The 72,089-nt window shown below is 41.0% G+C and overlaps 1 non-coding gene and 1 pseudogene across 1 annotated transcript; both read left to right on the top strand.

Annotated features, from left to right (window-relative positions):
• Window positions 1–38,356: 38,356 nt before the first annotated feature.
• On the top strand, window positions 38,357–38,463 carry LOC142443977 (U6 spliceosomal RNA). The gene has a single exon (XR_012783674.1). It is a non-coding gene; the product is annotated as a U6 spliceosomal RNA (small nuclear RNA).
• Window positions 38,464–62,348: 23,885 nt separating this feature from the next.
• LOC142442599 (ribosome biogenesis protein NSA2 homolog pseudogene) lies at window positions 62,349–63,392 on the top strand (annotated as a pseudogene).
• The last annotated feature ends 8,697 nt before the right edge of the window (window positions 63,393–72,089 follow it).

Raw genomic sequence — 72,089 nt, 5'->3', positions numbered from 1 at the left:
GGTCTGAAAAAGTCCACAGAGAGCAAAGTACTTTGGCCTTCTTTCTTGTTGGACAGATGCTTCTGGCTAACGTCACCTAATAAGTCATCTTCAGATCTCCATTTGGAATTTCAACATGTAACAAAAGAGAGGAAGGAGAGATGAAGTATAGTAAGCAGTAAGGACGAGCTTTTTTAAGAGCAGCAGAAACATACAAAAAGAACGTTTTAGTGTCAATACAGCACTCACATAGCCTACTGAAGACCTCCTTGATGTATAAGAGGTGCATCATAGCTATAATTGATCAATATGTTAAAAATTATCGTAAGGGAGTGAAAAAGTTCGGCCCTGCAATAATTTTCCTCACAATCAGAGCCTCCACCTTGTAAAGTGTTAATTGTCCTTCGTTTTTATACAGATGAACTATTTTGTATTTTGTCTCCTTGTATATGAATGTAACATACTGTCAATTTTCCTTGTTTGTATATAGAATTTTAACAATACACAGTATACATTTCCAGAGCCTTGTGATATTTCCAATGAACTTTTTTGTAAGAACACTTGTAACCATATTTGTTTAATTAATAAACCTGTATGTGCTTATGCCTCGGAAACTATTTTTTTTTTGTAATTCTTGTGTAGATTGTCTCTAAACATTGTGTGGCCTATATTTAAAAAAATATGGAACTTTGGAATCTGGGAAAAAAGATATCATAATAAATAAAAAAGACTTTCAAAATGTTGTTAATAAAATAGAAAATGAACTGGAAATAAGGTGAGCGACAGAGCAACCAGGGAGCAGAGCAGGGAGCTCACAAGGGAGTACAAAGGATAGACTCTGGGGCCAGAGCGTGGCACCCCATCAGACCTGACTGGAGGACACACCTAGAGTTCAAAAATCAGACCTTGATCTATTTACAGGTTTTTCTTTCTTTAAAAAATTTTTATCTTTTAATTAATTTATTCTTTTATGGGTCATTGGTTTTCTTTATTTTGTCATTTCTGTGTTCTCATTCATCACCTGTCTTGCTATGCCTTGTTTTTTGGTTCATATTAGTATAGATGAACAGTCTCAAAGAGAAAACAATGGGACCAACGGTTCTGGGGGGACATCTGAGAGGGGGAGGCAGGGGTAAGGAGGTGGCATTGACCAACCCAGGGACAGGAGAGCAACAAGTGATCCAAAATTAGTGGCAAAGAGGGTGTGCGAGGCCGACTAGGATTCAGCAAGGGCAATGTAACTGAGAGAAATTACTGAAACCCAAATGAAGGCTGAGCATGATAGTGGGAAAAGACTAAAGTAAAAGGAAATAGAGGAAATAATTAGGTGACAAAGGGTATTTAGAGAGGTCGAAATACAGGCATGTACATATGTAAAGTATATTTATATAAGGATGGTGGGAAAATAGATCTATGTGCATATATTTATAGTTTTAGTATTAAGGTGGCAGATGGACATTGGGCCTCTATTCAAGTACTTACTCAATGCAAGAACACTTTGTTCTATTAACCTGGCATTCCATGATGCACACCTCCCCGACACCATCACTGAAGACAAACTTGTGCATAAGCAAATGTGGTGAAGAAAGCTGATGGTGCCCAGCTACCAAAAAGTATAGCATCTGGGGTCTTAAAGGTTTGAGGATAAACAAGCGGCCATCATGCTGAGAAGCATCAAAGTCCACATGGAAGAAGCACACCAGCCTATGTGACCACGAACTGTCGAAGGGATCAAGTATCAAGCATCAAAGAACAAAAAATCATATCATTATAAATGAGGGGGACTGCAGAGTGGAGACTCAAAGCCCATCATTAGGCAACTGGACACCCCCTTATTGAAGGGTTGTGGGGAGGAGATGAACCACTCAGGGTGCAGGGTAGCAATGATGAAACATATTACTTTCCTCTAGTTCTTAAATGCTTCCCCCCCCCCCCCACTATCATGATCCCATATCAGAGGATGTACATTGGTACAGATAGCAACTGGAAACACAGGAAACCCAGGACAGATGACTCTTTCCAGGACCAGTGGTGATAGTGGTGATGCTTGGAGGGTGGAGGGAATGTGGGGTGGAAAGGGGGAACTGATTATAAGAATCTACATATAACCTCATCCCTGGGGGGGGGCAACAGAGAAATGGGCAAGGGGAGACATCAGACAGTGTAACATATGACAAAATAATAATAATTTATGAATTATGAAGGGTTCATGAGGGAGGGGAAATGGGGAGGGAGGGGGAAAATGAGGAGCCAATATTAAAGGCTCAAGTAGAAGGCAAATGCTTTGAGAATGATGATGGCAACAAATGTACAAATGTGCTTGACACAATGGATGTATGTATGGATTGTGATAAGAATTGTATGAGCCCCTGATAAAATGGTTTTTTTTAATCTCCATATGGAGAGGAGCACAGATTTTGCTAATTAAATTCTCATTTTGAGCTTGCCACTTCTAATGTGTGCAATCTTTAGCAATACACTTTAATTTTCTAAATCTCAATTTATTCACCTACATTTAGAGTTAATAGCAATCACTTTATAATGATGATGAGAGAACTGAATAAGATAATCTTTATAAAGTTCCCCAAAAATAGTAATACATAGTTAGAACCATTCATTAATTGATAATAGGAAGGATTTTCAAAACTTGGATCATCAATGAGAAGATAGGGACTAACTTAAAGGCCCTGCTGCAGGGCACAGACACACTATCAAATATAATGAAAGAAACAAGCACAGTAGATGATAAAATATCTGATTGCAATCTACTAAAAATAAGTCACTTAAGTGTATCAAAAAACTTCAGCAAAAGAATAAAAAGAGAAGCCTTGGAGTGCAGGGGAAAAAACTTTGACAATGGCACAAGGTACAAGGGGCGAATCTCTGCAAATCTCTATAAAACTGTAACACCTCAAAAAGGAAACAGTGAACAACTCAATTAAAAAATGGTCAAAGGACATGAGCTGACAGTTCAACAAAGATGTTTTCAAAAGGCCAAAAAACATGTCAAGGAATGCGCACTATCTCTAGTCATGCGTAAGCTGCAACTCAAAGCAAGGATGAGACACTACCTTGCATGGACAATGGAAGTCAAACTCCATGAAATCGAAAATAACAAATGCTGGAGAGGTTGTGGAGAGATTGGATCCCTCATGTACTGTTGGTGGCTCTGTGAATATGTACAACCACTGTGGTAAGTGATATGGTAACACCTGGGAATAGAAATTCCATATGATCCAGTAGTCCCTCTGTGGGGTATATAGTCTAAAGAAATAAGAGTCATAACAGGAACAGACATGCACACCCATGTTCATCACAGCACTGTTAACAATAGCAAGAAGATGGAAACAATCTAAATGTCCTTTAGTGGAATGACGGATGTACAATGTTGGTACATACACACAATAGAATATTATTCATTGCTAAAAATTAAAAGCAGCTCTTGGCATGGATGGACGTGGAGAATACTATGTTAAGTGAAATCAGACAAGCACAAAAGGATAAATATTATATCAGATCATAGTTATAAGGAGAAAACAGACAAAGACTTTCATATCAAAGGGCACATACCCTGGAGTTTGCCCAAGGGGGGAGGGTGGGGAGGGAGGATTAAGCATTGGGCTAGATGGTTGATGGGTGTTGATTTGGGTGATCTGCAGGAGGGAAAGGGAGTGTTAGGGAGTTGGAGGAGGGATAAGTTGATGAGGTGTTGATTAGCAGTTTAGACTATGGAATACAAAGTTAATAATCTAAAATGTTACCCCTCATCTACATTACAATATAAACAAGATAAAACAAAAAACTAAGTCAAAAAGAAAGATTTTTATTAGGGTTAATGTTTAAACTTTTAAAGTAAATAGGATACTGGGGTCAAATTAAACCTTCATCTCATTTAAAGGACAATACTCTAGTCCACTATAGAAACCTATTAAATAAAAGAAAACAAACCTGGACCAGAGGAGAATTTACAAATGCAGCTTTTAAAGAATTGAATATTGAAAATCTGAGTCTTTGCCGTAAGATGTAGTAGCATCAAGTAGAAATAAAATTCAATTATCCGTAGCATAATAGGGGCACACTGAAAATAGAGGCAGAGCAAAGTGGAAATATCTCCAGGCTCATTCTGACCCATAACCTACATTACATTCTGTGGCGTTGGTACGCAGGACCCAAACTGGTGTGTGAATCAGAGAAAACTAGGTACAAATATCAGCCTTAGTCTGCAGTTTAAATTGCTTCATTGGTAAATAAACCTCATACCACAATTACGATAGCTCTCATCTCATTCCCCTCCTTGCCTTTCCTTATAAATGAATCCGCCTACTTCAATGGTCCCTAGATTAGTGTTTCCTAAGGTGGTCAATACCACTCTACTGAGAGGACCTGCAATGACAGCCACCCAGGAGAGACGGTATCGCCCACTTTGGGAAACACTGCTCTCGATCAACTTCAACTGGTTCTGTTCATATAAACAAAGGCACAGAGTATTTTGGATTCTCATCCATATTTTGGCTTGTTGCTGTCTGGTCACCTGTCTTGAACATCACATCATATTTATTCTAATCTCAAAGTTTCTAGCCAGACTGTGTACCAGATTTTTTCATACACCTGCTTGTCTTGGAATTGTTTGGTAGAAATTGCATTTGTGCTCGATTCAGTCAGAGCAAGGTCTAATCTCACAAGCTGCATCACTTTGGACAAGTTTTATAACTTCCCATAACTTCATATAACTATCATAACATTCTCAATAGGATTTTTCCCCTATGTGTTAGCTGTAGCTGACTCGCGCTATGATAGATTCTCCCATCAATGATTTGATTATCTCACTGCAATTTCCTTCCCCTTTGCCTCCTGACTCTCAACCACTAAAGGTATGGCAAATTCTCTTGTTCATTAAGTAGATCCATACTTACCATTGGGAGAATGAAAAAGCCTATCAGTCACATGCAACAATCATGCGGCGTTGTTTAATCAGGCTGCTTTCCTAGTAAACAATAACCAGCTTCCTGTCAGAATGAGAGCTCCGAGCGGCAGAGAAGAGGGTGTTTGCTGTGCTAATTGTTTTTGTTTTCTTAAGCAGAGGATACTTCCAGAAGGGCCTTTTCCCCATCTAGCAAGAGATGATGAAGATTTGCACAGCCTTAAAGTATGAAAATGACATGATGCGTCTGGGACAGAAGAAAGAAGCTCAATAGACAGCATTTTAAAATGTGGGAAAAACCAGGAGGACTGCAGACAAACTTTAAAATCGGACTTGGTGAGGGGAAGCATCACACTCAGTCTTACTCAGCTCATCTCCATTAAGCACAACTTTTCTTTCACTTTCCCCAGACTGTCGATTCCTGCCTCCCATCCTCATTAGCCGGTTCATCCTGGAATCTTATGGCAAGTAGTGGGTGGGATGTCCTGCGCAGAGTTCTGGAACCTGAGTCTCATCTAATGATCAGTTACAATAGACTTTAGTAGTCAATTGTACTACATGCTACACACATATGCTATAATTCAGTTTACAGCACAGGTACACACTCTAAAGGTTCCTGCTACTGCAAAGGTAAAGGTTCTTGTCTGCTTAGCAAAAGGTTGGTGGTTCAAGTCTCCATCCGACTCTTGGGAGAAAGATATGGCAGCCAGCTTTATTCAAGATATTCACCCTTGGCAACCTACAGGATCATTATGAGTCTAGTCAAGTTGATGGCAATGGGATTGGTCTTTTGAGTGAGAGGTTCAAACCCATCAGCTGCTCCACAGGAGAAAGGTGAGACTGTCAGCCTCTATAAGGATTTACAGTCTCCAAGACCCTCTATAGGGCTGCTACGAGTTGGAATTGATTTGATGGCAGTGGGTAGGGGTACAAATAAAATTGGATGGCGGTAGGCTTGGTTTGTATTTTATACTTGAGACGAGAAATAAAATGGTAGTATTCATCTAAAAGTGCTCCTTTTGATTACTGATATTTGCTGTGTACATGCAAGATACACACAAAGTGTTGTACTATTGGCTTAAAAAGGCAATTTGGCTTCTACGTTAATCCAAATGTTCCAATTAGTTTGGTGTTTTCATAATTATGTACAATTCAGTTTTCATTTATGCATGAAATGTTTATTTCCATAATTGTAACAAGCACTTAAATTAATTACACTATAACCTCTTGATTCTATGGGCCAACTGTTGAGGCTTTTTGTTCATATTTTAATGTTGCGCCTTTTTATTTTTGAATTTCTCCCCCTGTCTTTGATGTGTTGTTTCTTATCCTTGTTTGGAATTCTCTGAGGAATATTCTCAGAACAGTCTTGCAGTTTTCTTTTATGACTGAAACTTTGCATTTTAACAGTTGTCTAGAGATGGTTCCTTCCATGTGAAATATCAGTTTTAATAACAGGAAAAGAAAACTGCCATCAATCTGCACTAACCACATAAAGCTCAAGTCTCTGAGAGACTGATTAACATGGAGACTCTACACAGGTTTTCCCATAATTAGAGGATGTGCTCGCATGGTGCCATGACTGCTCCGGCCTTGAAGCCATTTCCCAGGAAAGCCAGCAATTATTACAGCCTGGAGTACGTTTCTTATAGTCTGTGCCTCTAGCTATCGAAGCTGACTTCAAATAAAGGTCTCTTAATTTCACAAAAAGTTAACATCACCTTGGATGAAGAACACTTTCCGGCTAATACCTTCGCTGCTTAGTTGGAAGGGGGTCCTCAGAGGGAAGGTCATTAGAAAGTCCTAATTTGCGGTTCATCCACCCATAGAAGGTTAAGAACATTCTGGTCTCTGATTCCATGAGCTGAGCAGAGGGCAGCGCCTGCCTGCTGCACAGCTCCAACTGCCTGCCCTATCAGCGGCACGCGCTCTTCACCGCACACGAGTGAGGGGGACATTCGGTTGCAGGTTGGAGTGCTTATTTGCTTTTTCTGTCTCAATAAATGACCGCTAACGTAGTGTGGTGAGGATCGTAATTTTCCTTTGGCCAGTCCTTAGTATATTATCGGCGTGCTGCAAACAGTAAAGGTTAGCGATACTCCATTTTTTTACTTTATTAATCATTTTATTGGGGGCTCATACCACTGATCACAATCTGTACATGGTATCACATTTGTACATTTGTTGCCATGATCATTTTCTTGTTTTTTTTAAACATTTTATTAGGGGCTCATACAACTCTTAACACAATCCATACATATACATACATCAATTGTATAAAGCACATCCATACATTCCCTGCCCCAATCATTCTCAAAGCATTCGCTCTCCACTTAAGCCCTTTGCATCAGGTCCTTTTTTTTCCCCCTCCCTCCCCGCTACCCCCTCCCAATGTGCCCTTGGTAATTTATACATCGTTATTTTGTCATATCTTGCCCTATCCGGAGTCTCCCTCCCCCCCTTTCTCTGCCGTCCCTCTCCCAGTGTGGACCCCTGTAATCAGTTCCCCCTTTCCAACCCACTCACCCTACACTCTCCCAGCATTGCCCCTCACACCACTGGTCCTGAAGGTATCACTCTCTCTTTTAGAGAGAAAACTGTAACACTCTATCATCCGTATCCACTGCATGCTAATTTCTGACACATCGTAAGCATGTACGATCTGGCTGTGAAAATGCAGCGTTATGAACAACGAGGCCTTCTGTGGAGCTCATTACAAATGTTCAAACTCAAACATGTAGGTTTCAGTAGCTCTCTGAAATTCACTGGTACATATGGGGGCTAGAGGCACAGGGAATCCAGGGTGGATGATACCTTCAGGACCAAGGGTGTGAGGGGCGATGCTGGGAGAGTGGAGGGTGAGTGGGTTGGAGAGGGGGAACTGATTACAGGAATCCACATGTGACCTCCTCCCTGGGGGATGGACGGCGGAGAGGGGAGACTCCGGACGGAGCAAGATATGACAAAATAACAATGTATAAATTACCAAGGGCACATGGGGGAGGGGGGAGGGGGGAGCAGGGAGAGAGGGAAAAAAAAGAGGACCTGATGCAAGGGGCTTAAGTGGAGAGCAAATGCTTTGAGAGTGATCAGGGCAAAGAATGTACGGATGTGCTTTATACAATTGATGTATGTATATGTATGGATTGTGATAAGAGTTGTATGAGCCCCTAATAAAATGTTTTTTAAAAAAAGAACGAAAAAAAAAAAAAGAAAATGCTTCTCCATTCCTGTTCACCTTTCTATCACGCTCTGCGGCACACAGCCCCCCTAAATTCCAGACCATTCTGGAATCCTATTACAATTCAATAGGAATTAATATTTTTTCTATCTTTATCTCTAGACCATGTGTCCTTTCCTTTACCTTTCCCCTGCTACCACCATAGTAAAGGACATTCTTGCCTTACTTTGGAACTCTTGGAAAAGATTCAAATTAACGTACTACTTCCTATCTCTTGTACAACTCTGCCACAATACTTCCTATAATTGAAACGACTGTTAAAATCAAATGGTTCAAACTATTGCATTGTGCATTTCATTATCAAAAATAATCAGTTTTATCCATTACTTATTCAGTGTAGTGGTCTCTCTCTAGCTTGGTACGATAAAGATCCTTCATAATTAATCCTAGTGGATATTTCTACTTGATTTTTCCATGAGGCCAACTTCTACTCCAGTGAAAGTTTTTATTAACTTTTCTGAATCTTTATGTTCCCTTTATTAAGCTTCTGCTTAATAGTGTTCTCCTTGCCAGTAGAACCTGCTCACCTCTTGATGACTGACTAAAATCTAACCCACACTTTTAAATCTAACTCAACTACGAAGCCCTTCTTACTTCAGTCATTTTCCCCCCAAGCCCTGATCTCAAGAAGCATGTAGAAATGTCCCATTATATCTTAATTCCAATTTTTCAGGAGTGTTTTGAAGGCCTCTTCGAGACTTAATTGTGTCTTCAAAAAATGCTTGTTGCTGGAATCCTAGTCTCTGCTTGTACAGTGAATGTGTCCTTGCTTGGAACCAGGATCTGTAAAGATGTTATCAGTCAGTTAGTATGAAGTCACTCTAAGGTAGATGGGTCCTGATATAGTCTGAGTGGTATCTTACAAAAGACAGAGACACAGAAAGGCAGGAGAGAAATGGAGATGTTGGACCAAGTTTTGCTGCAACTGCAAGCCAAAGATGCCAGTGCTGCCAGAAGTCTAGAGAAACAAGAAAGGATCTCCCTCCAATCTACAGCCACTTTTACCAAACTGGGTAACTCTGTCTCCTGAAGGTACTGAAAGAATGGAGGGGCTGCTGCTAGACATGACAGATACCTAAGCCACTTTATCATGGATTATGGACTGCAGTACACTCATTTTTAATTGCTAGTGAGGTACTGAGTTGGATTTTGTTCCCCTCAAAAGAGGATGGTAGGCCACATAAATTTAGAAACACAAGCTCTACAGCCATCAAGGAGAACATGGCCCTGTGGATGCCCTGATATTCAGGCTGTCAGCTTCCAAAAGGGACCCGGGTAATATAGCGTTGAACTGCTAATCACAAGGTCAGTGGTTTGAAACCACCAGCTGCCCCTTGGGAGAAAGATGAGACTTTATTTCCTCATAAAGAATTAGTCTTAGAAACAGAGATAGTTCTACTCTGTCCTATAGGGTAATTGGGCCAGAATGGACTCGACACGGAGTTAGCCTTTCCACCCTCTAAAGTTCAAGTTGAGGAAGACAGCACTCACAGACATGCTTTCAGAGCATTACAGTGGTTCCGGGAGAGACACAGCTGCTCTCCTTTGCACCGGAGTTCTATTAGTGCAGTTAATTAGAAACGGACCTGTGGTATAGGGGAAGGAAAATGTGGCCAACTCTCTGGTAGGAAGATGAACAATCCTGACTCTAAAGAGCCATGGTTTGGTTTAAAGTTCAGCAAGTTGAATTGAGTTAGAAAAATATAAGTGGTTCAGTTGAACCTACCACTTCAATTGTCATTTTACAAGTATAGACTCTGAAACATAGAGAAAATATATAACCTCTCAAAGGTCACCTGGGGGTTGGATTAGAGCCAGAGAGTCCCTGGAATTTATTGTGCCGGTCTACATTTTTAACATATGCTTTACTGAATCTATTTAAGGAAAAACCAATTGTAAAGTAAAAAGAACTCACTTTGCAGCATGTTTTGCAAGTGACAGCCTCAGAACCATGACTCTGCCTGAGGAGCTGCCCAACAGAATGTCCGTCTTCACATAAATGTCATCTCTAATTAAAGACCCTATCTTGACACATGACTGTCTAGGATTAATCATGGCCAAGGAGTCCTGTGGAGACATCAAACTTGGAATGTTGAGCTAAATGGATTACTGACCTAAGAGTTACCACCTGTCAAACAAAACAAATGGTTTGAAATTATCGACCCACCCATTGCCATCAAGTTGATTGGCACTCATAGTGACCTTATGGGTCTTCACATGGCTCCTCCAGCACCCAGGGCTGCATTGAGGCAGGTCCATGCGGCTTTTCCTCAGGGATGTCTTGCAGGAAGCGAGCCTTGCCAGCTGAAGCAGGAACTGGCTAAGGCAGCTGCACCCTGGTCCAACCTATGGAGCAGTTTGCCACGTGAAGTTGCCACGAGTGAAAACAGTCAATGACAACTAACAACAATAACTAGAACACACAGGTGAGAGAGAAAATATCAGCACTTAAAAAATACAACTCCTTTATGATTTCTTTTTTTAAAAACAAGTGTTGGAAGAAAATATTATATACATTAAACCAATTATAAACATCTGTTACAAATAAATGTAGAAATCAAGGAGTTAGTGTATATCAAATATAAGAATCCTAAGGAGAAAGACTTTCTTATATATTATATTTTAAAAGGGTATTTACTGATATGTTTATTGCTTATAATTATTGCAAATCGGGTCTAGTAAATATTTCATATGTGGTTAATATTTTTCAGAAACAACAGTTTTCTGAGGAGAAATGATAGAAAGGGAGAGGTTGGAATAGGACAAGATTAAAATTTATGTGGAAGACACAATCATGTTTCCAGACACTAGCAATTAGCCCTGGTGCTGCAGTGGTTATGTGTTGTGCTGTGACCCTCAAGGTCAGCAGTTCAAGACCACCAGCCTTTCCACAGGAGAAAGATCGGCTTTCTACTCCTATAAACCATTACAGTGTCAGAAACTCTGAACCAATAGGTAAACATGTCACATCCCTACTCTGCTCACGAGGTTGCTCTGAGTAAGAATCAACTCAGTGGCAGTTGTTTTGGCTGTAAAAAGCCCTGGCAGTTGTCAGGTAAGTGTTGGACTGATAATTGCAAGCTCAGCAGTTCAAATCTGCCAGCTGTCGTTCCACAGGAGATGAATGGGGCTATCGGCTCCTATAAAGATTTATATAGCCTCTAAAACTCTATATGTGGTCACTATCAACTTGATGGAAGAGAGTTCTTTGGTTTATTAACTCAGAGGTCTCAGTGACATTTTTAGAGTCTGCCCTCCATCTCAGTGTGGTGTGGATACTACAAGCTCAGTTACAACGGGGCAAGGGAGAACCGGGTCACTTCCAAGACGACCTCTTGGGTTCCACATATTTTCCTCCTTGCCTCTATTGGGTAAGTGCATCATTACCTCCTTCTGCTGATCAAAGTCCCTTAGTCCCACCAGCATGGTGACTTCTTTTATGATCAGGTCCTGTGCACAATAACCTCAAACGATCTAGTGGTAACCACAGCGTAGAGTTCACTGCCTTGTCCTTCGCAAGAGCGTGCTCCTCTTGAGAGGCAGGATGTACAACCCTGAAGAGCTCAGGGTTTGGGGAAGAGAAGCACGGTGTTAGAGAGAGTTAAGGTAAGTGAAAGTACATCCGATTCTAATATCCAAGCCCATCTATCCTTCACATAGGGAATACAGCCCATAAGACCTCTGGTTAATTAAATACATTGCATCCTGGAGAGTGCTTCCCAGATTTTTCTCTAACTGGTACTTCAGTTGTACCTTTAGATGGCTGTACCTGAGTTTTAGGGGGGTCGCTGCCTCTGGGTTGTATGGTATGGGATAAGATTATTGGATGCCATATCCTGGGCCAAAACTATATCTGTTTTACTAGATGGGTAGTATACTGTGTGGGGTTTCATGCCTTTACATTAGGCATTCCACATGCTACCAACTACTAGTGCTAGTTATGGATTTATGGGCTGAAAAGTAAGTCTATCCATAGTCCCGATATCCATTCCTGTGAACCACTGATTCTTCCAGTTGGGAAGGGGCCTAATATAGTTAATTTGTCACAAAATCACATGCTAGTCTACAGAAGTAAAATGTTGGGTTTTCAACAATTATTCCTTATAGATAGGTTATGTTTACAGAGGCAACTGTAGGTACTAGATGAGCCTTAGTAATTGGGAGTTCATTAAGCTATAAGGCTATTTGCATGACCTCTCATGTATCTCAATCATAGCACCATGTGCCTGGCAGTTGATGACAAAGCCTGGTTAACACTGATTGGTCAAGTCATTTATCAATTTAGTTTTTCAATGACTTTTCAGCAGTGGATTTTTTGGGGGGCAATAAAACTCGCTTCATATGTAAATGGCTTTACTCGAGATACGACTTCCCTCTAACCTTCCAATTCATATGTATATTATGTGTGTATGTGCATGTATATAGGCATGTGACATATGTATGTACATGTGACATGGACATGGAAATATATATTTTTGAGTCATCTGTTTTAACTTCAAGTATATGACTAAGTATACTGCTCGAATTTTCCCCACCAGGAAGCTTTTTACTTTACACCGTATTTAAGATCATTACATATACTGTACCTACCATGCAGGCTGGGGTTCACTCTTGTACTGAGATGACTTTTCTATTAAAAAAAAAACCTGCTCTTGATTCTTGCTCTCCTTTTAGATGCACTACTGATCCTTCCTCAAATAATTAATAGGTACAAGTTGGGATTCCCTTACATTGGAGGACAGTATTGGACAGTGTATGTGCACTGAGGTTGTGGCAGAGAACAGCAATAATGTGGGGCACGCTGTGAGCTGAATAGAGGCTCTGAGAGTTACTCAAACTGAGTGATGCTAGACTGTCAACCAATAATGTGGAGACATCTTATTGAGCATTCAACCATTTGGTGAGATTTCAAAAGAAATAAACACACTTTAAGATTTGGGTTTCTAGAGAAACTAGAATAAGGGCTACATCAGCTGCCCCAACAGAACCTAAACTTCATACTTGATAGGATCAAGTTATCAATTAGTCAGTTAAATGCCAGAGAAAGTCCCTCAGAACTCACTAAAGACATACAATAAAATAAAAGTCCTTGACAATGTAGCACTTACAATGTCCAACAAATAACAAAGGACCAGATAAAATGTGACACAAAATCAAAAGGCTCAAAAAGAGAAGAAGAAGAAAGCAGATCTAGAGATGACAACTAGGTTGAGATTAGCATGCTAGATCTTAAAAAGAGCTATTATAAATCTGTTCAACAATTTAAAGAACAAATAAACATAATGAGAAAGCAGGCGTAGCATCCTAGCAGAAAAGTCAAAGCACATAGAAATTAAGAATAGAAAAATATAGTATTAGAAATGACAGTTTCATTATATAGCCCTTACAGCAGGATGCAATAATAACAACAACAACAAATAAAGAACAACAAAAACAAAATCATTACTTGAAATCAGATGGAAAGAAACTATTCAAACTAAAGCCAGAGAGAAGAAAAAAGACTGGGGGGAAATTAACAGGGCCACAGTGACATGTGAAAATAACCATAGGCTAATATATGACTATTTGAAATCTGAAAAATTTTTTTTTAAGGCATGCTGAAGTAGAAAAAAAAGGAAGAAGTGGGGCTGAAATTCTCCAAATTTTATTAAACATATAACTTCACAGATGAAAGGAGTCCAAGCACACTGAACATAGAGGAAGCCATGCCTCGGCACATCATAAAATGCTAACATTAAAAAGAATAAAATACAATGATCTTTAAGGCATAAAGATAAGGAAGGCATATTGCAAACAGAGAAATTGGTGGGTGGTTGACTCAGGTGTGTACGGGGAGTACACCCTATTCTACTGTGGGTTGCCATTACTCCTGTCTCAGAGGGGTTCTCTAGAGGAGCATCTTTTAATTGTAGCACGTGCATGTGAAAGTTGGATGCTGAATAAGGAAGACTGAGGAAGAATTGATGTGTTTGAATTGTGATATTGCTGAAGAATCTTGAAAGTAGCATGGACTGCTACAAGGATAAACAATCTGCCTTGGAGAAAGTATAGGCAGAATACTCCTTAGAGGCAAGGATGACAAGACTTCATCTCATGGACATGTCAGGAGAGACCAGTCCCTGGAAAAGGACATCATTCTCAGAAAAGTAAGGGACAATGGAAGAGAGTTAAGGCCCTTGACAAGATGAATTGATACAGTGTCTGCAACAATGGGCTCAAGCAGAGCAAAAATTGTGAAGGTGGTGTGGGGCTGGGCAATGTTTAGTTCTATTGAGCATGGAATGGCTATGGGTAAAAACTGACTCAATGGCACCTAGCAACAATACATATATAAATATGTTCAAGAATCTAAGGATTAAATGTACATGATGAGTGTATATATATTTGTTTGTGTTTATGTCTACAAACACACACACACACACACACACACACACACACACACTTACAAACACACACATGAAAGGGTACCCCAAAAAAGCCCAGAATATTTTTTTCAACCTTTGTATTTGAATTAAAAAAAAAAACAACCTTATCACCTTTAAAGTACTCTCCATGACACTTAATATATTTGTCAAATCCATTCTTGGAAACATTTTTCAAACTCATCTGTTTGGATGGCTGACAGCACCTCCCACATTTTTTTTTTCTTCATCTCTTCTAGGTCTTCAAATCACTCTTCTTTCATGTCCCTCTTCATTCACAGAAACAAAAAGAAGTCCCACAGAGTGAGGTCAGGTGAGGAAGACAGGGCAAAGGATAGCATGCTGATTTTTGCACAAAACTGTTGTGCTGAGATGGCTGCATGAGAAGGTGCATTGTTGTGGTGGCAAAACCAGTCCCTCATCTACCACCAATCAGGCCTTTTTGTTACACACTGTTAGGCAATCTTTTACCACCTCTAAATAGGAAGCTTGATTAACAGTCTGACCTGGTGGAATGAATTCCAACTGCACTACAAGTCAACATTTTCATCTGTTTGGGAAGTTGATGATTTCTAGAGTGAGGTTTGTCATCAATCAATATTTCATCCTTTTTTGAAATGAGAAAATTACTTGTACACTTGAGTTTTTCCCATAGCACTGTCCTTGTAAGTTGTGTTCAACATCACAATGATTTCTGCAGCATTTTTCCTGGGCAGAAAACAGAATTTCACAGCCACACATTGTTCTGTTAAATAGGCCATTACAAAAAATGAGGTTCCAGTGAAACCGCTTTCATGAAAAAAATTCACTGTGACTAGAGAGAACATTCCCAGGTGATGCCACTGGGTGCACTAACTCAAAGGAATTGCTCAGTGCTTACCTAGTGGGGGGAAATACCACTATGAAAGCTCTGCCCAGTGGAGCATTTTTCCAATTTGGGGGGTTTATTTTTGGTCTATCTATCTATCTATCGAGAGATTTACATCAAAAAACAGCTCATCGCGTTGTAAAAGCAGGGCAAGTCCAGTCCAAGCCAGCCATGTTCTAAGTCTGACATATGTAGTTTTGTGGGGGCTGATGAATTCAAGATTAGCAAGCAGATGAACACAAAGTTAGGAGATGCAAATGAATTCAAATTTGGCAGGTCCAATGGCAGGTAAGATGACAAGTCACTGATGGCTCCCAGGATTGTCAGACAATAGACAGGAAATTGGCTAAGTCCAAAGAATCAGAGGTCCATAGGGCAGATGCCAGATCCAGATCCAGCAAGCTTTTTTAGAGTGTCCACTTTTTAAGAAGTGGGCCACAGTCCTGAGGATTCTTTTTTATTTTTTTAAAGTGGTATCAAGGCTTTGGCATGAGTAATGGGTTGCATTCCACTCTAATCTTATAACAAATGGGCTGCTCAAAGCAGACCCCATTATGTAGTTAATTACTTCATGTTAGGTCTTATCATGGGGGATTAGTAGGCTTCAATTGTCAAACCACTGAGAATCTTAGCCCAGTATAGTGAGCTATGTACTGGGCTGCAAATGACAAGATCAACAGTTCAAAACCACCAGGAAAGATTTACAGTCTCAGAAACCCCCAAGGGCAAGTGTGCTCTGTCCTATAGGGCCTCTATGAGTCATAATTGACTTGACAGCAGTGAAAAAAAATTTTGAGTTTAATAATCACAACTCCTGTCAGATTTCTCCCTACACAGCCTTGTGTCCTGGCTGTTATAGTTCTTTCTCACTACGTACCATGACATACAATGACAAGAATGAGGAATTCCTATCAGAAATAATGCAAACCAGAAAATAATGTTATTGTATAATTGAATAACTGAAAAAAAAAACCTGTCAAAGTAGAATTTTAAATCCAGGAAAATATGCTACAAAATGAATGTAAAATAGAGACATTTTCAAATATGCAACAGTTGAAAAACTTTGTCAACCGCCTACTTGAACTACATAAAAGATAAAGTTCTTTGAGTTGAAGAAAAATGATACCAGTTGGAAACATGGATCTAAGTTAAAGAAGAGGAGGAGGAGGAGAAAAAAGGGAAAGAGGAAGATAAATGGGAAATATGAACAGAAGAGAGAGAAACATTTTCCCTTCTATCGTAATTTCTTTAAATAACAAATGACTGTTGAAGTAAAATAGTAGTAATAGAAATACATGGTCAAATTAAATAACTTATGCCAAAGTAAGTTGTAGAACATTATCACAAGTTACAAGAGTAGGGGAAATGGAAGTTACAATTATAAAGTTTTTTTTGCAGTGTACTGGTATGTTCTGGATTTCTTAATATGGCATTTCTATCTGTTTCTCTGTCTTTCCCACCAAATTATTAGGCGGAACTCTGAACATAGGCATAGACGACTCCACGAATGGTCAGTTTTGCCATCCTTCTGGACATGAGAGCCATTCAGAGGCAGGAACAGAGAGAATTCCCAGACAATCCAGAGAGAAGCTCCTCCAGCAGACACACAGTGATCCCTGCCTGAAGTGGCAGAGGCAGAAAAGGAGCCGAGACAAAGAGCATCCGTGTCCCAGAGACCACAGGGCTGTAAAAGCAGAGCAGCAGGCAGACTTCAAGGCCATGGAAGCAGAGGCCAAGGAATTAAGTGAATGATGCTAAGGACAGGAGAAGAGTTGGCTGTTGGCTAAAAAGTGGCATTTCTGTGGTCCAAAGACTGAATCCTTAATATTTTCTGATCATGGCTTGTGGTAACCTGTTTATCTCCCTCCATAATCACGAATATTGTCTGTGAGTTCTCTATGGCCATTGCAACAGTTTATTGAACCCAGCAGAGCAGCAGAATGCCATGGGAGGCACAGTTGGTATTACAAGAGAATAAATAAATATGAAGAGTGGAGGCATGTCTGACCTCTTCCTTACGGCAATCAGTCTTAGGCTGGCATTGACTTGGATTCTTCTTCTCTGTACTGTTATGGCCTTGAGGATGTGATCTCAATCTTACATCGAGAGAGAGAGAGAGAGAGAGAGAGAGAGAGAGAGAGAGAGAGAGAGAGAGAGAGAGAGAGAGAAGTGATATACCAGGAAAAGTTTCATCTTCAAAATACAATTCTCTGTTGCTGACTGCAGCCTCCTCAATTTATCCCACTACATCAGACAAGCATTATTTTGTATGAGTAGCATAACATGGCCAAGACTGGGGGAAAACTTTCTGGAGAAAATTAAGACATGTATAAACAGGTTCATGGCACCGTTATCTGTAATAATAAAAAGAAAATAAAATCAGATCAGGAACCAGCCCAATGGATATCTTTTATAGAATAGAAAAACACATTTTAGTGTAGTTATAAAATGAATTACTACACAGAAATGAAAAGAATAAAGCACAGTATCATCGATAAATCTCAGAATGCAATGCGGAGGGAGGGAGGGAGGGGGAGCAAGTCATAAAAGGTTACATATTGCATGCTCCCTATATCAACTCTTAATCAGTAGAAGTTAAACAATGTAGTGTTTAGAGATATAAGCAAATGTTTTAAAGGAATGGAAAAGAAAAAAATAAACATAAAGTTCAGAATAGTGATTACCTCTGAGAATCAGGTGGCAGATGGCTTAATTGAGTGACTAAAAAGAGCACTTCAAGTTTAATGATTTAGTTTCTCTCTAAAACCAGATGGTGGGATATAGGAGCTCATTTATTATTATTATATTTCATATATCTTATAACTATTTAAAACAGTTCATATTTAATATAATTTCAAATGTAGCTCCATATAAACAAGAGATCATCACCCGAACTGGCCATTAAGAGTGGACACGCAATGAAAATGGTCATTAACATTTGCATCGATCGTGTCTCCGTGGTGCTTCACGCTTCAGAAATATTTCTTGGTTGGCCTACAATAATTTATTTATGCAGTGAGTACGTGTTGGCCTCCTGATTTTGTTTTTGTTTTTTGTACTGAGCTGGACACTTAAGAATCAAAAGGGAAAAGGATCTGATCTTTGCCCTCCTGGAGCTGAGTGTGTGGCGGCCGCAGCTGCGAACAATCATTATGCACTGGGTCTGCGGAGTGCTATGGAGACGCAGGGAAGAAAGTGGCTAACACAGCTTGGGAGGGTTGACAAATGAAATCTTAATGGCAGAGTTACTTGATGGGACCCTTAGTTGTATCATGTTCCCAATAATACAACAGTGTAAGCGAGTAATAAATATATAGTTATTAGCTGTAAGGAATTAAAAGGAAGAAGCCCCTTGACAAGATGGATTGAAACAGTGTCAGCAATCATGCATGCAAATATAATAATAACAATCCCGAGGAATGCACGGAGCTGGGCTGTGTTTCATTCTGTTGCACAGAATGAATCAGCTCACGGCACTTAATAACAACAAATCCTAAGTATGCTGAGTCATTTCCAAAAAATCGTCAGACTCCAATAGGCAGCCGAAGCCAGTTGTAAAAGGTGTCAAAAAGCAAAACCGCTAACATCCAGAAGTAGAGGGAAACTAGCCTTGAATGGTGTCCAGCAGTTCAGAATGTGCCATGTAGATCCTCCAAAGTTGTCAGTGGGATGTGCATATGAAATATGGTGTCCTTTTAACTTGTGCACTCTGACCTAACTCCGGGTGGGTAGGCTCAGAGTGGACACGTCATGGTGGTAGCTGGTTATGAGGATGGAGAAGTAGAAACGTGAGTCCTGTACCTGTTTCCACTTTGGGAATTGGACTCATGCTGATCCTCACCACAGAGCTTGTCATGATTCTCTCATGAGACGACTGTGAACTGCTTGGCATGTAGGTAAATGAAGCAGACTGATGAAGGAGGAAACATGTAAGTGGTTCATGAATGTAGATGTGCCCAGAGGGCTCAGTTGAGTGGGTAAACAGTCTAAGACAAGAGGGAAAACAATTCTGAAATGATTCGTGAAGAAGTTTTGACTAGAGAAAGTGTTAACCACAGTGAAAAAAAAAAGCTATTGCAAAGAGAATGGTGGGTGAGGGACTAGAGATAACCGAGTAGTGGACTGAGTCACGTGGGATAGTTGACAGATGACTAAGCATGGAGTTTTTAAATCCCTGCAGTGGTGATTGCCCACATAAGTCACTGCACATTGAATCTCTCTGCTGCCTTTTGACATCTCTTTTCTAAACTACCATGTTTCTTTCATTGAATAGTTGGCTCTTTATGCTTTTTAATATTGTCTCTGGCTAGATTATTAAATGACTTGATAATTATTTGACAAACACATTTTCTTTCGCATTTTCAAATGCCTGATGCTGATCAGTGTTTGTGAATTCCTTGTACTTCATTTCATTTTTATTCTAGAGCAATGAAAGGGTTGCGATGATACAGCACTGAGTAATCTCTCAGGACCTACAACAAGGTTGGTGAGTGGAACTGAAGGCTTCTAAACTGGAGAAGGTTAAAAGACTGTGAAATCAGAATGATGGTTACCCTGGTTGGGTCATCAACACAATGCTGATGTCACAGAAAGATGACCTTGACACTGATTGATAGGAAAAAGCCCTATCACACCTGTATCAAGGGTGCAAGTACTGAGGTTGCATCAAAATCACTAAAATGTGTGAAATACGGCATGGGGAAAATTACTAAAACATGTGCAAGACCTCTACACTGAAAATTATGATTCAGGCAATCCCAGGTATATGAAAGATTAGAGTTACAATGAACTGCGTTTATGACCATCAGTGTATCTGGAACATCAGTCTTTCTGGTAGAAAGTTCCAAGAAAATGTATGCAGAACATATGAACAAAAATTGCAGAGGTTTCAAACACACTCAAGATAATATGCTTGGTGGGAAAGTAGGCTCTATGGCAAGACCCCAGAATGTAGAAGTTGATGCTGCCAAGGTGGGACAGCTCATAGATCATAAAGAAGGGGAGTTGACAGATAAGGACTTAATGGATTTTACAGGGGAAAGAAATGCTGAAGAAGGAAAATTAACAAAGATGAAGGAGAGGAGCTGACTTTTTTTTTTTTTACAATGAAAGGATTAACTAGAGTTTTTCTGTACTAAACCCGAAGCTTCCGCTGCTTGAAAACATAAACGCCAATTATTGCTTTCCTAAAGCTCATAGGCAGATTTGGGAGCAGTGAGATATTGTCATGAATTGTACAGAGAAAAGCCAGTAAGACAGCTCTTGCTAATTTTCTCACTAGAAGCGCCTTCCTCACTCCTAGATCTATTCCAGATGATCTAGAACCTTCCACAAATGGAGAACTCTGAAACTAACCAAATCCCACTCAACTCTTCTTTATCAAAGTCTATTTTTATGTGTGTATATATATATACACATTCAAATGTATAGTTTCCAATCCCCAAAGTAAAATAAAGGTCAGATTTTTCAAATACTGATAATAAAAGGAAATAATAATTTAAAGAATTCTAAAAGAGGTATCTTTCTTGTATAAGAACTGACTTACTAAAGAGTTCTTGGAGTATGCTCCAGTTGTAAATCCGAGACTACCTTTACATTGTTGAGAAAATTTTAAAAGAATTGAAGGAAGATAATTCAGCATAACTGCAAGCTGTGTTAGTCTGGGTACTTTAGAGAAACAAATCCACAGAAACTCATGCATAAGAGAGAGTTTTATGTAAAGGTTAAGTGCGCATCAAGAAAAGATCCCAAACCAGTGCTGCCCAAGCCCACAAGTCCAACATTAACCCATATGTCCGACACCAATCCACAAAGTCCTCCTCCAGTTCACAAAACACACCCAATGATGCCGACTGCAGGAGGAAAGCCGAGTCAGTGAGCATGTAAGCATCTCAATGCTGGCAGGGGTCTCCACACAGGTGCTCCAGCATCCAAGGCTGCATCGGGGCAGGTCCATGCGGCTTCTCCTTAGGCATGTCTTGCAGGAAGTGAGCCTTGCCAGCTGAAGCAGGGAATTATTAAGGCAGCTGCACACTGATCTGACCATCAGAAAGCAAGAGACCGGAGAACTTGAAAGGGGAGGCTCACCAAGCCATTTATCCCTCCACTCTTCAATTAACCCCACATGTGTTTATCGGCCAGGTTGGCACAATAAACTAACTCACAAACCTAGCTGTTGTTTCATGAAATTGATGTGAATCAGCAGAGCGGCAGGAAGAGGTTCATGATTGTAAGCAGGCTGTAAAACAAGGCTTTAACAAATTCATGCAAGAATTCCATTATTTTTTAATTCTATTCTTCCACCAACATTTTGAAGCCCCCTCCCATTTGACAATGATCCTTCTCTGCTGCCTAGAGTCTTTGCACTTATTTTCAAGCAAGTTGGGTGACATTGTGTTGCTGCTCTTCCCATTCCCTACCTCCAGGCTGGAGAAATTAAGTTTAAAGAGGAGGGGAGTGGAAGTGTTGCTGAACCAGACCATGTGTGTACCACCCTGTTAGAACCTACTGCCACGAACCTCACATGTGCTCCTGATGCTGAACCAATACTCACAAGGCCAGTGGACCTAATCAACCAGTTGCTCTGCAAGATAAAAGATGGCAGCGCTTTCTCTTCCCATAAAGATCTGTATCCTCAGAAACCCAAAGAGGCAGCTCTACTCCATCCTCTGGGAGCTCTACAAGTCTTCACTTGATGGCAGTGTGGCTTTAAGAGCTGGAAAGCAAGATTTCATTTCCAACAGTTTTATTGGCATAGAATTCACATATCATACAGTTCAATAAGACAAACACATCAGGAAGAGTCATACCATCATCACCACAATCAGTTTAGAGCCTTCTTTTTATTCTTGAACTCATCGTTCGTAGCTTCCCATTTCCTCTCAACCTTCCCTGCCACACCCCCAATTGCTGTCTCTCTAGACTTACCTATCCTGGATTTCATAGACCGAGAAACATTACAAAACAAAAACCAAACAAGAGTTACAAAGTAAAACAGATAAACACCGCCATCAAAAAGAAAGCAGAAAACATTAAAAACTAGAACAAATGTAAATGGATCAGTAGGAAGCTCAAGTGGTAGGGTGCTGAATTTCAACCTAACAGCACCTGCAACCATCCACTTCCATCGCGGCCTGAATGTCAGCAAGGCTACCCACATCTCTGGGCCATGGTGAGAGAGGCTTCACCAGGGACTCCCTCCACATGGACTATCACTGAAAGAAAAAGCAAACTAAACTAAAACACATTTTAAATGGGTCAAATTGGGGATCAAATTAAGATGGTATTTTTTGACCTAACTCCATCTGCCATAATCCACTTTACCACACTCTCTGTCAGAAAATAGGGCTAGTCGGATCCCTCAACTGTGATTGGAGGGGATTCACCAGAGGCTTAATCTGTGTGTGAACCATGCAAATGAATTTTGTGTTTCCACTGTCATCCATAGCCATCTGCAAGCCAGGTGTTCACACTTTAAGCTCTGACACTATTCCCTCCTTTAGATTCGGATTATATTTACAATCCTCGGATCACACAGCTGGTGTGCTTTATCTGTGCAGACTTAGTGGATACCTCCTTTACATGGCTGCTTATTTGAAAACAAAAGACTTTGGATTGGATTTTGATCAAAAAGAAAATGAACAGGACAAATATGAAATAATGCAAGAGTGGGACTCAATACGTAGCTGAACTAAAACAACAACACACCCACTGCCATTAAGTCAGTTTTCAACTCATAAACTCTCAGCAACCTGTATTGTGTTCCCAAGGCTGTACATATTTTGGGGACCGACAGCCTCATCTTTCTCTGGGAAAGCAGCTGGTGGATTTGAACCACTGACCTTGAGGTTATAAGTTCAACATTTACCCAACAGCAGCTGGAAGACCTTGAAAGTGATGGAACCCTGCTAAGAGTGTGATTGACTCTAGCAGTGGTTGGTAATTAGAGATTAAGGAGACTCAACTGACGACATGAAGACCAGATAAGAGCTCTCTGCAGACATTTAGGCAAAGGATGGCATGTGTCTAATTATTTTTGTAAATTTGATAGTTAAAAATCTAAATCTCACCGGTGTCACTAAGTAAGAGGAACAGGTATATGAATACCGCTGTAGAGTAGTTTAGAGACTTACCCCCAGTCACAGTCACCACTATGACAGAATACTTGGTGTCTGGGTCCAAGGTTTATCATTGTTATGGACAAGTCACGTGACCTTGCAGAACCCGTTTCCTCCTCTAATGAGGAGATAGTGTTTGCTTGGGTTTCATACAAAATTACTTACATAAAGCATTTAGAAAACATAACAGTAAGATTGTGTTATCAAGCCAGCCAGGAAGATTAACATGAGTTTAAATTTTATCGATGTAATTAATTTTTGTTTCCAATTTCAAAACTGATGTGATCAGATGGTCAATAAAATAGAGGAAGAGAACAAATCTAGGATGAGAGCACTGAATTCACTATCCTTTTGGCCAGTGAGATAAGGTAGCAGGAAAGGGAGGAACCCCTAATCATTGCCTGGCAGCTCAAGTGTGCCCCTTTCATCCTCCTGGCAGGTGGATGGCATAGTTCCCATCCAGCAGTCTCATTTACATGCAGTTTTGCAGATAAGGATGCTGCTGCTTCTCACCTGTGAAAATATTTCCAAAGTTACAAATAAAAAGGTAACTCACTAGGTGCTATGGGAGATGACAAGCACACCTTGGGATGAATGATGGGGAAAGAATTGTCATTTCTCTTCTCAAAATCAGGTTACCACTCGCTCATGTGGCTTGGCACCTGTGGCTTGTTAGCAATTATGTGGGGAAGGCGACCCATTCAAAGGCGGGTCCCTGTAGAGCAGTTTGGTGCTATTGCCTTCAATCTGCCTTTACTGGTTTCAGGGCATTCCAATACACAAGTGAGAAGAAGCTTCAACATGTTTCCTTTCTCTTTTAACAGCTTCTCTGGTTTCTTCAAGGTGCGATTTCATTAGCTGTTATCCAGGACATAATTGGGGAGGAGACTAGTAAGCCCTTTGGGAATGTTAATCTTAGTTAGATGTAGTTTGGAAACCTATTGGTATTGGTTTATGTCAGAAATAGTAGCTGTACTTCAAAAATTATTTTAGAATGGTATTTTAATGGAATTAACAATAATAGCAACAAATGTGTAAAATAACCTACTATTTCATTTAAAATGTGACGGGCCTTATTCTACGCACGGTTTATGAATTACTCAGTCAATCTTCATTATAGTACTATGAAGTGAGCATCACTATTGGCCCCAGTTTACAGATGAGAAAACTGAGGCACGGGGAAGTTAAGCACATTTTTAATTTGGTGCATACTATATAAATACTGATACTTCACAAAAATTCACAGTTCTATGAAATTAGTCTCACAAATCATTGTCCCTAATTCAAGTTTTTCACTTCCTGGACCAGAAATATTGAATGAATACCTTCTGTCTACCAAATGAAGTATAAATACCATGATATACCAGCTCTCTCAAAGTTTGACCCTAAATTCTGTTTCTAGCCCTCTTTTTAAAAGATAATTCCTAACTCCACCAGAGTCCAATCCTGTTATACACACAATCCTGTAATTGTGATCTTCCATGACTAGCTACTCAGATAGACATACGGGCTAAACAGACATGGAGGGAGAGTGGGAGTATACTCATGGATATATATATAGATTTTACACAGGATATTTGCATATGTTTATTTACCTTTGCTGTAAATCTATTAATGAATGTGATGGAATATACAGGAGGCAAAATTATGAGTACTTCTTAGACATAATCAAATTCCTTCAAGGAAGGAATCCATGGGCCTTGGAGGTAGGATTATAGCCCTGGGAGACAGCAGGTCTATTGATGTAATATAGTTCACAAAGACAAGGTTTTATATCCTACTTTGGTCTTAAAAATTTGTGAGCAGCCACATAGGGAGCAACCAGTGGCCTCTTCCGATTCAGAGGAAAGAAGAGTGACGAAAATCAAAAGGCACGTGGACTACTTAGTCCAATGCACCAATGGAGCACAAACATCAGTCTCCAGAACCCGGGGACCAGAAGAATGAGATGGGGCCTGGCTACCACCACCAAACGCTCGGAATAGGATCACATTCGAAGGTCTTGGACAGAGTCAGAGAAATGTATGAAACAAAACTAAAAGCCTTAGAAGAAACCAGGTTTACTGATTGGATCAAGAGAGATAGGATGCCCAAGACTTAAGGCCCTTAGCCACTGTTCAGCTCTGTGACTGAATTCACCCCTGTGGTCGCATAATCAACCACGTAAGATTACAGAGAGCCTTAACCTGATGCCAAAATTCAGAGGGTTAGGAAAGAAGGAGGGAAGGAAGCAGGAAATACAGGGAGGAAGCAGACTGATGGTGCAGTGAGGAGACTGCAGGGATTGTTTGAAACAAAATATACGCAATACGACTGTTGAATATGTGACTCTGTAAACGTTTACCTAATTCACAGTAAAAAGTTTATAAAATTCTTCACTCAAAGGTTCTTATGCAAGGAAGATACTCTCCCCAAGGAGCATTTTTTCCTCTACACATACGCCATTGGGTAAGGCAGCTGCTCCTTACCCATGCCTGTCCCCAAACAAAACTTTTTCCTGCCAACCTACCAATAGAGTCAAGTCCAGACATCCTGCTCTTAATTACCCTGCGGTCAAACTGGATAGCTTGTGGTTTTGTAAAACCTTTGTGCATTTTGCCTTTGTAGTTTTCTTTAATTTTCCTTTCACTCAAGTCCACAGGGCATGCGCTGTGTGCTAGAGCTCAATGTTGTTTTGACTCCTGGCAGCTCTGTGTGTAACAGAATGAAACCCCATAAAACACCATCCTTCTGGTTCACAGCCGCTGCCTGTGAGGCCAGTGTTACAGCCGCTGTGTCAGTCCATATTGTTGTGCTCTTTACTGTCCTCTACTTTACCAAGCATGATGCCTTTCTCTAGAGAACGGCCCTCTACAACATGACAAAGTCTCGCCATCCTCATTTCTATGTGCAAAACATGATCCCTGCCCTCAGGAATCGCAGACTGAGGGCTACCTACTATCCTTTCCTTTTTGGCCTCCTCCTATCCAAAACCTGTCGGCTTGAAGGCTATGGAGGACAGTGAAAGCCCAAAATCCATTTTCAGTGTCGCCACCCAGATGGATTAAGCCTCTGGTGAATCCCCTCTGAGCATAGTTCAGCAATAGGAATAGTCTTACTATCAGAAAGCCGTGTAAGGTCGATTATGTCAGATATAGCTAGGTTAAAATGTAATACTTTAGCACATTAGCATTTGATCTTCCTTTTAACCCATTTTGAAGTTGGTTCCGTTTTCAATATTTTCTGCTTGCTCTTTGAGGTTTTTCTATCTTTTGTTTTGTCATTGTTGTTGTTTTTTAATTTTTTTGGCATCAAGTTTGTGTTTTGTATGATATTCTGTATATGAAGTCCAAGACAGGTCAATCTATAGAGACAATAACTAAACTCATAATTACCTAGGGGCATGGCAGGGAAGGTTGGGGAGAAATAAGGTGATAACAATGAAGAAAATAAGAAAGAAGAAAATGTTCTAAAATTGACTATGGTGATGATTGCACACTTTAAAAAATATGAATGAATTGTTAACTTATATGATAAGTGAATTATATGCCATAAAACTATTTTTACATAACTGCCTGCTATTTAGACACTTTCCCTGATGTCTTTAAAATGAATTCTATAGTTATCTTTTTAATAATATTTCTTTTATAAAATAGTGTGATAGGAGGATATTGGCATGAAATGGAAACTGAACACTATTTGTTCCTATATATGAATTAGTATGAATATTTAAATGACTTTTCATTTTATACATATTTAAAACTAACCTGAAACTTACCCTTCCCCAATAGAGTAGAGCAGCTTAATTTTTTCCATTATTATTATTTTTTAATTACAGTCAGAACATCAATGCCCAGATTAAAGCGTTTGAAAAAGAGAGTCTGACAGGCTGCGTGGAAAAGCTAACAGTCATCAGTTTGCATCATATTTCATACCAGCAAACAATTTTAAAAATCAATTCAATGAACATTTATAGAATGCCACTATGAACCAGGCTGTGTGAGTTTCTGGGATCCAAAAGAAAATGACATATGCTCTCTCCCACAAAGAAGTGAACACATTTGCTATTATTCTAAAGTATACATTTTTGATACTATAGGTTTATTTTTTAAAATTTAAAATAAATAGAGAAATGGTCTATGTAGACAAACATTCTAATAACTAGGTAAATATAAAAGGAATAATTGGTATAAATAAAGAGCTTTTGCTTCCTACTGGTATTATAGAACCACTATGAGTTGGGGTTGACTTAATGGTAGTCAGCTTGTTTTTAGAAGAAATTCATGAGGTATACTAGCAGTAAATGAAATATTAAGGTTCTGAACAATGGACTAAGAAGAAATGGAGAAGAGTAAGTGAAAATGAGGTGTACATCAATTCTTCAATTAGCGATTATCTCATCCAACATGTCACGTTTATGGTAATAGTAAGAAAAAAATCTACAACCCTACTGCTTATGGCTCCATGATGCATGCCAGACAATAACAAATACTGCCGTCTGAGGTCAGAGTAGAGCTCCCTGTGATGGTTCAACTATATAAAACTCACTGTGATGTCAAGTTGGTTGGACCATGATTCTCAGTGGTTTGACAATTATGTTGGGATGTAATTTAGCATTTATGTAATGATATAATCATTTTGTGATGTGATCATCCTCCATTTTTCGCATATTGTTGATTTTATTATAATGAGTTGGTCTTTGAAACCCTAATAATATTTGTGAGCAGGGGATGTAGAGGCAAATGTTCCATGTTTACAGCTATGGTATTCTATTTGAATAAATGTAAACATTATATGCTTCCAAAAAGACAGTATAACTAAAAACAAACTGACTACCATTAAGTCAACCCCAACTCATAGTGATCCTATAGGATGGAGGAAAACTGAGCTATAGGGTTTCCAAGTCTGTGTCTTTATCTCTCTCACACAGAGAAACTGGTAGATTTGAACCACTGACTTTTTGACTAGCCATAAAGCACTGTAAACATTATAGTTCCAGGCCCATTAATGTGCATGTTACTAAAAGTAGACTCATGAATGTATGCAACATGCCCTAATATCCATAAAGTTGTTTGCTTTTTAGTCTGCAGGTATGTAGAAATCACTTAATTGATGTTACTCTTGGGGTTCAGGTCCTTAGATAAATCGTTTCTTTAAAAAATTATTATGGTGAAATACAACTAAAACATGCCCTCCAATTCAACTCTTTTTACTGGTACAGCTCAGTGACAGTTATTAAATTGCCAGTTTGGGCAGCCATCTGCACTATTTCTTTCCAAATTGCTTCATCATTTTTAATATAACATCCAACTCTTTAGCAAAACCACCTTCTACCCCTCTTGAATGGCCTGCAAACTTAGGTTTCTATGCATTTGCCTATACCAGGAATTTCTATAAGTGGGAACACACGGTATTTGTCTTTTTTGAACATGACTGGCAAAACTGAGGCAGCACACTTATAATAAGTAACTCTTATCCATCCTGGTCATACACATGTCATTGAAATCTACTTTTTAGTTGTCTAACTCTAGGTCTTCAATACAAAGCACACAAAGAAAATTTAAACTAACGAACAAGGTTCAATTCTTTATAGCCAAATTGTGCAAATAACCCACTAGTCAAATTATGTCTATGACGAGCCACAAGACATGTGTTAATGCTACGCTCTGTCTGCTTCCTGAGACATGTATCTTTACCTGGATGTCTTTGTTGGGGTTACTTCTGTAATTAATGGGTGGTCACAAAAGCACTTTTGATACTGCATTTAAAAACAAGTTCTTCCTAAGGGCCAATAAACGATCCTTGAACTAAAACAAAAAAAAACACAAGTTCTTATAAAATAGAGGAGTCTCCCTGAGGAATCCCCAAAATAGACTTTGGGGGCAGGGCTTGGCACCTCATCAGACTCCATCAGAAAACAATCATAAAGATCAACAGATGACCTGGAACTATTTATATAATCCTGCCCCCCATGTCTGTCTATATAAGACAGGCAGGATAAAAAAATCCCGAGGAGAACACAATGGGACTGATACTTAAGGGGGAACATGGGAGAGAAGAGGTGGTGAGGGCAAGGAAGGGGTGAGCAAACAAACCCAGGGACAAGGGAACAAGAAGGACTCTAAAACTGATGGCAAGGAGGGCGTAGAATGCCTGGTGGAGTTTGATCAAGGGCAATGTAGACAAGAGAAAGTACTGAGAGCCGAATGAAGGTCAAGCATGATAGTGGGACAGGAGGAAAGTAAAAAGAAATAGAGGAAAGAACAAATGTCATTTGTAGAGGTACAATATAGCCATGCACATAAGTAAATGTATAAATATACTAATAGGGCTATAGGTCTGTGTGCATATATTTAAATGTTAACAGCAAGGTCGCAGATGGATATTGGCGCTCTACTCAAGTACTCCCTCAATTCAAGAACACTTTATTCTACTAACCTGGCATTCTGCGATGCTCACCTCCCCAACACGATTGCTGAAGACAAAATGGTGTATCAGCAACTGTGGTGAAGAAAGCTGGCGGTGTTTGGTTATTAAAAGTTATAGGGTGTGGGAGTCTTAAAGGCTTGAAGCTAAACAAGCAGCAATCTAGCTAGGAAGCAACAAAGTCCACATGGAAGAAGTACACCAGCTGTGTGATAATGGTGTAGCAACAGGATCAGGTATCAGGCATCAAAAGACCCCAAACAAACTATTATATTGATGCGAATGATGGGTGTGTGTGTGAGTGGAGACCAAAAGCCCATCTGTAGACAATTGGACATCCCCTCACAGAAGGGCCACAAGAAAGGGACGAGCCAGCCAAGGTGCAGTACAGCACCAATGAAACACACAACATTCCTCTAGTTCTTGAATGCTTCCTCCCTCCCACTATCATGATCCCAGTTCTACCTTACAAATCCGGCAAGACCAGAGCATGTACACTGGTACAGATAAGAGCTCTGAACACAGAGGACCCAGGACAGATACCCCCTGAGGAACAATAATGGGAGAAGCCATATCACAAGGGTAGAGAAAAAGGGGGTGGGGCAAGAGGGGCAAGAGGGGAAACCAATCACAATGATCGACATATAACATCGTCCACCCAGAGTGTCCAACAGTAGAAACATGGGTGAAGGAAGACAGCGGACAGTGTAAGATATGAAAATAATAGTAACTTTTAATTTGTCAAGGGTTCAAGAGGGTGGGGGGTGGAGGAATGAGGAAAAAATTAGGAGCTGATATCAAGGGTTCAAGTAGAAAGAAAATGTTTTGAAAAGGATGACGGCAACAAATGTACAAATGTGCTTGACACAATGGATGGATGGATTGTTATAAGAACTGTAAGAGCCCAATAATATGATTTTTAAAAAATAGAAGAATCTATTATATGGACAAATATTCTAATAATCAAGTAATTATAGAGATGGCAATGGGGATAACTTATGAGGCTCCTTCACAGAGTGAAGGTTTAAATAAGACAAGAGAATGAGATAAAAGAATGGAGATTGAAAAATAAATAATGAACATAAAACTGGGATTCATATGAGTCAAGAATGAAGAAATTATAACCTTGGGTATCATGATCCTTGAAGCACCCTGTCAAGTAATGAGAGCAACGCTGAGTTAGAGGTTCTCAAATTTTAGTGATCGTAGGAATCTCTTTGAAGATGAAGGTGTGCTGACCCAGCTATGGTTTTTCCATCACTTTATCTGCATAGAAAGTTGGACAATGAATAGAGAAGACTGAAGAAGCATAACTGTATTTGAATTATGGTGGCGGCCAAGGGTATTGAAAATATTGTGGACTGCCAGAAGAATCAACATATTGATCTTGAAAAAGTGTAGTCAGAATACTCCTTAGAAGCAAGAATGGGGAGGCATCTCTTGTACTCTGGACATGTTATCAGGAGAGACCAGTCCCTGGAAAAAGATATCTTTCTTGGTAAAGTGGGTGGCCAGCAAGAAAGAGGGAGGTCCTCAATGAGAGTCACGAACCCAGCGGCTGAGCAATGAGCTTAAACAGAACAACTGTTGTGAGCACGGTGCAGGGCTAGACAATGGTACATCCTGTTGTCCACAGGGTCTCTATTAGCTGAAACTGACTAATCAGCACCAAACATCAGCATGAATCACCAGCACTTCTAATCATAACCTTATGTTCCATCCAGCAGTACTTCTCAAATTTTAATGGATGCATGACTACCCAAGAATCTTGCTAAGATAAAGATTCCAATTCAGTAAATCTGGAGAGGGGCCTGAGAATTTGCAGTTCCAACCAGGGGCAAAAGAGTATATGGGTGCTTAAATTTTCTTGTGCACTGGGATTACTTAAAGTTTAAAAATAAATTCCTGCTACCTGCGTACCATTTCTAGAAATCCTTATTTAATTGATATGGGAATTTCACTACAACACCAGGGGGGATGACTCAAATATGCTTGAGAGGCACTAGCCTGCACGTGCTGATTTGATAGCGAGTCCAGTGTATATCCTACCACACTCAAGCCCTCCTTCTATGCCCTTCTGCTGCCCTGGACTTAGAGCGAGGCATCTACATGGTGAATTATTTTTGTCCTAAGATGACAGTGTGGCTTTGGTTATATTAAGCAAAGCAGAAAAGAACAGGTCTATTAGTGGCGCAACGATCAATTATTGCATTACATCACCCAGAGGGACTACAGAGGTAAGGCCCAGTTATATGCCTGAAAATCCTCTGGACGAGTTCTACTCTGCATACCTAGGCTTGCCATGCGTCGGAATTCCGTCAATGGCGCTGACAACAATAAGGAGAATGGAGGCTTTGTGGTAAAGGTGCGGGGCTAAGTGTGCTCACTGGGGAAGTCCACCGGAGTCTGAAGTGAGTCCTCTTCGACCATTAGAACATAAGGTTCTGACTCACCCTTAACACCATTAAGCCTCAAGTGTTCCATCAGATCATCCCACTGTCTGGAAAACTGTAACCTACCTCATACTACACCCCACAGAAAGAAAGAAAACTGATATGCTATATCGGCTAGAGGCCTGAATACTCATATCCTTATCAGGCATGAACCAAAGAAAGTTGAATAGGTTAGGTTTCTTGGCTTTGCATGAGAAAGAATTCACGCGAAGCCTGATCTGTGATCAAGTGGGTTTTTATAAAGGACAGAAAAAGTTTCAGGTTTTACAGTCACTGAACATGGGCAGTCTCACGGGACTGCATACCCACACATGGGGGCCTAAGGCCCAAGAGGGAGACCATGGCACAGCCAAGCAGAAGACAGAGAAGCAAGCGAAAAGGGTGGTGGTCTTGTGGTTCCGGCCTTTCGGGCCTTTGACTGGAAGGCGTGGTTGATGGTACTGGTTGACCCCATTGGCTGAATTAAGCCTACTTGGCCTAGTTTGTGCCCACCAAGTTGTACCACCCACCTGGCTGGGGCTTGCATTTGGAATCTACCCAGTTAGTCTTTATGGTTGACTGAGGGGGGGTGTCGATTCTCTGCAGCATCCTCCTGTGGGGGGCCATTAGGCATAGAGAGGGACAGCTACCAACCAGATCCTTGAGAAGAATTTGGGAGAACAAGTTCAGAAGTGATATAATTTATAATTTATTACTACTGCAGAAAAGTGAAAGTGAAGAGGTCTTAAAGAGCTTCCTGGTGAGAATCAAGACTGTATGCAATATGAGTTACACTTCAACATATAGAAAACAGAGTCATGACAGCTGGACCAGTGAGCAACTGAGAAAAGATCAAAGTTGTCAAGGATGTCATTTTACTGTGATCCAAAAGCAATGTCCATAAAAGCCCAGTTGAAAATATCAAACAACATCTTGGCTTACACGTGTCTGCTGGAAAAGGTCTCTTTCAAGGTTAACAAACAGAAATGTAACCTTGAGGACTGAGGCTCACCTGACTCACGTCATGGTATTTTCAATCTCCTTTTATGCATGTGAAAGCTGGAGAATTTGTAAGGAAGGCCAAGGAAGACGTTTGAAATATGGTGCTGGCAAAGTCCACCAGAAGAGAAACCAACTCTTGTCTTTGGAGACGTATGGCCAGAATGTGCCACAGAAGGGGGCTGGTGAAACTCATATATGTGGAATGTGTTACCAGGAGGGAAGAGTCCCTGGATACGAACATCCTGATGGGGAAAGCAGGGGCCAGAGAAAAACAGGATGACCTCGGAGAGATGGGTGCCCCAGGGGCTGCAACAATGGGCTCAAACATCGCGTTTCCTTCTGCTGTACATCGAATCGAGTCTCTGAACATCAAAGCCAGCTCTGTGGCAGCCCACAAGCACAACAACGCCTGATGGAGCATCTGAGTGCAATTGACACCCTACTCACGACCCACCCATCCACTTCACTGTGTGGTGTCTGTGGGGGTGTATATGTGTGGTGGTAGACTGGGGTGATGGGGAAAGCATGCCTTAATTATTGAACCTGTCCTTTCAGTCTCTGCAAGTGTTTTACAACCTTCTCCAGTTTGCCACTGGCTGGTTCATCTGCTTCAGAGATAAGCACTGCACGACAATTTCGAAAGAATTCATTATTTGTGTGAAATTCATCAAAGACTGTCAGTGACTCCATGGTGTTTTTCAACGAGGAGAATGCCATTTCCTCAGACAATGCCACTCATCCTAGCGACTTTTCTTGATTTCAAAGTTTCCCTGGAAAAACCATTAGGAAAGTACCTCCTAAATCCAGGGCCTTAGGCATTTACAAAAGAACTTCATGTATGAGATGAGGACGCTTTCTGCTGAATATCTTAGCACTGTTCCTGGGACCCCCTGTAGTCAGAATGAGCTTCATGCTGAGATCTTATATTTTCCCCCTTCTTGAATAAGTTTAGAGCTGCCAGGGCAGATAATGAGAGCGCTTTCGCATGCCCAACAAGGCAGTAGTTAATGCCTCTCTGGCTGACATTATTTCCCACGGAGTTGAATATGGGCACAAGTGAAAAATGATGTTTGCCACTTCTGCATATGTTTCATCATGGAAAGAAAATATCACAGGGGACAAAATCCAAGGCAGCCAGTGAGTTTTTAACATTTATTTCATCGTGATTTTAACTGTGACTTAGCGTTAGGATACATTTGAAGACGTAGGAAGAACTTAAAAACACTCCATCATTTGGGAGGGACGGCCAAAAAATCATTTTCTATTCATAGCCTCTCACTGACTTTTCAAGCTTCTGCCAAAGGTCACCTGACACATGGCAGCCAGTCCTGCCTGAGCACCAGGTCCTGCAAGGCCAAGTTGCCATCACACAGAGAGTCCTTTTCTGTACTGCCTGGTCTCTGGGAGATGCAGCCAATACAACACTGGTGAACTAAAACACCAGCTGATGGAACAGTGGAGGTAATCCGCATAGTCCTAGAATTGCTTTTGGAGAAACTGGCAGGGCACATCACCCTGCCTGGTCCTGCACAGCTGGCAAGGAGGTTAGTTGTAGGTCTACCATAGATGCCGAGAACCAAACCCTCCCAGATAAACTCTGGTTTGGGTTTTGCATTGCTCCCCCTGTAGTCCTTGGGTTAAAATGTCTACATGTAAACAACTCATAGGATACATGGCGTGCAGTCGAGGCCCAAACTCTTACCTGGAGTCTTGTTTTGCTTTGGGGACTAGCAAAAGACGTTACTACAAGAAAATCCAAGTGCTGGCTACGGAGTGCTTACATCAATTGTCTAAACATATCATTTAAGTCTGGTGAGCTGCCGTCGGCACGCCCCACCCCCCTCTAGATCACCATATACATTCCTGAGTATTTTACAATCTGAAACTGTTCACTCCTACAAGTCAAAACATCTTTTTTGTTTTAGTTTTGCTCATTTTAAAAACATAAAAATTCAGGTAGCATTTTATTATTCATTTAGGCCCTTCCATTTTAAAGCTCTGTGACCGCAGGCGAAGCATACATTTCCTGATGCAGAATAATAGAGGTAAAATGATAAAAGTGGACTGCAAACTGTTTGTGAACAATTTCCATGAGCTTTCCATTCCGTTTTCCAGGGATTTTCTGAAGACCCTGGTATCTATTTCTCAGAGTTCTTGTGAGAATTAAATGAATTAATGTATCTAAACCACTTTGACAGCATCTTACACATAGTAAAACCAAAACAACTCCCACCAAAAAAAAAAACAAACGCCCCTCACTGAAATCGATGAGGTGGGTGCCGACACACAGTGACCCTATAGGACAGGGGAAGGCCTCCTTTTGAGTTTCCAATACTGCAATTGCTTCCAGTAGTTGGAAGCCCTGTCTTTCTCTCTCAAGCCGGCTGGTGGTTTTGAACTACAGACCTTGCGGGTCACAGTCCAGCTCCTATCCACTTTGCCACCAAGGCTCCTGGCGCATGTAAATGCTCAGAAAATATTAGTGCAAGCCAAATCGAGATAAAGAATGTTCACCAATTATATAAACATTCCCCACTAAACCTAGACATACAATGAGGGTGACGAGAGTTTGCTTCGGTGCCTTTCAAACAAAAAGTAAAGACATGGAAGAGAAACACTTTTCTGGGGTTCCTTGCTCTGTGACTCTCCCTGACACGCATCACAGTTTACGGTGAAAGCGTTTAGCATGACAGATCACTGCCCATAAGTGAAGCGTGGAAACAGTTTCTTTGCATCTTTTGAGCTGCTGTTTTCTTTGTCGATTTGTTTCTGATACATGAAGTTTTGGACCATGAGTGTCAGCTCATGACTTGTGAAAGTACCTGTGTCACACTAGTAAGAGCAGCGTGAAAAATAGGTATGGTAAGCCTTCTAGAAGGAGTGGCCTTATCAGGATATTAATGACTCCAGAATTAATCATATAAAATGGACCACTTCTTACCACTCCCATCCCATCCAGCTTCATTCAGGGAGAAAGCGAAAGAGAGAGAGAGAGAGAAACCTCCCAAATTATTTTCCATATAGTGTTCTAGAAATGGCTTGGTAAACATGGTCCCTAGTTGTGAATTACTTGGGGCTCAAGGTCACTGGGTAGGTTTGGTTTGAACTTGTGTTACCCGAAAATATCCCTACTGAAATAAAGGTGGCTTTCTAACTGACTGGGCATGCCCTTATGAACTAGAAGAGTCCGCAAAATCCATTAAGTATCTCATTTTCGTGGAAGAATTTTTTTGTTTAGTCGATCTCTGTAACTCATTTCCAAAAGCACCCAAATAGTTTAAATTTTTATAAGTTAGCATGCACCGAATAGCTAAGCAAGGAAGGCAGGGCAGGCTGCAGGGATGTTTTCCTGAAAATACGGTGTTTGTGACTGGATTAACATCTCCCTGCTAGGATTGCAGGTACTCTTAGCTCTCAGAAGGTCCCAATTAGGCCTGACACATTGCCACCACAGCACACACACTTCATGTAACAACCATATTAAGCTCCGTTGGTGCTGACTGAGTTTTAAAGCGCCAACCAGTGTGGGTGGACAGATTCCCATTTCATCAACCCCACTCAGTGTCCTACCCCATTGCAAATTCCTATTATAGCTCCCGGCCTAGGAATATTCCAGCTCCTCACAGTCAGTATGTGTTTATTTGTCAACAGTTGTATAAAAAACACACAGAAAACCCTTCTGACTACTTGATGGGAAGAAGCATATTGAAATACCACAGACTTTGTGAAGCAAGTAAGAAAGTGTTGAGAACATAGCCACTTGGAAGCGTCAAGTTTTAAATGTGTCCAAATTAAACTAAAATATCTGAAGAGACAACTAAATAGCTGACTAAAAAGAAAATAACTCCATTTTTGAGGCCTACAGGATACCAGACAAAAACCTAGCTTCAGTTTTCCCCTTTATATTAATTTTCTGTTTTGGCATTTGTGTTATGCACAGAAAACAATCCATGCCTCTTTGCTGTTCTCCGTCATGTAACTTTCATCAGGCAAGACAAACTTCTCCTCGAATGCATTCATTTTTTAAACCATATTTTATTGAATTCCTATTGACTATCAAAATATTCTAGTCCTTTGGGATACATCTTTTTTAAAAAACATTTAAAATGATGTGTTCTAACTCAATCCTTAATGCACTTTATGTTTACTTTTTCATAGACTTGGGTGAACACTTACAGAGCAAATTAGGTTTGCATTCAACAGTGAGTACACATTCTGTTGCACGACACTAATTGCAATCCCCACAATGCGGTTGCGCTCATCACACTCCCTCCCTGCATTTTCTGCTTCCACTCGTCTTTCTTTTCTAGCCTTTGCTGCCTCCTGAATTTTTGTCTCTGGGAAAAGATTGCCTTTATGCTCCCGGCGATGAATTAGCTACTGAGAGTGTTTTGGTTCCTCTTACGGACTTGTCTACTGTGTGGCTGAAAGCTGAGGCACAGCGGTGAGCTTGAAGCATAACTACATGCCATAATCTCAGAGTTCCACCAGTCTCTAATCAAACAATAAGACTGACTTTGTTTAGGATTTTGTTTTGTTTCACATTTTTCTTCCACTTACCCAGGACCTTCTAACATGACTCCTTTCCAGAGTGGTAGCAGGGAGCCCTCTAATATCAGGGTCTTGGAGGCTGAGATCTTTGACCTAATTGCGTACAAGTGTTTTTAAAATTTTCTCCATTCTTTTTTGCTCAAGATAGGAAGAGGTCAATAGTTGCACCTCAGATGGTTGCTTAAAAGCTCTTAGGACCTCAGTTGCTACTCAGCAACACAGAGTGTAGAGCATTGGCTTTGTGGGCCATGCTGTACTATGTTGTGTCACTTTACCTGAATGTTCCACCAGATTATGGTCCTGAGCTCTCAGGTACAAGGAGGACTCATTCTCTCAAGGTGTTTGGCTAAAAAGGTTTTGCCATTTTGCTCATTGTACAGTCTTGGAAATAAAGGCAACCCATAGAAATACATAGGTAGTGCTCGCTTCGGCAGCACATATACTAAAATTGGAACGATACAGAGAAGATTAGCATGGCCCCTGCACGAGGATGATACGCAAATTCGTGAAGTGTTCCATATTAAAAAAATACATATGTAGAAATATTCTCTGTAAAACCTATACGCATGGGGGGAATTTATCAAATTCATGGAATATTGACTCATCTTTTAACTGTTTCCTTGAACTTTTTGAAGCTCCCTCACATATTTTTTAGTAGTCTTTGCACTTTCCCACAGGTGTTCAGCTGGCCTATCAATGTATCCCTTTGCAGGCTGTACGATTGCTGTTGTTACAGGATTGTGTAAGTAATAGGATTTGTCTTTGCTGCCTTTAACTCTTGCAGTCAATCCACTGTCTTCCATTGCCTCGGTCCCCGTTATTGTATATCACCTTCCCCTTCCCTCAAGTTCATATGGAGAAGGACATCGGGCTTCATGAAGAAGAGGAGAGGTCGTGAAAGAGAGGCAGGCCTTCAAAGAGATGTACTGACACAGCGGCTGCGACAGTGGACTCAAGCAGAGGAACAATTCGGAGGCTGGTGCAGGGATGTGAAGTGTTTCGCTTGGTTGTGCAGAGCATTGCTATGGGTCAGAACTGACTGGTGGTACCTAACAACAACTCTTTAGTTAATAATGTATACTCCCTGGTCCCCTTCTTTCTCTTAACCATCAAAGAATGTTTCTTCCTATATAAAAACATGTTCTTAACGTTTTAGATAAATGTTCTCCTATGATTGTCCTGTTTTGATCGACTAGTTTCACTTAGCACAATTTCATTCAGGTTCATCCATGTTATGAGCTACTTCACAGACTCACCCTGATTCCTTCACATCTCCTAGTGCTCCAGTGTGTGTATTACAATATTACAGTTTGTCTCGCCATTTATCTGCTGGGGGGGGGGCATGGTCAGTTTCATCTTTTGCTATGGTGAATAGTTCTGTGGTGAGTATGGGTGTGTGTTCATTTATGACATGACGATCATTTCTGTGGGATATAGAGCTAGTAGTGGGATCACAGGATTACCTTGTATTTATAGTTCCACATTTGAAGTATTTCTAATAATTGAAGTGTTTCCAACATTTTTTCCATGTGCTTGAAATGAGCTGTATGTCACCACAGACTGCAAGTCCACCTCAGTTTTCACTTTTCACCATTTCTTAACCACTCAGACCATGAAGGGTAAGGAATCTGGAGGGTTTTTCCAGCTGTGGAACTTCACTCTCATCTTTTTAAAAATTGGTTGTTATTTTAAATCACTTATTTCCCCCATTGCTTAACACTACTTCCTTTCCCCCACCTCCTCTCTCCCATATCATCTGGGAACCACTGATCCTGTTGTTTTCTCCTCCACATTATTTATCCAGCCTATCTTATCTGGATAAACCTTGAGAGATAATAAAATACACACACACACAAAAAAAAAAACAAGACAGAGCAAAACAAAGTTACAAAAGAAAACAAAACAATGACAAAAAAAAACCAATGACAAAAAAAGAGAAAAGCCTATAAATAGTTCAAAGTCTATCCAAAATCAGTGGCAAGGAGAGTATAAGAGGCCTGGTAGGAATTGATAAAGGGCAATGTAACTGAGAGGAATTACTGAAACCCAAATGAAGGCTGAGCATGACAATGGGACAAGAAGAAATTGAAAGGAAATAGAGGAAAGAACTAGGAGGCAAGGGACATTTATAGTGGTTTAAATACAGGCATGGACATATGTATATATATTTATATTTGATGATGGGGAAATAGATCTATGTGCATATATTTATAGGTTTAGTATTAAGGTAGCAGATGGACATTGGGCCTCTACTCAAGTACTCCCTCGATGCAAGAACACTCTGCTGTATTAAATTGTCATTCCATGATGCTCACCTTCCCCACACAATTTCAGAAGACAAATGTGTACACAAGTAAAGATGGAGAAGAAAGCTGATGGTGCCAGGCTATCAAAAGATATAGTGTCTGGGGTCTTAAAGGCTTGAAGGTAAAAAAGCGGTCATCTAGTTCAGAAGCAACAAAGACCACATGGAAGAAACACACCAGCCTGTGTGATCACGAGGTGTCAAAAGGATCAGGTATTAAGAACAAAAAATCATATAACTGTGTACTCACCTTCCCAACAAGATCGCTGAAGACAAAGTGGGTGCATAAGCAAATGTGGTGAAGAAAGCTGATGGTGCCCACTAATGACAGTGTCTGAGGTCTTAAAGGCTTGCAAGTAAACAAGCGGCCATCTACCTGGGAAGCAACAAAACCCACATGGAAGAAGCACATCAGCCTGTGTGATCACAAGTTGTTGAATGGATCGGGTATAAGGCATCAATGAAGAAATTGTGAATGAGGGGGAGTGCAGATTGGGGACCCAAAGGTTATCTGTAGGCAACTGGACATCCCCTTACAGAAGGGTCGTAGGAAGAAGATGCGCCAGTCAGGGTGTATGTAGCAATGATGAAACATACAACTCTCCTCTAGTTCTTGATCGGTTCCCCTCCCCCACCTCCACCCCCGCCACTATCATGATCCCAATTCTACCTTATAAATCTGGCTAGCCCAGAGCATGTACACTGGTACAGATAGGAACTGGAAACACAGGGAGTCCAGGACAGATGATCCCTTCAGGACCAGTGAGGAGAGTGGTGATACAGAGAGGGTAGAGGGAAGTTGGGGAAGAAAGAGGAACCCAATTACAAGGATCTTCATATAGCCTCCCTCCCTGGAGGATGGACCATGGAAAAGTGATGTAAGGGAGACGTTGGAGAGTGTAAGATATGACAAAATAATAATAATTTATAAATTATCAAGGGTTCATGAGGGAAGGGACAGCGGGGAAGGAGGGAAGAAAATGAGGAGCTGATACCAAGGGCTCAAGTAGAAAGCAACTGTTTTGAGAATGATGATAACAAATGTACAAATGTGTTTGACACACAATGGATGTATGTATGGATTGTGATAAGAGTTGTATGAGCCCCCAACAAAATTATTTTTAAAATCAAACAATATATATTACATGGGCAAATCATCTTCAAAAGGGATCAAAAGACCCCTTTGCAATATTAAAAAGCAAAGGTGTGACTTTGCAGACTAAGGTTCCCCTGACTATACCATAGTACAGTGGTTCTAACTTTCCTAATGCTGTAACCCTTTCATACAGTTCCTCATGTTGTGGTGACCCCCGCAACCATAACATTATTTTTGTTGCTACTTCATAACTGTAATTTTGCTACTGTTATGAATTGTAATGCAAATATCTGATAGGCAGGATATATTTTCATTCTTAGAAATTAAACATAATTAAAGCATGGTGATTAATAACAAAAACAATACGTGATTATATATTGTGAAATATTTATTTCTAATTAAAAATATATGAAATTTTGTCTTTGGCAACGTATGTACAAATAGGCTTGATACAATTGATGTACGGATTGTTACAAGCGCTGTAAGAACCCCCAATAAAATGATCTCTTAGACCAGACCAAAACCAGGGATGTACATGGTAGACAATGGTGGAGGAGGTGGGGAAAGGAAAACAAAAGGATGAATACAAGGAAGAAAAGGGTAGTGGGGTCATGGGGCATTAATCCACCCAAGGGGAGGGTATTGTTTATATCTCCACAGGGAAAGTGGGACCAGACTTCAACACAGTGCCGCAAGGTGTGAATGCAATATCCCGGCGTGGAGTAGGGAACCAGTGGAGAGGTCTGGGAGGCTGGCCCCAGCACCATAAATTAAGTGGATTCCTGCCCCTCCCCCAAAAAGAATTTGTTCCAAAGGACGACATTGACTCTGCAGCTCCGGGAGATGAACATATCTGATCAGAGCACACGGGAGCAGATGAAGGGGCAGGAGGAGAGAGTGGAGCACAGCCTGGCCCACCAGGCCGTGAGGATGATGTTCCTGAGTAGAGCAGCCAGTCCACAGAGAGAACAACATGGCTGGCCCCACTATGAGACATGATGCCCCTCAGTGACTAAGGGCGATACAGGGGACTGCACCGGAGACACAGTGTGGGAATTGCACCTGACCTGATCCCACCACACCGAGGCAAATCACTGGGGGAGTTCAGCGGAACAGCAAGGGAATGGAGTGGCAAGGTCCCCAGGGAATGCTGAAAGTGGACTTTGGGGCCAGGGCGTGGTGCCCCAACAGACTGGACTGGAAAACGCTCCTAAGGGCCAGCAAATGATCCCTGAACTAACTACAAGCTTTTCTCTTGTGAAGTGTTTTGTTCTGTTCTTTGTCAGTGATTTGTTTTTGTTGTTTTGTTGTCTGGTTGCATACTGTTGCTTTGTTTTCCTCTGTCTTGGTTTCGTGCATGTTATTGTCTCCACAGGTCTGTCTGAATAGGACAGGCTGGATGAACTATCTGGAGGAAAAACAACGGGACCGACAGTTCCGGGGGGACTTGGGGTGGGGGGGTAGGGGAGGTAAGGAAGTGGTGTTAACAAACCCAGGGACAAGGGAAAAACATGGGACCCCAAATGGTAGAGAAGGGGGAGTGGCAGGACTGGTGGGAAATGATCAAGGGTAAGGTTGCTTAGAGAAGAGGTATACTCTAGCCCAGGTGGCGACGAAGCATGGTAGTAGGGCAGGAGGAAAGTCAAGGGAGATGGAGGAAAGAGCTAGAAGTCAAAGGGCATTCATGGAGGTCTAGACAAAGACATGTACATGCAAATATATATAGGAGGATGGGGAAATAGATCTATGTGTCTATATTTATAGGTCAAGTATTAAGGTGGCAGAAAGACCTTGGGCCTCTACTCAAACACTCCCTCAATGCATGAATACCTTCTTTTATTAAATTGGAACTCTATGATGCTCACTCTCCCGACACAACGGCTGGAGCCAAAGTGGGTGAACAAGTAAATGTGGTGAAGAAAGCTGATGGTGCCCGGCTATCAAAAGAGATAGTGACTGGGGTCTTAAAGGCTTGAAGATAAACAAGCAGCCATCTAGCTCAGAAGCAACAAAGTCCACATGGAAGAACACACCAGTCTGTGTGATTGAGTGGTCCCGAAGGGATCAGTTACCAGGCATCAAAGAACAAAAAATCATATCATTGACTGCACACCTCCATGATAGGATCGCTGAAGACAAATGGGTGCATAAGCAAATGTGGTGAAGAAAGCTGATGGTGCCCGGCTATCAAAAGAGGTAGTGTCTGGGGTCTTAAATGCTTGAAGGTGAACAAGCGGCCATCTAGCTCAGAAGCAAAAAAGCCCACATGGAAGAAGCACACCGGCCAGTGTGATCACGAGGTGCCAAGGGACCAGGTATAAGGCATCATGCAAAAAAAAAAAGATATATGTGTGTATGTATGTGTATATGTGTGTATATGTATATATATACCATATTAAATGAAGGGGGAAGTGCAGAGTGGAGACTCAAGGCCCAAGTGTCGGCCAATGGAGATCCCCTCATAGAGGGGTTTAGGAGAGGAGATGGGTTAATTAGGGTGCGAGGTAGTACCGATGAAGAACACAGCTTTCCCCCAGATCCTGGATGCTTCCTCCCCCCAACTACCATGATCCGAATTCTACCTTGCAGGGCTGGATAGGACAGAGGCTGTACACTGGTACATATGAGGGCTGGAGGTACAGGGAATCCAGGGTGGATGATACCTTCAGGACCAAGGGTGTGAGGGATGATGCTGGGAGAGTGGAGGGTGAGTGGGTTGGAAAGGGGGAACTGATTACAAGGATCCACATGTGACCTCTTCCCTGGGAGAGGGACAGCAGAGAAGGGGGGAAGGGAGACTCCGGATAGGGCAAGATATGACAAAATAACGATGTATAAATTACCAAGGGCACATGAGGGAGGGGGGAAAGGGGAGGGAGGGGAAAAAAAAAAGAGGACCTGATGCAAGGGGCTTAAGTGGAGAGCAAATGCCTTGAGAATGATTGGGGCAGGGAATGTATGGATGTGCTTTATACAATTGATGTATGTATATGTATGGATTGTGATAAGAGTTGTATGAGTCCCTAGTAAAATGTAAAAAAAGAAAAGAGGAGAAAAAATGATTAGGGCAAAGACTGTACAGATGTGCTTTATACAATTGATGTATGTACATGTATGAACTGTGATAAGAATTGTATGAGCCCCAATAAATTGTTAAAAAAAGATCTCTTAATAATTAAAAAATTTTAAGAATCATAATCATATATAGTTGCACAGGCCACCCCAGCAAATGAAATCAGTAAGGATATCTCATTTACCACCTTAAACTTGAAGTTCTCTGTTATTTTTCCCTCCCATCCTTGCTCCCACCCTTGATTATTTCCCAGTGTCTCAAGTTTACGAAATTGCCTAAGGAGTTTCCACAGTGGTTGCGCCATTTTAACGTCCCACCAGCGGCATTTGAAGGCTCCTGTCTTTCTATAACCTCACCAGCATTTGGTGTTTTCTGTTTTTTCCAACTTTCCTGGTGTGAAATTATATCTCATAGTTGTTTTGATTTGCATCTCTCTAATTACTAATGGTTGTGATTTGCATTTCTAATTACTAATTTGGGGCATCTCTCGATTGTTAATGAGTTGGCGACCACCTGAATGTCCTCTTTGATGCAGTGTCTGCTCCTGCCCCTGGTCCATTTTTTCCCTGGATGATCTGCTTTTCTGCAATTGAGGCCTTCAAGTTTCCTATAAATTTTAGGGATCAGTCCTTTGTCTGATATCATTGTCATTTTGTCTTCCCAAATTGTAGCTTCTCTTTCTTTCTTTTTTGTAGCTTCTCTTTCTATTTTGATGAGCAGAAGTTCTTACTTATTAGGAGATCCCAGTCATCTATTTTGCCCTCTGGTGTTTGTGTGTATTTAGCTATAATTGATATTGTATTTATGTCTTGTTAGTGGGGCTTCTAAATTTTCCCTGACTTTTTCTTTGATGGTCTTTATAGTTTCAGGTTTTATATTCAGGTCTTTGATCTGCTCTCTATCTTAAATTAGTCTTTGGATATGCTGTGAGCACCTTTCAGTCAGATCATTAAATTCCAACGTAGTACTACTATTTCACATTCCTTATGAAACAATATGAATTTCGATTTTTTAAAAAAAATTTCAAGTCAGACACTACTTGAAGACCTTATGAATTTAGATTGTTTTCAAAAAATTCAAGTCAGATACTATTTGAAGACCTTTTCAGACACGTGGGAAAACTGCCTCACATTTCGTGATATGTTCTTTGAACATGTGGTAGTTACATCATCTGGTGTCAATTTGAGAGGATTAAGAGTGAAGGGTGGAGTTTAGTCTGTCAATCAGGTCATAGTTTGATGACCTCATTTGGAGGCACTAACGAGATAAATAGCTCACTGGAGGCAGGCTGCAGGCTCACTCCCTGGGAGACACAGCCGCTGACAAGGCACATGGAGCTACACAAGTGCCCTGAGCTGGAGGAGCCACGTAGAATTTCTACCCACTGGTCTGTGATTTCCTGAATTTAGTGTCATTGCTTGTGTTTCATGAGTCTGAAGAGGGATTTATACATTGATATTGGACATATGGGCTAAGATCAGATGTACGGATTAAATCTGGACTGGGCTGGGATGTTTTCTCAATATTCAATTGCTCTTGTATATAAAGCTCTTATACACATATGAATTTGTTTCTCTAATCTACCCAGATTAACACAGAACGTATATTGTTAAGGACCATTTCCTTTCCATTTTTTTTATGAGTTAAAACAAACCTTTCCTCTTGGACTATCTTTTCTCTACACATGATCTACAATAGTCTTCAATCATGCATTTTTGTGACTTATAACATGGAATCATTTTACTTCACCATAATGATCCAACTATTCCTGGGATTCATATGGACAAAATTCTGGAAATTACATCCAGGTAATTTATTTACAGCACCTGGAGAAGACAGCACATCAACACCTCAGCCTGGTCAGCATACAAGCACCCTGCTTATCTCTGACTCAATGTCTTAATCTATCCCTGACCATGACAGGCCCCCATCTAAGTAAGTTTTCAGTTTTTCCTTCAGCCTTATATGGGCATCTAATGAATCCAGGGGCACAACTGAGTTGTATGTATGTGTGTGTGTGTGTTCCTGAATGCCAGATAAACAGGTGAGAAAGTGTTGCTTATAAATCACTGTCGTGGATTACATTGTGCTCTTCCCTCAAAAAAATGAGGGTGTAGGGGATGTGGACTGTTCTAGTTACACTCCTCAAAGGCTGACTCCAGAAGGACTGTCTGTAACATCGCTCTGCAGTCTCTCAGTGGACATTTATTACATTTTAATAAAAACATCCCCGTCATTGGTTATTCATGTAAACTGGGCTTCTGGAAAAATATTGATCCATGTAAACTGGGCTTCTGGAAAAGAGGAAGACTCTTAACAAGTTGGATTGACAGAGTGGCTGCAACCAGGGGCTCCACCCTAAGAACCATCGTGAGGCCGGAGCAGGCCGGACAGTGTTTCTTTCGGTTGTACCTTGGATCCCTGTAGGCAGGGCTAACTGGATGGGACCTTACAATGACAAAGGTTCCATCTGGTCTGGTACAGGAAGGGGCTCTTGGGGAGATGACACCCTGAGTTAGCTCACTGCGTGAAAGCAACTTTAGGGGTGTCACTAATCCAAAACAGATATTGGAATCCTAAACCTGTGGGTATAATCCTCACTGGAAATAAGCTTTTGTCTGTTATGTTGACAAGGCCATCTCTGTACAAGGTGTGTTCTGGACCTCATCTCTGAATTCAAAGAAGTAGCTTAGACACAGAGCTTTGGGGGGGGGGGGGACAAAAAGGCAAACTCAATGCCATCAAGTCCACGAGACTGTGACTGACTACAGGACTAGAAAGTGGGGTCTTTCTCCCTCTGTAAAGCTGCTGGTGAATTCCATGATATGGCACACACAGAGAGAAGACATAGGCTGTGTAAAAATCTCCATGTACTGAGGAATAAATGAGTTTCAGAAGTTGAAAGACAAGAACTTTTCACCATTGCCAATATATAGTGAGAGAGTCACCCGCCTCTAGCCGGTGCCCTGAATTCACATCTCTAGCCTGAACTGTGAGAAAATAAATTTTTTATCATTAAAGTCACCACCTGTGATTTCTTTTACAGTAGCATTAGATAATTAAGATAGTCACCATTTATTAAAAAAACATGATTTGAAAATTTGATGTATACTGTATAAGTGTATTACTTACACAGTTCGTGAAACACCATATATGTATGACCAGTTCTATTTTTAAAAAAGAACAACAACAAAAAAAATCACCAGATTCTTAAGAAAATAACCCCTGCCTTTGATCCATTTATTGTTGTTTTAGGTATTCATGTTTCTGCTTTCTTTTTGATTGAGATATTGCTATATTTTGTTCGGCTAGTGCTGTTGCTTTTGCTGTCATTTGCTTGCTTGCTCCCCATTTGTGCTTTGTGTGATTTTCCGTAGTTTACATCCGGGATGGGGGCTCCATAGAGGAAGTAACTGGATTGGTAATTGCCTAGGGACATAGGAAGGGAAGACAGGGGGAAACGGGGAGCTGACAACAATGAGATTGAGAGGAAGACGTTCTGATTGAACAAGTAAATTGTGTGATATATGAGATACATGCCAACAAGACTATTTTTTAAATAAATAAACTGGCTTCATAGTCCCGGAGATCTCAAACTTGTGGGATAACTCAATTCTCCCTGTGAAATATGAGGAAACATTGACATCAAACTCAAATTAATTTTGTTCTCCATTAGATACTATTTTATCCTTAAATTTCATATTGTAAAAGGCTTTAAAAATATGGGGGATTAAACATTATGGCCAAGAGATTTCAATTCAGTCATTGAATTTTTGTTCATTTCCCCCTCAAATTTAGAAAAGATCGCCATCATTATATTTAATAATGAAATTCTACAGCCTGGTTTATGGGATGAGAGTAGAACTTGAAACACATTGCCTTGTTATGAGCATTGGTTATAGGAATAAATCAGGTTTCATTCACAGTCTTTACATTGTGGGGCTGTAGACCTGTCGTAATGCTGAGCATGACCTGCAGTGAAATAAGCTGGAGACCCTAAGTATTTTAGCGAATTGTCAGCTGCTCATTAAAAGGTGAGAGGTTCATGCACACCTAGAAGTACCTCAGAAGAAACACCTGGCAATCTCTGTATGAGCATTTACTGAAAACTCCATGGAGCACAGTCTATTCTGAAACGCATGAGGTTGCCTTGAGTTGGAGTCAGCTCAATAGCAGTTGGTAAAGTGTCCTTCATGTTGGAATTCTATATTTAGGCAAAGGCTCTTGAATAAATCAGTTCTACTAGTTTACAGCAGAGTAAAGCTGTGTTCTTAGTACAGCTATGTTACACTAATTAGTCCCAATGAATTTCAACCATATTTAAAGAGCTGGACAAGATGCTCCCAGTGCCCCTCTCTTTTAGCCATGAAATTTTGTGATTTCATCCTAAATGGCTTTCTCTGGTCACTATCATTTTACTTGGAAAAATGGCTCATGTTTTTGGAAGTCCATGGTACAAGGCCTATGAACATGCAACCTTATTTTCATAAGCAGCCAGCCCGAGGGCTAGGGAAAGTCTCTATAGAAAACGGTGTCTCCATTAAATCCCTTAAATCCTGAAAATAAACACAGGTTAAGAAGTAATATGTGGTAGAACTTTCCAAACTTTCCCGCTAAGAGAACATCTCTGAAAGGAATGATTTAACCCTTTGATAGACATGAAGCACAAAAGCCACTAGCTAAGGTAGAAACCCCTCATTTTCAGCCAGAGCAGCGTTGATATTTCTGCTAGGGATTAAAAATATTTCCATGTTCTGGTCTAATCTGATTTATAAGGTAGAATTGAGGTCAAGATAGGGAGGGGAAGGAAGCATTAAAGAACTACAGGAAAATTGTGTGTTTCATCAGTGCTATACTGCATCCTGACTGGCTCATCTCTTCCTTGTGACCCTTCTGTGAGGGGATGTCCAGTTGTCTACAGATGGGCTTGGGGTCTCCATTCCATGCCCCGCCCCAACCCCATTCACATTGGGTATGATTTTGTTCTGGGTCTTAGATACCTGATACCTGATTCCATCGATACCTCAGGATCACACAGATTCAATTTTACCTTACAAATAGGATTAGACCAGAACATACACACTGCTACAGATAAGAGCCAGCAATTTTACAGGGAATCCAGGAAAGAAAAACCTCTCAGGGCCAACAAAGAGAGTAGGGCTACCAGGAGGATTAGGGGAGGGTGGAGGGAGAAAGGAGGAATCAATCACAAGGATCAACATATTACCCCCTCCCAGGGGGACAAACAACAGAGGATGATATAAGATGATAAAATAGTAATGTATAATTTATCAAGGCTTCAAGAGGGAGGGGGAAAAATCAAGAATTGATACCAAGGGCTCAAGTGGGAAGAGAATACTTTGAAAATGATGATGGCGGCATATGTGCAAATGTGCTTGTCACAGTGGAGGAATGTATGGATTTGATAAGAATGTTAGAGCCCCCCCCAATGAAAGTATTTAATAATAATATATATACAAAGAAAATAACAAACCAAATTAAAAATATATACTCACCAACAATTAATGTGGAGGGGTGTAGAATGTAAAATGCAACTGTGCTTAATAGGCACTTTGCAATCATTCAAAGGAATTGTTATCATGGTGCTTCTAGGCAGAGGCCCTGACAAGCCTGCTTTTGTGAGAACTGAAACCCTAAGCAAGGAGCCCGGGTAGCTTATGAAGTGAGCTTCTGACCAAACAGTTAGGATTTGAGTGAGAAAGGTAAGCTTGTCTGTTCCTAAAGATTTAGGGTCTCGGAGACCCAATGGGACAATTGTACTCTGTCTTATGAATCAGAATCCACTATGTGACAGTGGCTTTAGTTGGTTGGGGGCTGGAACCATAAACTAAGGAATCCTACAAATTGGAAGACTGACCATTGAAATTCACCCAGAAGCACCTTGGAACAAAGGCCTGGTAACCTAACTGCAGAAACACAGCCAGGGAAATTTTAGTGAGCACACTTCTACAGTAACATACTTGGGGCCACCGGAGTTTAAATGGACTTGATGGCAAATAGCTTCTTTTTGGGGGATGGGTGTTGTTGTTATAAGTTTTGTCAAGTTGGGGCGCCATACAGTGATCCTTTGAACAACAGAACCAAACACGTGGCAACCCTGTGCTTCCCTGACAATGGCTGCTATGTTTGAACCTGTGGAAGCTACTGTATCAATTCATCACATCCAAGTTCTTCCCCTCATTTGCTTCATTGAGCATGACGTCTTCCTCCAGGCATTCTGGTCTTCCTGATAACACGTACCAAGGGACTTGAGATACATTCTCTCTCCTCTCTTCTAAGGCTCCTTCTAGCTGTACTTCTTCCAAGACAGATTTGTTCCTCCTTCGGGCAATGCTCTTCACCAATATCATAATTCAAATGCATCGGTTCTTCTCTGGCTTTCCTTATTCATCGTCCACTTTCCTCAGGTGTATGCGGTGATGGAAATACCAACCCTTGTCTGAGGTGTGCCTTAGCCCTCAAAGTCACATCTTTGTCCCTGAACAGCATAAAGAAGTCTTTTGCAGTCGATTTGCCTGCTGCAGTGCATAGTCTGTTTTCTTGCCTCCGTGGTGTGGTTTCTGGACTCAAGTCCCGTGAAACTCTCCACCACTTCAATCTTTTCTCGGTTGATAATGACATTGTTTAGTGGTCCAGCGGGAGAGACTTTGGGGAAAGGGAATTCTTAATTATTGGTTGACATCTGGGAGACTTCATTTTGGATTACAATGCTCTCCCCCTTAAATGTCCCATGGCTTCTCAAAGGGCACATTGGGTAGAGTAGTAAGTCCATGAATTCTCAAGTTCAAATCTTTGAGGACGTACCGAACACGCCCGTCAGGATGGCTTCCTTCCCTTCCCTCTGCACTTTCCACAGTCCTTCTCACGACGGCAGCATTGCTATCCAAGCACAGACGCTGGCATTCTAAACCAACCTTTAAAACTTTTGTTTACTTAGCACCATATTAAATTAAAAAAAACACGAATTATCAAAAACTGAATAAATGTTAGGGATGTATTATGCACGAGACATGCATAACAAGACAAGACATGATGTTTTTCCTTCTTTTTTGAAAACCTTTCATGATATCTAACTCATTCACTCACTGCCATTGACAGATGGACCCTAAAGAACTGGGCAGAACTGCCCCTGTGGGTTTCCATGACCATCACTCTTTATGGGAGTAGAAAGCTTCATATTTATCCCTCAGAATGGCGGGTGCTTCTGGGCCACTGACTTTGTGGTTAGCAACCAACAAGTATAGCCACTACACCAGGAGGGCTCTTTATTTCAAGACACAGTGTTAGTAAACTGCTTGCTTCCTAAGGAGTTCCGCCTCGTTATCTATTTGAAGTAAGCATGCCATCCCTAAGCGGGGATTCATGGGCAGGAGGGCAGGGCAAAGGAAAACACGGAGCAGTTACAAAGTTCGTTTTCTGGATTGAGAGCATCTCCGGCCATGTCCACCTGCATCTGCACAGAACTCTGATTCTTCCCTCTGGGAACGGTGCCCTGTGCTCTGTTCTCTTCGGCCAAACCTTTTACACTACATCCCAGTTTCCCAAGATTCTCCGCAGCATACAAAGCTTCACTTCAGGCATCCATTTGGATGATGGGGGGAGGGAAAAGAGATTGGAGAGGACAGGTTCAGGAACGCATTTCTCTGCCAACGTCCAGCTGCTTCTGTGCAATGATTTCACCGATACGGCCGCAGCCAGAGTCCTCTCCAACCTGCTACAGCATCTTCATTTTCATCTGACCTCCTCACAGGCCCAGTAACCTTTGCACATGCCTATTGGTGACAGACCTTACCCTCAGACATTCTCTCACTTATCTTTTAAGAGGCATTGGATATTGGTTCTAATTTGAACTTTATTGCTGGGAAAAATTAAAATGTAAAATTCTGGTGCCAAATACATATTTGATTTTGCTCAAATATAATTTCAATTCTGTCTATATATGCATTGAACGTGTGTGCTCTTCATCTTTGTCTTTCCTGTGCACACATAAAAATGAGGATTTGTAATCTGAGATGTCACTGGGTTTGATGAGAAAGAACAGACAAGTGAGTCTTGCGTGACATGTTCTTTCGCAAGCCAATCATCTTCGCCTTTATTTATAAAGTTAGCATAATATTTGCAATTAATGAGTAATTGAAGTGGTTCACTTAAAATCAATAGGCTGTGGAAGTAGATCAATTAAATAATATTATGCAACTTATTCAGGTTTCAGAATGATTTATGATTGATATATAAAGTGTCAGAACATTTTAGTTTAATTCTAGAGGTATATACCTATGATTTATGCATCTCAAGTCAGAAAATGATTTGGTGGCCATGACTCGTTTTAATGTGAAATCTATAGTTATGCCTATCTACGTACACACACACACACACACACACACACACACTCCTGAAGGCTTCAAAACGTTTATGGGAGAAATCTTTTAATTTGTCTAAAAACTTTTTGAAGCCGCCCCCTGTGTGTGTTATTAATAAAGAGGAGGAATTATGTTGGGTGTGATCAGAAAAAATAATATATCAAAAAGATGGCATTTGAAATATTACTTTGGGGCCCTCCAGCGATAAATACTAAATACATTATGAAGAAGATGATGATGGTACGATGTTATAGTTATGATCCTTTCCTTGAGAGTGTATCTGATTTCCCTCTGAAATATATGTAAGTCAGCTATTTACTTACTGGCAAAATACCTCTTGTGACCATGCGCATTAGGATGACAAAATAACCATACCAGGTAAATAAACCCAAAGTCCCTAAACGCTACAATTTGTCTCTAACAGAAACTATCCCACAATAATCAGAAGCTCCCTGACAGTTCACAAAATCTTTCCATTTTCAAAAGAAGTGGGCAGGTGTTTTGTAAAATAAAAGTGGAGTGGCTTAAACCTTGAATTTCCCATCTAAATCCGAATGCTTTGGATTCTTGTGAGAAACAATTACCTAAAAGGTATTTTCTTCAGCAGCCTCTGCCCTCCTTACCCAGCGTCAAGCTCTCTTTCAATACAGAGTTAAAAATGACACTTTCTGGGTATAGGTGAGGAACTACCAGTTTGCCCTGTCAAAGCACACCTGGCTGCTACCGATTCAGAAATGGGGCCGAAGCTGCTAATCTCTGATTCACGGTGCCAGAGTTATGCAGTTTTCATTTTTTTAAGCAAATGAATCTCTATTGATCCTCACAATTGCCCCCCGAAAGATGGCACTGATAATATGATCCATCTGCAAATGAATAAACTGAGGGTCAATTTCTAGCTCACGGAAGGCAGCGAGCATTAAATCACGAACACAGTTTATCCACGTGACTATCAAAGCATGTGTCTCTCTCTATCTCTGTCTCTGTATCCATATCCATGACCATATCCACACTCTCACCTAGGTGCTTAATGGAGTGTACATTTCCCTACCCCTAGATGCGTTGCGTATTTGCACCTCCTGAGGGTTGGGTGGGTCTGAGTCACATGGAATCCACAGCAATGGGGCTGGCTTTGGGTTTTTAAGGCTGGGGGATGGAGATTTAATCAAAAGACCTTAAGAAACATGTCTTGTCAAAGCACAAACATTTTGAAATCCCAATGAAAATGCAGTTTAATGCATCCAGCTAAATTGCCTGAGAGGAAATAGTGAATACAGCGTTCTTAAAGTCTCTCCCCTCAGGCCATTAACTAAGAAACTGGTCACTAACTGCCGGTAACAACCCATTTTGGAGGGATTATTGCTATTATTGGCATGCTGTGGTTTACGGCAACATTTTGTTGAAGGCGTTAGCAACGATAGTACAGGCGGACTTGATATTTCAGGAAAAATTCAGTCCTTTCCCTTGTGGCTAATGGCCATTTATTTATTTATTTTTATCCCAATCTAAATGCACCAAGGCTGAGCAGTGCGGCGGAGTTTATTATCTGCTACATTTCTTGTTGCTCTAAGAAATATGCGGCACACTGGAGCCGGCATTCAAATCAATGGGGCAAAAGTATAACATTTCTTGTTAGTAAAATTGAAGCATGCTGAAAAGGCTGAATGAAGGCTGGGCTTAAACTGGAAGTTAGAAATCATTTCACTTGCCACCAGCATTTCCTGGCGGACACACAGCCGCACGCTATTCCTTCCAGTGATTAATAGTTAGCCGGAGAAGGCACATATACATTGCCAAATGGAGAATAATAACCAAAGTCGTATTATTGACTTCCCATAACTCTATGTGAACTTCTGTACCTAAAGACGGCCTGCCCCGAGTGGCTTATAACTGCACGCGTGTAACTCCCGGCGCTCATGAATTCCATTTACTGAGCGCGGAAGGAGGCAGCCTCCGCAGGGAAGGGCAGGCAACCACCACAGAAAGAAAAGTTCTGCCGAGTTCCGAAAACATTTCCTTTGTTCACTTCAAATGGCAGACGGACAGCCAGAAGCCCGACAGCTTAAAACTGCAAGATACATTATTGAGGGTGACTAGAGATGCCAAATATCTGTTATATGCATGGGAGACAAGGGTTTCTGACCTTTTGGGGGGTCCCCCCCATATTTTAATTATTTTTTTAAAGATCAGAACATATCATTAGCTCTGCTTTTTAGTGAACCTGACTTTTCTCAAGAAATTTACATCTTTCTCTCATTTTCTGTTAAAGGTTCCGTACCCTGTTTTCTCACCTAAAGCATTATAATGAGGTGGAGTGGATGAGCTCTAGGGGAGAGCTGTGGGCCCAGAGACTAAAGGTAAAGGGATGATTGATGGTATGAAATTACCATAAAAGTACAATCAGGATCAGATTTTAAAATGAATTTTTAAGCAGCCTAAGAGAGACTCTTTGATTTGCAGTCTAGTGGAATGGATAATATCTCATTCCGTGGATAAAGTTTCGCACTGTGTGACTGGAGCTTTTTCTGATCTTTCCGACTGGGAGTAAAACGGCACCAAAGCCTAAAGTGACTTTTAATGCAGAAAATATCAAACGCAATATTCTTAATGTCAAAACCTGGGCCTAGCAGGTGAGGAACGAAAAACAAACAGAATAGTACTGTTAGTATTATCGCGTCAGCTTCTTCTTGCTCTGGCAAATGGGGTTAACGCTCAATTTTTTTTCTATAAGGGCCAACTTACTTACATATTAGAAAAATATTTACGTCTAGGCTAATTTTAATCTTTCTTTGCTGTGTAAAAGACTAACACATGAAAGCGAGGTAGTTGGCACAGGCCGTGCGGTTTCCTAGTTGCTTTTATATCATAAAACACCGGAATCCTCATCTAACTTTGCCCCTCAGATCGACAACAAATCATCATTACTGTCTTTTTCATACCTATTTCCCACGGCCATTCTAATCACGACGGCATATTTTCCCCTGAGGAACCAGCCGTAAACTACACTCCACAGGTTATTCAGATTTCACCAACTCTCTCCTCAGGCCTCTTTTTCTGTCCCAGCTTCCACTCAGGTCTCCAAGTTATCTTCAGTCAGTGTGCCTCCTTCGGCTTCGCTGGTCTCCGACAGTGTTCCCGACTTCCTCTCGGTTTTCCAATAATGTAAAACAAGCTACAAAATTAGCAAAAACCAAACCCCATGAATTAACACTTGAGAGAGGCCATCGGAATCCACTTATTTTAAATTACTGAATTGCAAAAATGTGTTGCACTTATAAATCATTATGGTGGCCTCTCTATCTAATGACCTATAGATAAGAGTATATCCTAGTGTTAAATCCAAACGAGAAATTTTCATTTTTCACATTTGAAGAAAGATACCTCCAAGCAAGGGGCAAACATGCCCGTGCTCAGATTAGAAATATTGCATTTCATCCAACACTCGGCACCCATAGTTGCGGAATAGGAAAATAATGAGTGAAATTTTTCAGAGTATGGGCTTTGTCTTTGCTCAGTTTAACCTCTCATTTCATCAGTCTTTTTCCGCAGAATAGGCGCAGGCTTTTACGACAGATCTTGAAAAGATGTTAATTCATGTTAGACTCCTTTTCGGAGCCCTAACTACAAAGGTGGGTTTGTCTTGTGTTTGTTTGTTTGTTTTTCTCACAGAATTTTTCCAAGGAGATGAAAAAAGCAAACAACCCCAAAAAACAGAGGATCAGAGGTGGGAAGAGAAGGATTCATCAAGCCAAGAGAGAGAAAGCAGGAAATATTTGAAGCTTGTAGCTTCACAATTTAGGTTGATCTTCATTAAGTGAAAAATCTCCTGCTTTAAAACCGTTCAACATTAGGGGCATCTTTAACATTTCAGACAGTTGCTTCTTGTGACAGTTTCCATTCCTTCCCCCCTGCTGACAGTTCCCATAATGACTTTAATCATAGAGCCTGGAAACGGAGCGGGGCTATTGAATAGCAACAAACTCAGTGGTCAATGTCGGTGTCACTTTTCCGGGAGCAGGACTTTCCGAGCATCAAGGAGCTAATGCTCAGGGGCTCCTGGAAACGTGCTAAGTGCATTAACTCTCTGTCAATCACATCTGTAACTCGCGGGCCAAATGATTACTCTTTGGCTCAAGACGATCCATTGAAACTTATTTGTGTGGGATTCTTCTCTGTGTACCGTAGGAAACTAATGATGATTGTTTATGGAAAGGTGCCTGTCCAATTATTTTTGAAGAAGCAGGAGAATGCAGAATGACTGGAAGCATCAGGTTTTTGCCCAAGAACGCCTCGGGAAAGAGGAGAATGGCTAGAGGCGATAAGGAATCACAAGAGACAAGTCAGAGTCGTAAATTGGGAAACTGACATATCTCATCTAATATACTTGCTAACTAGGCCTTTAAAAACCTTGACATTTAACGAAGTTTGTGGGAAAGTTATGGGGTTTTGTCCTTTCCGATTGGCTAAAACTCATTAATCTAGCGAATTAAGGTGTTTACTATTGCAGGCAACATCAGTGGAAAACGGAGGGGACGGGTTAGAGAGGCAGGTAGGCAGCTCGTCCCGCGGAGCTGCTGTTTACGCCTGGTTCAAAGTCAAGTCAGTCAAAAATGATACTTCAAGTTATTTACCCTTTTGGTACTCCAGGGCCTGAAATGGCATGAAAGAAGCCTTTCATTCAGCAGAGGCATTTAAATAAAGCTCTGGAGAGGCTGCAGTGTTTGGAAGAGGGTGGGCCCTTTACAGAAATAAACAAGTTTCTGGGGATTTTAAGAAAATAAGGGAAGAAATGGAAACTTTCCAGTGAATGTTGTCTACTTCCATCTGATTTTGATCAACTTGATACTATTTAAGGGCAAGGCAATGGCCCATGGCAAGCTAATCTTTGGCTTTGTATGTTAATGTTCCTAAAGCTGATTTGACTTTGCATAATATTTTTTAAATTCCAGAAACATTAAAAAATGAGACCAAAAGAAAATACATGCCATTTGTAATCAGAAAGCAGCAGAAAAGTCAGAAAGAGAAGGTGCTGTTCATAAAGTAGAGAGGGAAATAGTTCGACTTTGCATTTGGTATCGATGTAATGCATTTTAGAAAGAGCTTCATTCAACTGAAAAGACTCGGAAAGAAGTATTGATAGTTGTCTTTTATTAAAAGTACGTTCCCCAGAAAAGCTCTCCCTTTTATTTTCATTACTGAAAGACGTATGTGTTCCATTTATTTATTTAACGTGAGTGACAGAGGCAGTAAAGACCATTTAGAAAATGCTGAAATAAGGTCACCTACAAATGTCATGGTAATTATTACCCTCAAATCATAGGAAGTTATTTTAACTGTTTTGTTTACGATTAAAAGCAAAAGCCACATGGGTGTTCTTTCTTCCCTTTCGATCATGTTTCTAGGAAAGATGAAGAGGCATCTCTGTTTTAAATGTTAGTCAAGATAGAAGCTATATCATTGGGCCCTTGGGCACAAGAAAACTATACCACTTACTTCTTGAATTATCACTGCCACTACTAGTGCGTATAAGTTTATTTAGGGGTGCAAAAAATAACTCACAGGGCATATTTTAAGTGATGTCAGATAATTACACACGTGCCTTCTTTTGAGGAAAAAATATATGGAGTATATATACATAATATGGAATATATGTATATATATATATTCATTTAGCATTGTGTATGAAGTGAGCAAGGAGCCCTGGTGGTGTAGTGATTGTAAATTCAGGTGTGATCCTCAAGGTCAACAGTTCAAAACCACCAGCCAGCTGCTCCAAGGCCGAAAGACCCAGCTTTCTACTCCAGTTATAATCTTGAAAACTCACAGGGACCGTTCATTATTGCCTCGATGGCAGTGTTTTCGGTTTTCCGGTGAAGTGAGCCTGGGGGCCCTGGTAGAGCAATGGCTAGTCACTTGCCTGCCCCTCATAAAGATTACTCCCTGGGTAACCCTATGGGGCAGTTCTGCTCTGTCCTATTGGGTGGCTAAGCATCAGAAGCAAATCAATGACACACCACCGCATAGAGTTACTCTCATATGGCATTCTTTGGGGAAAATGTAAGAGAAATATAAAACACAATCTCTACCTGAAGGGATCTCTAATTTTATGTGGGTGACAATTCCAACACATACAGACAGGAAAGGGGCGGGGGGGGAGGGGGGAATAATGCAAGGATTCTTTGAGTGATAAAGTCCTGTAGTAATGAAGAGTGAACTGTTCTGTGATGTAATACAAAGGAAAAGGCATACACGCAGTCATTGTGGAGTTGTCAGAGAAGGCCTGCGTGGGGTCCTTGAAGGTTAGGGACAAGGGGAATCCCAGGCTCCTGTCTGTAGGAACTGGGTTAGGAATAAAGAAGTTCAATCTGGGTGTTATGACTCTGATTCAGCCTCCCATGCTGGAGGCAAACAGAAAGAGGTCGGGAATTGAAAAGGCCCCTGATGGTAATTTTTGAGGTTTTCCTGCTTTGCTTTGGTAAGGTGCTTGGAAAGGTCCATATTCTGGGGTGTCAAAAGAGCTCAAAAATTAGATTTTAGAGACAGTGGGAAAGAGGTTCCTCTGCTTTCATACAAGAGAAAAAAAGAAAGCCTGAACGCAAACAGAGTCCAAGCAGCAGGTCTGCAAAGAACTACAATTACTGCAGCTAGCATAGAGCCGGTTTTGGGGTATCTTCTGATGACTTTGTGAGGAAGATTCAGTTCATGCTCAGAAAACTTCCATCTTCTTTAAAGTCTTTGCTATGAACACTTCAGACAAGAAACCAAATAATATTTCAAAGAAAAAGAAGCCCCATTACCAGCCTTGCAACACACTGGAAGGAAGAACCTGAAAGATCACTGCGCTATGGGTGCCGGGGCTTCAGAAGGAGCCTCTTAAAGGCTCGAACGCAAGAACTCAGAGAGCATTCACGCCTCACAACAAATGTCAAGTCCTCTGTGTATTAATCCATTCTGCTCCCCCAAATCACAAGAGTCTTGCTAAAACATTATAGCTCCATCTTCCCTCTCACAGTGGGGTATGTGGAGATCAACTGAGCTGACACAACAGAGCTGTGCAGCGAAACAACAACTAATACCCAAATGAAAGGGTCTGGTGCGAGTCAGTAAAGGGAGACCTGAAGGTGAACCCTGAGCAGTGCGCATGGCACAGAGAGCCAGATTTTCAGGTGGGAAGATTTTTCCTGGGGTTCTCAGAAGTTCATGAACAGGAACATGATGAGAAAACATTGGCCATCCAACAGTACACTGGAGATGTAGATCCAGGTCATTGTGATTTGGATATTGATGAATGGTATAACTTTTACAACCTGGAGATACATGGAGATATTTATGTATGGATGCAATAATATCATATATAAAAATTTCTCAGCATAACACCTGGCTCTTAAAACCTAGATCCAAGCAGTAGTTTTACTGATGGAGAAAAAAATAGCAGGGCCTCCATATGCCAATGGGTTTCTAGGCATTATGCCATTGACATCTCTGGTTAAAATGGTTAGAGCCTGCTTCTTTTGGTTTAAAGCACTCACTATCAAAGAACCTATTAAGTTGGCCTTTCTAACTCTGCTTAAGACGGAGCTCCACCTTTATCTCTAGTAGACTTGTTGGAGAATCAGGTATCTGGGGTGGGGTGGGGGCGGGGTTCTATTGGATGCATGGGAAGGTTCTAGAGGAAATAAATTACCCATTTACTGTGGGACTTTAGAATTGCTGGGCACTTTCACAGTCATGGTCTCAGGGAAGAGAAATCAGAGCATCATAGCCAAGTAGCTATGTGAGTACTCAAGGCTTCTATAGGATACAAAGGGTGGGCAATCCTGAATACGATGATTTGTGGTGATCAAACAAAAGGCTCAAACTTGAAACCCAAGTTTAAAACCTGGTAGACACCATTAGCTGTGCCAAGAGGCATCAGCTGGTCAAGTCACTGGCAAGAAAGCAGGCATTCTAGGCCAGAACAAACACATTCAGAACATGAAGTAAGAAGTAGAATAGAACCTTCTAGAGAGATTCCCTGAGTTTGGGACAAGGTGGCATCCCTTTTACAGCACCCTGAATACTGTTTGCTTTGGAAATCGATGGGAAGTGGGTCACTGAGAAGGCAAAGTCAACTTAGATAACAATGAAGTTATGGAGAGCTGGCTTTAATAAATTAAGTAGGAGAAAGCTCAGACAACTTGAAAATTCAACTGTTTGTGGGCCATTTCATTCTATCATTCATTAAACAACTATTTCTTTAGAGCAGTGGTTCTCAACCTTGCTAATACTGTGCCCCATTAATACAGTTCCTCATGTTGTGATGACCTCCAACCATAAAATTATTTTCATTGCTACTTCATTTTTGTAATTATGCTACTGTTATGAATCATCATGTAAATAGCTGATATTCAGGATTTACTTTCATTGCAACAAATTGAACATAATTAAAGCATAATGATTAATCACAAAAAACCATCGGTAATTATATATTGTGAAATTTTGTCTTGAAGCATGGTGTAGCATGGGTAACAGTCTTCATGCTGGGTACCCGGAGGTGGGCATATCTGCATGTGGGCAGATCTGCCTGGACACAGATAGAGGAGCGGTATCTCGGTTCCTAAGTCCATTGGAAATGTGTTTTCCGATGGTCTTAGGGGACCTCTGTGAAAAAGTCATTCAATCCCCCAAAGGGGTCGCAACCCACAGGTTGAGAACCGCTGCTTTAGAGTCGACTGTGCCAGATACTGAAGTAATTTATGGTTGAGATGAATTCACCAAGCCACAAGTAGTTTGGCAAGGTTTCTTATGGAAAGAGAAAAACATCCTAGGCAAATGTCCATGTCCACATGAACTTGCGCTGTCAAGACACCACAAGAGTTCTGATGGAGCAAGTGGTTTGTGATAGGCCACTGATGGTTTTTTCAATCACTTCATATGCATGTGAACATTAGACATTGAATCAGGAAGCCCGAGAAAGAACTGATGCATTTGCATTATGGTGATGGAGAAGCCTGATGACCGTACCATGGGCTCCCATAAACACAAGCAAAGCTGTCTTGGACGGAGAATGCTCCTTACTAAGAAGGTGGCGAGACTTTGTTTTATGTGCTTTGGACATGAACCAGGTCCTTGGAGAAGGACATCATGCTGGGTGAAGTGGAGGGGAGGCGAACAAGAGGAAGGCCCTCTACAAGATGGACTGACACAATGGCTGCAAACAAGAATTCTGAGGATGGCACAGGATTGTGGTTGTAGACAGGGTAATTGTGAGTCAGAACTGGTTGGATGGCACCTAACAGCTATTGGAAAGACTGGTGGTTTGAACCCACCCAATGATTCTGGAAGGAAAAAATAACACGACAAATGGCTTTTGTAAATGTTAAGAAAACCACGCACGGCATTGGGTTACTATGAGTCAGAACTCACCAAACCAACAGCTCCTATTAACAACACAAAGATTCAGAAGTCTCTCAGTAGTGGAAATGTTTACACGCTCACTGCTAACCAAAAGGGCCCAGTTTAACCAGTGGAATCTTGAACGGCGTGTGGATCTCCTTTGAAAAAGCATCATCCGCTTTCCTGTCGCGGGCGGCTTGGAGTCGGCTCGCGGCCTCCGGGACGGGAGTATTGAGTGGTTCGTCGCGCCCCCGGGACTGCGTCCGGTGGCGTTGCTGCCGTCACCATGCCACAAAATGAACATATCGAGTTACACCGTAAGCGCTATGGGTATCGTTTGGATTACCATGAGAGAAAGAGGAAGAAGGAAAGTCGAGAGGCTCATGAGCGTTCAAAGAAGGCAAAAAAGATGATTGGTCTGAAGGCTAAGCTCTACCATAAGCAGCGTCACGCTGAGAAAATACAAATGAAAAAGACTACCAAGATGCATGCAAAGAGAAATACCAAACAAAAGAATGATGAGAAGCCTCCACAAGGCGCAGTGCCTGCCTCTCTGCTGGACAGGGAGGGGCAGTCTCGAGCTAAAGGACTTTCCAATATAATCAAACAAAAACGAAAAGAGAAAGCGGGGAAATGGGAAGTCCCTCTGCCCAAAGTCCGTGCCCAGGGAGAAACTGAAGTCCTTAAAGTTATTCGAACAGGAAAGAGGAAAAAGAAGGCATGGAAAAGGATGGTTACTAAAGTTTGCTTTGTTGGGGATGGCTTTACACGGAAACCACCGAAGTATGAACGATTCATCAGACCAATGGGCTTACGTTTCAAGAAGGCACATGTTACGCACCCTGAACTCAAAGCCACCTTTTGCTTACCAATACTTGGTGTCAAGAAGAACCCCTCCTCCCCACTGTACACAACGCTGGGTGTTATTACCAAAGGGACCGTCATTGAAGTGAATGTGAGCGAGCTGGGCCTGGTGACGCAAGGAGGCAAGGTGATTTGGGGAAAATATGCCCAGGTTACCAACAATCCTGAAAACGATGGTTGCATAAACGCAGTCCTGCTGGTTTGATGGCACTTTCTACAAGGGACCCCTTTATTTGTGAGGATGACAATGAATCAGAAAACTCACCATTATTACCCAGTTTACATGTCTGACTGACATCAGCAGAACTATTTATAAGAAAAGCAAACCATTAAAATGACCCTGTCATACAAAAAAAAGAAAAAGCATCATTCACTAAACACTTTATGATGCCCCATTTCTACTCCACCATACATGCACTTTCCACAAAGCAGAGTTGACTCCACAACTGGCTTGCTGGCTATGAAGACATATTTCTCCCAACATATAAAACATTACAAAGTAGAGAATGGTGTTTTTGAGAATAGAGAATGGTTTTCTAGCAAGTACTCAGCAAAACATTTCAAAGGAATTGACTTAATGTGAAACAGATCTTTTATACCGGGAAGCAATAATTTGTGCTGGAGATGTTGGCTCCAAGTTCATTGTTTCTGCCTAGATCTTCCAGTATATTTGTTTCCACGAAGACCTCTGTCTTAATTTCAGTCAAAGCACTCTTCAGGCGTATGGACCGGCTTCTCCTTTGTGCTCTTTGCCATTTTGTATCTCTTGTTATAACAGCTTTGATGTGTCCAAAGTTCTCTATCAATTATATGTCAGTATGTCTTTACATGAAAAATTGAAGATCTTACTAATAACAGAGGAGGGTACTAATGACTCACATTGGAGATGTTTCCTTTCTAACCTTTATTGTAAATTGGATGCAGGTTTACAGAGCATATTATCAATTTTCCATTCAACATTTCATACCCATTTCATTTCAACTCGTTTACTACATGCCCCCAATGCACCATCACTTACTCCAGTTTCTCCCAGTGTGTCCTGTTTCCCTTCCTCCTCCTCACCCAACCCCTGAACTGGGTTGTTGCTTAAATGCTGACCTTTTGATCTTCAATGGTCGAAGATTCCACCACAGGGGTGAGGTCAACTCTAGACCCCAAAGATGACTAAGGACCAGAGTCTTAGGGATCCCACCTATCTGTTTCCAGTCTAGTCTCTTGAATGATTTTGAATTTTGTTCCACATTTTTATTTTCCCCGAGAGCACTTGACCACCGCACCACTGGGCCTCTGGCCACCTTCTCAATGATGGTGTTAGCTGTCATGAGCCCCCCAGCTCATGGTGACCCCAGGATCACAAAAAGAAATGTTGCCTGGTTGAGACAGATAGCCCCAGGCTAGGCTGCCATCAGATGGTGGGGGGGGGAAAGGGGGGTCTCCAGGGTTTTCTTTGGCTATTTTTGGAAGTAGATTGTGGCATCTTTTTTTTTCCACTGGGGGCTCTTATAGCTCTTATAACAATCCAAACCTCAATTGTATGAAGCACATTTGTACATATGTGACCATCATCATTTTCAAAATATTTTCTATTTGAGCCCCCCCTTTTTATGTGAACAACCACATTTATTTTTTATTTTTACAATGTGTTTTCATTTTGCTTTTTCTTAATAGGTCTAAATATATATGTTGAGGATCAACTTAGGCTAATGGGGAACTCTGTTGGCACTGGGCTGCATTGAGCTGTGATCCGCATGGTTGGTAGTTTGAAACCACCAGCAGCTCTGAGGGAAAAGACTGGGCTTTCTATTCTCTTAAACGATTACAGTCTCAGATACCCACAGCAGTAGCTATGAATCCACATGGACTTGATGGCAGTGACTTTGGTTTTTATTTAGGCTTGTAGCTAAGAACATGTAATGCAGCTTGTAACTATCTTAAATTTCAGTTATGACAGGTAATTTTCCAAGGTATTTCCTCCTGGAATTTTAATTCAGAAAGGTCAAAAATTTGAATCAAGACTGGAGCAACTATGGCGGCCATTGTGCTTGGAAATTACCATTAATTATGTCTCATTTCGAGGGAGCGCTAGTAGGTACTGTGGGGTGAGTGTTTCAAGGTTGGTGATTCAACTCCACCAACTACTCCATGGACGTAAGATGAGTCTTTCTATTCCCTCAAAGAGTTACAGTTTTGAAAACTTATATAAGATGATTATGAGTCAGAATTGACTTGGGGTCTCATTTTGAGAGGCTCAAAAGTGGCCCTCTGGGAACCTGATATACCAAGAAGATAGGGAAAAATTGACGCCACCCAAATGTGCCAACAGCAAAACCAAAAGCCACATGTACTTAGGCATTTAATTGAAAAATATTAATAATGATGATAAAGGGAGTATTTTCCACTACCACTTTCTAAGTGTATTAAATAACATCAGATGGGTCTGCAATGATTTATTTTTAGCAAACTTTGTGCCAGCAGATTATGTTTGTTAAATCTTCATTTTCTACAACATATTGTAAATTTACCTATTACTCTCCCTGCTTCCTGATCTCTCAGAGTTATTCATTAAATTATTCTCACTTGGTTGAATATCCTGATACAAGTTGGAAACAAACCTAGTTGGAGATATAGCAGAATCAAATGTGCATTAATATTATGGAACTTAATTACTCTTACTCACCACTGAAAGAAGGATGTCGAAAGATGGTTACATACAATCACAATACTGGCAAAACTCCAGACTCAAATAGATTAGTATTCATTGCTGACTCATAAATACTGACTACAGTGCCAACATGCATCTTAACATGGCCACAGCCCATGATTCCTATAGCCTCTTTAACCATGAGAATCATTCTGGGATTGTGAGACTTCAGGTTTCTCAACATCCTAAGCAAACAAACCAAAATAATCTGTCTTCAAATGAATTTACTACATCTTGGCTTGTTAATAGTGAGGCAGAACTACTTGATAAATGAATTGAGTTCAGAAAGGAAGAGAAAACTGAGGAATATGTTTGTGGCAATTAACAGTCTTATTTCTCATTTTACAATAATGAGAAATACCATGCATGTTCCTGCTGAACGGACTGAGTCTGGTAAGAGCAAAAGGGAGGATTGGGAGGTTTTACAAGATTAATGAAAGTAGGTGTCGTTGCTTCGGGCCAAGTGCTCTCTTCTTAGATCTGTATGGAGAACCACCTATCCATGGGCAAGGGAAATGACTTTCAGTAACAAGGCTCCAGGCTGACCAGCCCTTTGAGCGTAGCCCTGTGTTCTCAGACCAAGTTAATGTGTGATCCAGTCTAACTCCAGGGCCTCCCTCTGTGACACAGGTACATCCCGCAAACCCTTACACCTCATCTTTTCACTGGCTGTTCTGCTGCTCTCTCCTTCCCCAAACTGATCATTCTTGAAAGAGTCAATTTCCCTTGGAGAGATGTATACATCTTACCTTTCTTCTAAGTTCTCTAAGCTACTGAATACTTGAGAAAGCACCATTAGCTTGTCTTCCAGAAACTCCATTTTCTCCTCACTTTGTTTTTACTGTTGCCGAGATTCAAATCCCCGTGTTCAGTTATCACATGCATCATGTTATAGCAGGTCTATGCTACCTCCTTTACAATCATTATAAAACTTAATTCTTAGTTTATTCTTACAAAACCTCTAGAACGAAGGTTTATCACCTCAATTTTACAGATGTAAAATCTAACACCCAGATGAAGTGATACAATTTTCCTAGGAGAGTACTGACATAGCATATTGATCCAACAACTCAGGTTCCAAAGACTCTGTTCTTACTTAAAAATCTTCTATCATGTTTGGGCCAAATCTGATAGTAGTTTGCCTTGGCCTTTATTTTTTTCTCCTTATTAATCACTAGCCGTATACAACTCCACTTAGGACTGTGTGGCTGCATCATGTGACTAGCAAGGTACTTAATCTCTTCATATCTCTTCAGTAAAAATAGGGATTGTGATGCCATCAACCATAAAAGAGAGTTGTGAGAATTAAGAGGCTGTATGGATAAAATTATAAGTTGACAACTAAGTGACAGAACCTCCAATGAGAAAGCTGCACACATCTGGTCCCAGCACCCCCACATGCTAGGCTACAAAGTAGGCACCACTTGTGTTCTCTGCCATGTCCCTTTGGATGGACCTCTTTCCTGATAACTTAGTCAACAGGCCTCATTGAGACCCAAGTCATTCTCCAGTCTTGTCAAGTTATCATTTTTCTCTCCATCTCATAAAACTGAAATGGTTCTTTCAGGTGATTCCTAGAAGGGCCTTCTCTTTGGCAGGTGCCAGCGAATTACTCTTGGAAACTAAGATGCATTTGAATTTCCCTAATATCATTTCAATTTCATGTTTTTAATATTCGTATGTTATTCCATTTTTGTCGAAAGTTTACACAGCAAATTAAGTTTCCATTAAACAATTTCTACTCAAGTTGTTTAAGGACATGGGTTACATTTTACAAAGTGGGTCAACTGTCTCATGATATGTTTTGATTATTCTGTTTCCAGTAAACTAGTTTCCTGCCCTTTGCCTTCATGTCTTTGCTTTTGAATCATAGGTGTTGGGTCTCATTTAGACAGTTGTTTTTTGAGGTTTTTTGAAAACAGTATTCAGGGATGATATTGTTTATTTTATGAGTGGTTCTGTAAGTTATTTATTTAAAAGATAGCTAGATTCCTGTAATAGCTTTGGTTCACAGTTTGTATAATCTTGGGATGTCCTTTAGTTTCAAATGGCCCAGTAAGTCTGGGCTTTTTCAGAATTTGATTTTTGTTCCCATTCTAGCTAGCGCCTCTTCTCTCATATTAGATAGTCTTTTAGACTATTAGTTCTATGGACTAATTTCTTCTCTGAATCTTTGATTTATTTCTTATGTGGTGGAGTGGAATTTATTTATTTATATTATTAATCATTTTATTGGGAGCTCTTATAGATATTATAACAATCCATCATTCAGTTAGATCAAGCATAATTTTACACTATCTGTTTCAAAACATTTTCTTTCTTCTTGAACTCTCTTATATCAGCTCTCTGTCATTCCCTCCCTCCTTCACCCACAGAAACCCTTATTATTATATTATTACTAGTATATATATACATATATATGCGGTATCTTACATTATCCAATGTATCTGTTCACCTGTTATTCATTCCCCTTGAGTGGGGTTATACAATCATCATTACTATCAGCTCCTCTCCCCGCCACTATCTTCCCATACCCCCAGGGGATCATTAATCCTGTTACTCTTATGAAGGATTATCTATCTTGGCTTTCATGTATCAAATGCTCTTAATTATACAAATGAACATATGAAGACCCAGAAAGACCAATGAGATAAAACAAAGATCATAATAGTAAGAGGAGGAAATATTAAAGAACAAGAAGATAGTTATGTGTTTCATCAGTGCTGTGCTGCACACTAGATTTATCATCCCTTCCAAATGGCGCTTTGGTTATGGATTGTTCAATTGTCATACAGATGCCTTGGGCTCTCCACTTTTTCCACATTCCTTCACATCAATTTGATTGCTTGTTTTTGAACTGCTGATACCTGTTCCTGTCGACACCTCATGATCACACAGGCTGGTGTGCTTCTTCCATGTGGGTTTAATTACTTCTCAATTAGATGGCCATTTGTTTATCTTCAAGCCTTTAAGACCCCAGGCACTTTCTTTTTATAATTTAATTTTTTGTAATTAGGGGCTCATACAACTCTTATCACAACCCATACATACATCAATTGTGTAAAGCACATTTGTACATTCATTGCCTTCATCAGTCTCAAAACATTTGCTCTCCACTTAAGCCCTGACATCAGCTCCTCATTTTTTCCTCCTCACTCCTTGCTCCCCTCTCCCTCATGAGCCCTGGATAATTTATAAATTATTATTTAGTCATATCTTGCCCTGTCCGACATATCCCTTCACCCACTTTTCTGTTGTCCATCCCCCAGGGAGGAGGTCACATGCAGATCCTTGTAATCAGTTCCCCCTTTCCAACCCACCCTCCCTCTATCCTCCCAGTTTCACCACTCTCTTCTGGTCCTGAATGGACCATCTGCCCTAGATTCCCTGTTTCTCCAGTTCCTATCTGTACTAGTGTACATCCTTTGGTCTGGCCAGACTTGCAAGGTAGAATTGGGATCATGATAGTGGTAGGGGGTCGGCGAGGGGACTAAGCATTTAAGAACTAGAGGAAAGTTGTATTTTTCATCATTGCTACATCGCACCCTGACTGGCTCATCTCCCCCCCCCCCCCCCCGAGACCCTTCTGTAAGGGGATGTCCAGTGGCCCACAAATGGGCTTTGGGTCTCTACTCCACACTCCCCCCTCATTCAAAATGATGTGATTTTTTTTTTGTTCTGATGATGCCTGATACCTGATCCCTTCAACACCTCATGATCGCACAGGTTGGTGTGCTTCTTCCATGTGGGCTTTGTTGCTTCTGAGCTAGATGGCTGCTTTTTTACCCCCAAGTCTTTAAGACCCCAGACACTATATGTTTTGATAGCCGGGCACCATCACCTCGCTTTATCTTTTAATAGTTGGACACCATCAGCTTTCATCACCACATTTGCTTATGGACCCATTTTATCTTCAGCAATCATGTCAGGAAGGTGAGTATCATAGAATGCCACATTATGAGAGGTTCTTATTTGTTGGTAACATTTAAGTAGAGGCTCAAGATTCATCTACTTCTGTGTTGTAGTGACATATATATACACACACATACATGGACAAGCACACCAATCTATATATATACATATCTTTATTTATACATATATATAATTTTTACTTTCTTCTTTTTTCCTCTTTTTCTTTCCTCTTGCCCCACTATCATGCTTACTCATCATTCACCTCTCAGAAATTCCTCTCAGATACATTTGAATCGATCAAACATGAATAGAAATGCTACAGTATGCACAGAGACCAATAGCGGTATCACAGATATTTGCTAACAAGCTCTCAGGATCCTTGATGCTACTCACTCAAACTATATAACATAAACTTTATATACTATAGGATGCCAACTGACCAAATTGCCTCACAAGGCTCTAGTCCTAAGTCTCCAAACCCCATAAACCTGTTGCTGTAAAGTGTCATTGAACCAGCTCCACCACATTGTGACCCTACATGCAGCAGAACAGCACACCACTTTGTTCTGTGTGATTGTCACTGTTGTTTGTATACCTGAGTCCATTATTGAAGCCACTGTTTCCACCCATCTTATCTAGGATCTTCCTCTTCTTCACTGCCCCTCTGCTTTGCCAACTATTATGTATTTTTTCCAGGCACTGGTTGGTCTCTCGATAATATTTCCCTATTATTTGAGACTGAGTCTTGTCATTCTTGCCCCTAAAGGACATTCTGGCCATACTTCTTCCATGACAAAGTTATTTGTTCCTTTGACAGTTCATGGCATTTTCAAAATTGTCAGCACCATGATTTAAATGAATGGACTTTTCTCCAGCCTTTCATATTCAGTTTCCAGCTTTAACATGCATAATAGGTGATTGAAAATGCCATGCCTGACTACTAGGAAGATGGTAACAGAGTGACACATACCAGAGGGACTACGCAGAATTCAGGCCAGGAGAGTTGCTTAGAGGGAAAATGATCATTGCTGGAATGCAGGAGGAGTGTCATAAAGATAAGTAGGGACAGACCCACGGGGTTTTGAGAGGCTGGGAGCTTTTGGCTTACCTCAGTGGAGGCCGGCTGGGGCTTGACCATGGCACCACCACTGTCTCTGCCTGAGCCGGGACCGTTTGGAGTCCGTCGGGGGCCTTGGTCTCAACACAGCCACAGTTTGCCACTGCCTGCCTCAGGGCAGGGACTGAACCATTGCAGCTCTAACTGCAGGGATAGGAGTTGAGCTACATTGTTACTTTTGTTTCCATCTCTTCTCTCTATCCCCCCACAGTTTTGGAGGGCTGTGCAGGGGCTTTTTCTCAACACAGCCACAGCTTGCCACCTCCTCCTCTGGAGGGGACTAAACCCTTGCGGGACTCAGCTACTTGTTGCTTTTGTTTCCCTCTCTTCTCTGTATCTCCACACAGTCCAAGCAGGCTTACTTTTAATTTTTTTCTCCTCTTTGTCTCTTTCCTGTTCTCTTACACTCCACTGTTGACCTCCAGACCACTCCCCTTAGCCTAGGGCATTTATGCCTGTGGCATGCCCAGCTAGGGGAGTTCCACCCTGTGTAGTTATCCCAAGACTGGGGAAAGCCCTGCCAACCTCTACCAGAGGATATTCTGCCCAATTTCTTACCGGGGAATTCTTCCTGTGTGCCTGGGGCCTAAGGCAGCTTGTCCAATACTTGTCAACATTCCTAGCTGCTGCAGGAACCTCTGCCCAACCTCCACAACACCACAGCAGGCAAACTGCCAGCCTTCTGGGGCACTCCCCGGAGAGGGAAGCCACAGGAGGATAAAGTGGTAGGTTAATTCCACAGTGAAATTAGCTGTAGGGAATTGGAAGAAGCATTCCTACAAGTCTCCCAGACAGAGCCAGTGCTCTTTGACTCCCTGGAAATGGAAGCTGGCTCCTATAAAACAACACAACGTAAACAGCCATCAGCCCCAATGACCTCAACGAAAAAACAGGAGAAGCAAAAGGCAATGGCAGAAGATGTCACGAACATAAAGACATGCATCGAAGAAGCAGACATTGAGCTGCCACAGAAAGAAATTTTCACAATGCTGCTTGGAGTCATACAAGATATGAAGGAAACAATAGAGAAAAAGGATGAAATGATAGAGGAGAAAAGTGCATACACCAAAGGGAAATACACCAGCTTAGGGAGGAGATAACAAAAACCAGTAGCAGACACACAGACCTCGAGAGTCAACTGGAGGAAGCAGAGAACCATACCAGTGACTTGGAGGACAGCCAAGCAGATTTTAACAAACGTGAATAAAAACCTAAAAAGATCATCAGAGAAGCTGATGCTATGAAGAGGAACAACATTAGAATTATTGGCTTACTGGAGGAAGACACACCAAAGAATTCATCTGCATCAATAGTGAGAGAATTCTTGGAG

This window comes from Tenrec ecaudatus, chromosome 3, assembly GCF_050624435.1.
Source record: "Tenrec ecaudatus isolate mTenEca1 chromosome 3, mTenEca1.hap1, whole genome shotgun sequence".
NCBI classification, from domain to species: domain Eukaryota; kingdom Metazoa; phylum Chordata; class Mammalia; order Afrosoricida; family Tenrecidae; genus Tenrec; species Tenrec ecaudatus.
The sequence above is the reverse complement of the archived record's forward strand: the minus strand, read 5'-3'. Positions and strand labels throughout refer to the sequence as shown.